Source organism: Talpa occidentalis, unplaced genomic scaffold (genome assembly GCF_014898055.3).
Source record: "Talpa occidentalis isolate TD23 unplaced genomic scaffold, MPIMG_talOcc4v2.1 talOcc4.16, whole genome shotgun sequence".
NCBI classification, from domain to species: Eukaryota; Metazoa; Chordata; class Mammalia; order Eulipotyphla; family Talpidae; genus Talpa; species Talpa occidentalis.
In genome coordinates, this window is record NW_023601653.1 from 56,116,246 (window position 1) to 56,188,334 (window position 72,089).

Consider the following 72,089-nt stretch of genomic DNA (forward strand, 5'->3'; position numbering starts at 1 on the left):
AAATAGTTAAAATGTTTCCAACATGCTGCTTTGCAACTGTAGAAAAATCAGTTCATATGAAATATTCCATTAATTGATAATAATGGTGTTGCTATAATTTTATTAGAAAAAAATTTTATAATGACAGAGTTAATACATAAACTATATACTAAACAAGAATGAATATGAATCTGAGTTTGTGAGTGAATTCAGGGAAAACAAATTAAATGTCATAGTGACCAATAAAATGGATAAGAAGCTCCAAATATAGAAACTACCCTTTGCTTATTCTTAGACCTTTAAAAAATTAGTTCAAAAATATTCTACCACAAGCTTGAATTTGCTTAATAGCCTTGTAACTATTTTGCATGCCATATCAAAAATTAGCATTCTTTTCATAAGAAAAGTCTCTGAAATTTTTTTATTTAATGGTATATGTTCAAACTAAAAATTGAATACAGAAGTTGATTATCTGGCAAGACCAGAAGTCAAATGTAAGCAAATACATCATTAAAATATTAGCAATGTCATAGAATACTCAAGTAAGAAATGACTATAGGAATTTTCTGTGTAATTCCCTGATTACAAGGGTGTATACACACACAAACACACACACAGAGAGAGAGAGAGAGAGAGAGAGAGAACATATAATTCTGATACGTATTCATTCTGATCAGTTTCATTATGATGCCAGGTTATGCCTGCCATTATGTTGGGGTTTTTTTTCTTTTTTCTTTTTTTTTTTTTTTTTTGACATAATGGATCAGTGTCTTTGGAAACAGATTGACAATTAGATTTTTCTTCCATCCAAAGTGACAGTTAAGAATGTGTCATCCTTTAAGACCCAGTATACCCTGTTTTTCCCCAAATATATAGCCTTACACTGCTCATACACGTAACTCAGGTAACATAGAATGATGGTAATAAAAACATTTTCTATTTGAAATTCATTGCATAATTCTTGCCTCCTATTATAAACAGACGTCATCTGAAGAACAATTGCCTCTTTGATGTTTATTTACAGCTCTCAGCCTTCACATGACAAAGTGGTTGTTAACATTGATTCGTTTATTTAGCCATAAATTTTTTCAACTACAAGTAAAACCATCACAATGAAAGAATGGCATTACGTAAAAGGGGAAAAAGGAGGAAAAAGCAGAAGCATGACATGGTCAACTACTTTTATTGGGCTTGAGTTGATACATTATCAAAGAAAATTGTCATTGGGTTTATGACATCTGTTAATTTTTAGCCAGCAAGGTAAATTTGTTTTCACTCTTTGGCATGGCTTTGTGCTTGCTTGTTTGCTAGCTCACTTGCTTTCTCTCCTTTTTCTTTCATTATTTCCCTCATTAAAATGAAAATCAGAATATATTCTCTTCCCCTTACCCCTGCCCCTAATTTTTGTAAATCTAAGTCTCTTATTATTGTAGCTCTACTCTATTTTCTACTCTAAAGATTATCTGGAGAAATGTACCTCTTTTGTTTTTAAAAAACCTAAAAGATCTAAAATAAAATTGACTTCTTAATACATTTAGTAGCAAATGACAGTCAACATCCTATAATTAATGGAGAGCAAAAGGATTGCTCAACTACAGGGTGAGGCCCACTGTAGTGGGCTTTATGGTGATGACTGAGCAAGACAGAACTCTTGCAGAAGCAGGAGCAGAGATAAAAGAATTGCCTTAACTGCCAATCTGCTCACTGTCCTTGAATAAGTCAACAAGTTATCTTTTATCTTTCACCTTGACAATTATTCCTTTTTTTCCCCTGTTAGCTTGGACTACTGAACTGGAGTTATGCATGGATAATTTACCTTCACTAATTGAACTTTATATAATAAGAATTTGTGCTTCACTTTATACTCCATGCCATGTTTTTCTCTACAAATTATAGGGTTTTTTTAATTTTTTTTTTAATTGAGGTAATGTTGGTTTACATTTTTGTTTTGGGAGTATAGGATCCTCCTACTTCAGGTATGGTTACCGTAGCACCCTCCAGCAACCAAACACCCATAGTCCTCCACTATAGTCTACTGTGCTCCCTAGACACCTTGTTTTTCTTCCTCCCCTACCCCTTCTGGATGCCTCAGTTCTGTGGCCAACTTTCCTGGGTTAGTTTTTAAGTTTGTCTTTATCTGAATCCCATGTTTGGTTTTAAGCTAGATAGTAGGAGTTTAGAGTTTAGGAGTTGAGTAAATTATTTAAATAGACACCTGGACTTGGCACACTCTAAGAAGTACTTTGCATATAAATGAGTATGGTTGATCTTTTCCTGGTCTTCCCAAGGGAAGCCTTGAATCCCAAGGCTTGCCATAACTTCCCCTTGTCAGGGGCCTCTGCTAGAGGAGTGTTAGTTACTCTGTGTGTAGAAGACACAGCAGAGGATTTCATTAAAATTCTTCTCTAATTCCAATGTTTAACCATCAAGTAGCTAAATTAGTAATAGTTTATAAGGTAAAGTAGCAAGACTAGGTTGTTGAAATAGTTTTAAGTAACCCAACAATATGATGTGATCATGGACTTAAAAGCGTTTTTTTTCAAATACCAAATTTTATTCTCACTGCTATTTTGAAGAAGTACACGCACCCTCAATTTAATTGTCCTGGGAAGATCCCTGCCTTCCACATCCTCCCACTTTATAGTGTGATGAATCATTTATTTTTACCCCCCAAAAGCTTCCTATACATGTTTTCATCCTTCAATCATCTTTGTAATACAATCCTTCAAACGAATCTTTGTTTTTCTTTTTCCTCACATTTCCTTATGGTCTTCTTTTTGTGAAAGCAAAAACAATATTCAAAGTATTAAAGTACAGTTTACAAAATTTGATTGGTGTCCTGGAAATGTGTAAAATCCTATTACCATGAGGCTAACTAGAAAAGAATTGGCCAAGGACCCCACAAAATGAGGTTGTTACTCCAAGATAAAGGCAGAATGTACTGTAACCCAAACCACAAGAACAGACTACTTGGCTATTTTAGTTGGATAACCCAAGTCTAGCTTTAGTAAATTTTTTTGCAGATGTCAAATGGCTGTTCTCCTTTACCCAGAAGTAGTTGCATTTAGTGGTAGATTATATGACTGGAATTATATATGCAATTCAGAATTCCTTTTGCAGGGAACACATGAGTATCAGCAGACACAGGATAATCAAATACACCCAGTGTATGGCCATAAAGATATGGTTTTGGTCAAAGATATACCAATAAAAGCACCATCTTAGGCTATTTATCACAGTAGCCAATGGTTTTCAACTTGAATCCCAAGTAATGACTGAATCTGTTGTATTTGTAGGCTACAATCTTCTTTCATTGTCTAAGATTTTGTTATGAAACGAGACCTCCTCACTTTCTGATTCCTGTAATCAAATTCTGGACCTTAGAAAATATCCCACAAGGCTAGAGAGTGATGTAAATTGTATATGGGCATAGAATGTTTTGTATTACAAAATCTGAGCAATTGCTTCATTAACTAGTGACAAAAAAAAAAAAATACTGATACTGAATGTAATGAAAAGCCAGAAGAGAATTGTTAGTTCTAAAATTTTAGTTCTTGGGGAATAGCAGGGACCTTGTTGACACTAGTTTTCTGACTTGGCAAATTTGTAAAGCTTTCTCATCTTCCTTATAGATATTGTCATGCCAGGCCTAGACTAGGCACCTTTGTACATGGGATTTGAGGCACATGGCACCCTCTCTCCATTCCCCAGCTCCTTCTCCAGTGGGAATCATAACTGAGCATTTAAAATGCCTAGGGCCTCCCCAGTGGCACAGTGGTTGAGCGCTGGGTTGCGAAGCTGTCTGCAGCCTCTGCAGCGCCAGTTCGATCCCCGGCCACTGGCGAGGGTCCCACATGGAATGACAGACCTCTCCTGCTGCGCCCGCTGCTCCCCTCAGCAGTGTATTTTGCCACTCCAGCTGTTCTGCTCTCTGCTCTGGCTCTGGTGAATTCCCTCACCCTCCTGCGCTTCTGACTGTACCCAGTGCTTGTATAAATAAATAAATAAAATGCCTAGATTTTGTTCTGAGTAGTCTTCCAAATTTGATACTGTGATGACCCAGAGACCATTAAAGAACTTTCAGCTGAGTCCATCCCCTAGGAAATGTAGTCTGTGTCATTAATAAACAAGAAGAGAGTGGTTCTTGCTCCCCCATTATCCTCTTGCAGTTAATCTGGACCGTGTGTATGTGTGTGTGTGTGTGTGTGTGTGTGTGTGTGTGTGTGTGTCTCTCTCACTGGGAGGACAGTGGCTGACAAAAGGCAGAGCTACAGTAAACTATCTCTAATACTGCTTGGAAAAAGGCAAATGTCTTGTTAAAAGTAATAGAAGTCAATTTAAACCTGGTAAAGTGAAAGGGGTATTAGAAGAGAATTTCAAAGTTATCTCACAGTTGCCAGATACACAACATATATTTAGATTTTGATAAAAAAATGTCTTAAGACAACCCCTTCATCCACTGCCCCTTTCAGTCATTTCTTTCAGAAAATACAATGCAGTTATTTTTTTCTCTATGACTGCATAGTCCCAGTAAGATTAATTTCCACTCTCCAGCTCTCTAACTTGTAGTAGAATGTTGGTTGCTGTCTAGCTCAGTCTCTGATGCTCTGAGTTTAATTTACTAGCAGAAGAATCTGATTATCTCAGCCTGATTGACCTCTACCTTGGCCCAATCAGGTGTAGCTTGGGCTGGGGGGGGGGGGGGGTGCGGGGCGGGGGAGAATGGTTTCCCCTGATACTCTATAGTAATAACTAAGCAATCCTTCAACTCACCCAAAAGCATCTTGCAAAAATTAAAATAATTCAATGAAAAAATAAAAATTCAAAAATATTAGAAAAATGATACTTCTCCAAAGTAACTTACTAACATTTGCTAGAAAATTGTCATTATAAATATAAAAATCCATAATAACCAATATGGATAGTGTGTCATTAGTATTATATGCAAAACTGGCACAAGATGTGTCAGCCTGTTAATCAAAAGAGTGAGGATGTCTCTCAGTCCTCCTTTCCATGGGGAGCATCTCTCTTAATGGCTAGGCCCACCCCTTCCCATTTACCCTACCCTAGTACCTAGATAAATGATTAAACTCTGAAAGTGTTTTAGCTCATTTGTTCCATTGATGGCCAAACGACAAAAGACTTACAAGGAGTGTTAGGACCATCATTTCAATAAATCCCTACATATAATTCCATCAATAAAACACTATGTAGTCCAAGAAATGCTCATAGTTTATGACCCCTGTCCCTCTGTAACATCCTCAAAATAAGTTCTACAGCTAACAAGGGAAATTTCCTAACAAATATCAAGTCTCCATTTTGCTTTCTCCTGCTATGATGATGCGAAATTGATGTCATTCAAAAGATCTATTTAGAAGGCTTAACTACATGCATTAACTATGCTTACTTTAATTTGTTCATTTGTCTATGCCTGCAGTGTAAACTTTTTTCTAAAATGATGGCTTTATCTCCTAATGTGACCTTAGACCAGTAATGCACAAGGAGAATGGAGGAGAGAGAATGAGTGACAGGTCAGAATTTCCAGGGAATAACATGTCGTTTGGAAAAGTGTTTTCATTCTAATATTGTAGAGGAGGAGGAGGAAGGGAACTCTTTGTTTTCATAGTATAGACTACAGAAACAAGCTGATGAAAATCAGATGGGAATTGAGGCTGAGGGAAGAACGAGGAGGAGGGATCTATGGTGTAGATGTAAGAACGTGAATAACACTTGACCCAATGTTTCACCCTGAATTCAAAAGTATCATTTTACAAAACAGCATCTTATTTGAGATGATGTTTTTTTCACTCATGACTAGGAAGAAGAGGTAGAGCCAGCCATACTACTGGACTTTGGCTTTAAACTTAAAGGAGTCTCAGATTTTAGTTTTAAAATTTAGTTTAAAACTTCCGTTTTAATTTGCATTAGCAAATTTGTGCAGGGAACAGTAGAAGACTTAAAATAGTGGCTCAAGACATACCTTTTGTAGATTTTTTTCCTATACCTTATTAGTGTCATATTTCCAAAAGTCTCATAGCTACCAATTTTTGTTATTATGTTAGTGAAGATCATAAGAATGTGGCAGATGTAAAATAACTTTATTTATATTCACATTGCAACTACTCCCACTCTTGATTATGCTAAGTGAAATAGTCAAAAGGAGAAAGACAAATACCAGATGTCTTCATTTATATGTGGAATACAGAGAAACAAAACAAAGGGTCAGACAAAACCAAACCAAAAACAAACCATAGAAATCTGACTATAGCATTGAGGTTACCAGCATTGAGGAGGAGGGTGAGAGGACAGGGAGAGTGGGGCCACAGTAGATTATGATGGGGAACTATGGGGGCCTTGGTGATAGGTGTGGTGTGCGGACATAGATCAGAGGAGGTGTGACCCTATCCAAAGACAATGTTGTAAAACACTGTTACCTCAAAACAAAACTATTCCTTACAGTAGTCTGAAATGTGCAGGAAGTACAGTCTCTTAGAATATATATATATTCATGTATCATATATATTCATGTATATTATATATACATGTGTTATATGTGTATATGTAAGTATATGTACAGCTCCCCATTTAAAAAAAAACAAACCTTTTTTAATGATTTACTATATACAGTAGTTGAAAGGACTTGAAATAAGAGTTAAAGTGTGAGTGTTACCTGGAAGGAGGTGAAGATTTTTAGAGGCACAGCATCTCATTCTAATAGAGAAAACCATGATCTGCAGCACAGATTCATTCGAGGGACTGGAGACTCTAAAAGAGGGTGGTGACTGGTGACAAGTGTCCATGAATCCCTAGGAAGGGGCCCTGCATGGAGTGGCCTTTGGCAGGCAACACTATTTCAGTTTTCTGCTGGCAATTGCCATCTACCAGCTTCCTCCATATTCATGAGGCATAAAATAAAGATACTTAGAATTTTAAAAAATAAAATGAGAGGCAAATCCCTCTGGGGAAGTCCCCGTGAAAGCACCTAAGTGGAACATTAATGGCTCTGTTCAGTGCTGAGGGTAAGTCGTGAAATAAATAGAAGTCATCATACAGCAAATCATTACTCAGACTGAGTTCCACTACCCTTTTGCATTTGAAGGATCCAGGAGAAAATCCCATTATAAATGCAGTGAAAAGATTCACTTCAAACAAATAAGAATATAAAAACAGCTGCTTCTCAGAGGACACACTTGATGTTAAAAGTCAACATCTAGTAGGCACTAGAAATATTTAAGAAACCAGAAAATGGATAATTGTTGCACTCAAATATCTTTTAAATGATGGGTGAATTGCTTACTAAAATTTCCTATACTATCTTATTCAGTTCTTTTTGCCAAATTTTAGATCAAGACATGAATATTTTAGTTGGACTATGAAAACAAGAATTACTACATTTTTATGATAAAATTATATCTCTTAGAATGATAAAATTCACATTTCTTCCCAATGTTCTATAGCCCTAACCAAACCTTACACAGCTATTTGTGTTCTATTGCTTTCCGGCTAGTCTTAAAATGTCATTTTGCATCCATGCAATCTCATTAATTATCTCCATAGAGACATGTTGGCAATCCCTCAAAATTGTGTTGGCAGCCTTGGTAGGGCACCTGGTTCTTTACGTATTATATTTACTTTTGTATATTAGGAGAGATATTGACCTTGTCGAGGAAGTTTACTTACTAGAAATGATAAAGCTACTCCCCAAAAATCTTTCAGAAAAAGATTCTCTTCTTCTAGGAAACTACTTCAAACTACACAGAAAAACTGTCTGACAGTTTCTTGAAATCAAACGTACATTTATTATGCCACCCAGCAATTTCATGCAAACATCTATATGTGGATGTCCGCACTACTAGCTATATTCATCACTGGAAATTGTTCCAAAGTGGCCAACAGGTAAATATCAATACAGTGGAATCCTGGTCAGCAATAAAATTAGAAACTACTCTTCCTTCACGAAGCAGCTTATCTGTGTCTCCGAAAGGAAGTTCCATGAAAGGAAGCAGACACAAAAAACTGAGTGGCTCTGAATTCCAATTACATAACAATCTTGAACAAGCAAAACCATAATGTCAGAAAGCAGACCATTGATTGCAAGACTGGGAGAGAATTGACAACAAAAGCCAAATCAATAGCCTACATCTTATTTTGATGGTAGTAATGGGACGGTATACATTTGTCATCACTCATTGGACTATATTCTTAAAATGGGTGAATGTTATTACCTATAAATCATAGTTCAATAAACCTGATTAAAAAGATAAATATGCAAATGCAAACATTTATATCAGTGATCTTTTTTTAAGAAGTGGGGTACAGGCCAGAGTCATGGGGACAGGGGTGAGAAGATTTACCAGAGAGACCGGGGAATAGAACAGGCAGATGTACCGAAACACACTGCTGAGGGGAGAAGCGGGCAAGACAGGAGAGGTCTGCCACGCCATGTGGGTTGCTCCCCAGCTGGCGGGGAATCAAACTCGCACTGTGAAAGCCGTGGACAGCCTCACAGTGCTGCGCTCAACCACCTGTGCCACCAGGGATGCCTATATATCATTAAAATCATTTGCATTGCAGTATTTCATGGAAGTTCTTGACTTGGTTTCACAAAATTAATAGAGAGGAGAACTTTAATGATTTTTTTTTTTTACCTCAACATCTAACCCAAAACCAATTGTGTAAAGGAAAGAGAAGTCCAAGGGAAGAGAGGTCGTTGTCCTGCTTACCCTGACAAGAGGCATTCAGAAAGGAATTTTGAGAATGATACCCACTAACAATTTTTCCAGGACCCCCAAGTTTGGCAACCATCACCATTCCATTGAAAATCATCAAAATGCCATCTTTGACACAAATAAGAGTTACAAATGCCTCTGACCCCAGTCAGGTACAGTGAGTGGCATCTTCTCTGATAAACGCTAATAGTTTTACATTCAATTTATATGGAATAAATAAAGCCAACATTTCCTTTTCTCATGCACCTGTCCTTCAGATTTCCAAAAGATGCTGAATTTTATTATAATCTCATAATGAATAGTTTTTCATTTAGATATTTTTAATTAACTGCCAACAACTTTCTGTGGCTCATTCAGTATAAGATTGTTTTATAGAGAAAATTGTCTAATTTTGATTGCCCTGTCAATGTCCTCCTTCCTTTGCCATTAATTTTCTAATAGCAGTTTTCTAAATCTCTACATAATTAAATTAATATTGATTTCCCAGGTTGCTACAGACTGGTTTCTAGTAATTCCATTGATGTATATTACATTTACTATAGTTTAAAGAAATACTTTTTAAAAACAATAGTTTTCCAAACTGACATTGATATTTTAATAGGAATTAAAACTCTATTATAACTATGTGCTTAGTTCTCTGTTAGGTAGAAGATACAAATTGCAGTAGAACATGTTGTCAAGCTTTGTGTGATAAAATATGTTAGTGATTATCCCTCCTAACACTATGTGTAGGTTTGTTGTTAAAAAGACCTTGAAATTGTTTTCTGAAATACAAAAAGAAACATTTCATTTGTTTTGTAAACTCAACATCCCGTTTTTCTTTTGCAATTGCTTTACTTTTATAAATCTAAGTCAGCGTTGTTTGACCTAACCTTTCCTGAAATGCAGTCGTCTTTTTTTTTTTTAATTGAAGTTACATTGCATTGTAACATATAAATTCTGGGTGTTCATCGTTGGGCATCAACATGTGTCTGTCTCAAATACAGCCCTGGGTAACTGGGGAGAAAGAGGACTATGATGTGGTAAGGGATAGGTGGTGACTTTTAGCTGATATATAGAAATCATGAAACATGATCATGTCCAACAGCTCTATGGTGGCTTATGTCACCAGCTTAAAGCTGAGTGAAGAAAATGTTCTTTATTAACAGGTTCCTTTTAAGGGTCTTGCTCATGTTTGTACATTCATTTTGGTTTTTGTTTTTGTTTTTATAGTTTTCATTTTACTTATTTGGAAGTCATGTAAAATGGGGGACTTTGTTTTTATTTTTGCATAATGTTGCAGAAAAAAAAATCAAAGAATTAAAGCAGTAGCAAAGTCTGTGGTGACATCAAGGCTCCAGAGCCAGAGCTGGAAGGAACCAACAGGAGCTCAGGGAGGGTGCAGTTGTTCAGCAGAGGCAAGCAGGCCAGATGTTAGCAGCAGGAAACAGGTGATACAGGGAAGGAGAAGTTGTTAATGTTTTTTTATAAATTGCAAAGCCTTTGCAGGCACTGAGTTATGAAGTTGTGGTAGATGCAACCCTTGTCCCAAACGCTCAAATTGTTATTGATGCCTGAAGCTTTTGTTGCTTCCACACAACTGATTCCTTTTTAATCCCCTAAATTATTGCAAAGTAATTTGATACCCATTATCCTTTTTAAAAATATAAGAAAAAATATTTCTTCAACAATGTCTATATTGCAACATCCTTTTAGCTCTTGAACTCATGTTCCTATTTATCCTCCACCAACTTTAATTATACTTAATACAGTTTAAGCTTGAGATTGTTATTTATAACTACTATATATGCATGCAAAATATGTATTTTAAATCCTGTGATCATAAAATTCTATTAAAATTTTTGTTCTGACTTAACATTACAATTTTACATAGTATAGAATCAAGATAACATGTGTTACAAATTAGGTAATACCTAAGTCTAAAAATTAAATTTTATTTAAATCTTTCACTCACATAGTTGGCACTTTTAAAAAGGAGTACTTTGTGATCCATAGATAAACATTTTTTTAAGGGGGGATTTATTTATTTTTGCCTCAAAAAACCAGAGTATAGGCCAGAAGTGCAGGGGATGAGAAGTTTCACCAGAGCAAAACAGGTGATCTACTGAAATACACTGCTGAAGGGAGCAGTAGGCGAGACAGGAAAGATCTGCTGTGCCATATGAAGTAACTCCCTGGCTAGGGATAGAACTCATGCTGTTGCAGTGGGCCATCACATTGGTAGCACTGAGATTTAACCCCTAGGTTACCAGGGAGGCCCAATATAGGTAAACATTTCTTGAAATGAGAATAATAAAGGATTTAGAAACAATTTTATTCCTATTTTTGATTTTTATAAATGTAAGCACTGAAAAACCTGATCAGATAGAAGTGGTTGGAAGTCTGAGAACCTATTATAGAACATGGTGACAGTAGTTGATAATGTGTTATGGAATCCAAATTTGCTGGAGAGTAGAGCTTAAGGGTTCCCACCCAAAAAATAATGAGGTGGTGGATGCATTAATGAACTCAGTGGTGGGCACCCTTTATATTCAAATCCCATCATTATACACTAAATCTATCACAGTTGTAGAAGAGGTAATTGAGGATGGAAGAATTTTTGTGAGACAATGTCAAGTTGTTGAACTCCAAGTAAGATAACAAAAATCATGTGGATGTCTCAGTTAATAATATTACTAGGATATTACTGATGGATAGATTGCAAAGAATTAGAAACTGCAAAAGGGTATGTGCATTCTCTAATCTTTAGAGTCATTTACTTTCTCAACACAAACCCCAATAATTCTACAGCCCTTGTCCCTTGGTTGGATTTTGTGCCCTGGGCTGTAACACTAATTCAGGATGTAGGAGAGAACTGGCTTTATAAGTCTGGAGAAAGAAGATTGTGAATGAGGAAGACTCAGAGATAGCCTGTACTCCATTACTGAAGAATTTATAGATCTCTTCATTAATTTTAGCAGAGTAAACTTGGAAGCTGAGAATCAAGATACTGACACTTTTAAAGTTCTCAGAATCAGATAGTCCCGGGGAAGACTCTGTAGGCTTGCAGAGATACAGGTCCCTGCGTGCGAAACCCCATCAACTGTATGGAAGGTCTTGAAGCTCACTCATAGTTAAAAGATAGGTAGTACAGAAACAATCTAAACTTGGCAAAATTTCATAATCTGGGAAAGCTAGATTCCATTTATAATGACATACTTTTAAAAATACATATTTTATGTGAGTTTGTCCCTGTTACAAGAATCTTCAAATCTCTTACCTTGATGGTGCGTGTGGTATCATTTACATACAGTTGAAGGCTGTGGTCATATACCTCTCAAGCATATGCAGTGTTGTAAACCAGTGCCACCCCAATACAAAATAAGTTTTAAAAAATATATCAAAAGAATTTGTATTTAAATTGTCTTTATACTCATACTTATCAGAAAGAGGTAACCATTCACACTTCACAAAAAAGTGAACTAATATATATCTTCAATTTTCAGAATTTATTGAATATTTTCAAAAGCACAAAAGTCCAATTGGTTTTAACATTAACAAAATGAATTCTAGCCCTAACATCATTTCTGGAGATGAAGTCACAAGAGAAATAGACAAAACACACTAATCAAGAATGTGTATTTGCTGTGTTTAGAAGAAATTTGGTCTAAAAAGCTTGCTTTCCCCCAATTAGAAAGTATTTGCTTTCTGGGTTTTGTTTGCTTGCTTGCTTCCTGTTGCATGTGGGATGCGTATGTGATTGGTTGAAGTTTGTTTCATGTTTTTAATATGGGCACTCAAGTATTTGGAAAATAGTTTTTGTCCTTTTAGTGAAGATTTCCTCATTGATACTGAGATTAGAGAGCAAATTCAATGATTTCAAGAAATATATATTAACATAGTCTATATAAGTTATGGCAGTCCGTGACAAAGGAGATGAAAGGCTGGACCCTTCAAGGAATGTAGAATCTCTGTAGGAGAGAAACGCAGCTCTAACTACTAACAATCAGCAAAGAAAATGAGAATTACCAAAGGCTCTCCCTAGGCTTTCTAAGGGACTGGAGAAGACTTTAGTTTTAAGAAAATTAATGCTGAGAAAGTGTATAAAATCTTCATGACTTTTAATTATAGCTTGATTATCTTTCATCATTTATATAAAACCATCCATGCATTTAACAGAGGTCCCTTGAGAACCTACCGGGGACCATCATAATGCTGCCAAGACAAAAATAACCAGCAGTGGGACTGAATGATGAAAGTGGCTGAGAAAGGATCACAGGCTTCTGGGGAAAATAAACACTGAAACCATTATGGTACAATGTTGTCAGTATTATAAATAAAATGAAAACGTGTATATTTAAAGTAAAAAGGCAAGATGTTTCTGATTCATAAAGGCTTCTATGTTCATTTTTTCTTAAAGTAATTCCTAGAATAAATTGCAAGGTAGTAAGTGGTCTGGTTTGGGATGTATTTTGAAGGAAGATTTGAGAACATTTGCTAATAGTTTGGTTGTTGGAGGAGAAGAAAGAAGAATTGGGAAGGGCAAGTCTGGGCTATGAAGAAGTGGGGGTGGGGAGGTGCTGGGGGAAGGTGCTGTTTATGTAAATGGTGTATCAGTTAACATTTGCTACACAGCAAACCACTTTAAGACTCAGTGGATGGATGGGTGGCTGGGGGGTTCTGTTTAGGCCCGGGGCTGTTCCAGCAAACTAGCTCAGGCTTGTTCCTTAGGCAGTTGCTCTCCTGGAGAGCAAGAGTAGAAGTGACTAGGACTTTTAGAGTTGATGTTCCCATTTGTAAGCTGTCAATTTGTTACAGGGCAGCCCCGATACAAAACGGGTTGCCTGACTGTGGGTCCTCACCCGCACGCTTAAAGGGACTTATTAATACTCTACTGCAGGCACACGCGAAAGGTTAATAAAAGGTTTATTTACAAGGGAAGGGCAAATGAGGAAATGTACAACTCAGGGAGAAAAGTGGGAGATAAAGTTTAAATGCGTCCTATCCGATCCGCCGATCTGGAATGAATCCCTAATAGTACTCTGAGAGCTGGCCGCGAGCCACAAGCGTGAAGCCAGGAGGTGAGCGGGAGAGAGACCCCAAGGCCCACGTGTCTGGTTTTTATACCCAACCTGGCTGCTTAACTCCACCCTCAGGTCCCAGCCACCTTCCCTTTGGTGGTGATGGGATTTGTCTTTCCCAATGTCCTGATGGCTTGAAAGCCTGTATGGAATTAGCTTAGGACATCCTTTCCCCCTAACAAATTCTGCCATATTCTGTCGTTCAATACAAGTGACAAGAACAGGCCAGAATCAAGGGGTGGGGAAATCTACTCCATTTCTTGATGGAAGGAGCTGAAAATAATTGGTGCCATTTTCAGGCTATCATTTATAGGAAGGATGGTATATTCTAGACTTTAGCTTATAGAGAAAAATATGTGCTTCTGTGAAAACTGTGTTAGAACACACCTTCCAGGTTATCTAATGAGGGGCATTTTACCCACTTTTTAACTGGTAGGTAGTGGAGAGCAATGTAGATTGATTCTTTTCTATGGACCTACTGATGAATCTGTTCCCAGCAGACCCCACAGACTTCCCTCCCACACTGTGGATGGAGCCAGTTTTAACTCTCCTTTGCACATTTATTAAAATATTCCTAATCCACAAATATTTCTGTCCTTTGCATTCTTATTTTCCTTTTTAACATTTTAAAATTTATTTTTAATTGTGGTAAGATACACATATACTTGGCCATCCCACCCCTACATTCACTCTGCTGTCTGTGCACCAGCATCCCGCCCTACTCCCTGTCCCTGTCCATCTCCTGAACTTTTTCTCTTGAAAAACTGAAATGCTACACCCATTAGGCAGTATCTCCCTCAACCATTCTCCCCATCTCTATGAATTTCACAGCTGTAGGTACCTCATCTCAGTGGAATTATGTAATATTTGTCTTGTGACCGGCTTATTTCACTCAGTGTGATGTCCTCAAGCTTCATCCTTGCAGTATATATGAAGATTTCCTCTTCTTAAGGCTCAACTGTATATTTATGCCACATTTATCCATCTATCCATTTATCCATACAGGATCACTTGAGTTGCCTCTACGTTTTAGCTCTCTTGTGCATAATGCTGCTATAAACATAAGTGTACAAAGGTCTCTTCGACACTCTTCAATTCTTTAGGGTATAAATCCAGAAGTGGGATTGCTGGACTGGGTAGTAGTTCTATTTTTAAATTTAGTTTTGAGGGAACTCCATACTGTTTCCCATGGCAACTATACCATTTTGCATCCTACCAACAGTATGCGATGATTCCATTTCCCCACACCCTCACCAACACTTACTATTTTATTCTTTTTATGGTATCCATCCTAATGGGTGTTAGGTGATTGGATTCTTCTCTGACTGCTTCTAGTATCTACTGATCCTCTCATTACTAATAAGTTAAGTAAAAATTTTTGCACTTTGTAGATGAGCCATTTTTTTAAAAAAAATTCTTTTTTAGGAAGCTATACAGTGGAAAAAGACAAAGGGTCTAGTATGGGTTTTCCAAAAATGAGAGAGATAGTGTGTTTATTTGCTAATAGATATACAATGAAGAAGGGGAATCTCTGATGCAGAAGAAATTAAACTTCTAAATAGGGAAAGAAAAATGGATCTAAATGAAAAATGATGTAATAATTATATAAAATAAAATATTAAAAAATAAATAAATAGCTCTGGATAGAATTACATAGAATTCATCCATTGTCATTGAAAGAAAAGTAAAATTTTCATGTAAAATGCAGATAGCTGGCAAGCAGGTGAGCAGTATCTGAGAGACAGGAAGTAAAGAAAACATGCTTTACTTGACTGTGGGATCACATGGCCCTGATCTTCTGAATCCTTTTCAGCCTTAATCCCTCCTACTCATTTCAAAACCTAGTGCACATTAGTTGCTCAATAAATGTTTCTTGAGTGAATTAAAGAAAAATAACCTTAACAAGAAAGAGCACAGTAGTAAAGACTCACCATATCTAATATTAACACATTTAATTTTTTCTAGTTTAACTCACATCCTCTGTTAGTAGTTCCTTAAAATGCTTTAAATTATCATATAAGTGATTTTAAAAGCACACACTTCTGAATTTCCCTGGCAGAAATGTCAGTCTGTCTGCAACAGACACCACTTTGACAGAAAACAAAGTAATAGGAGAAAACTAAGAGGGAGACTCTTTCTAAACTCTTATAACTTACTATTGGCAATCTTGAGAGTTCCATCAAAGAGAAAGTAAAGAAAATGCTAGGCTTGGAATATGATTTTAAGCAAACAGAAAAACACTAAATAACAGATTCATATTAAAACTTCCCAGTCCTCAGTGGTAGAGCTCAGGATACACTTTGAGATTTTAAACACTTAAAGAGCTGGCCTGGGATGAACACTCACTCAGTGGGCATCCCATGGTGAAGAAGAAGTGTGTGTGTTTATTTTTATAAACAACACTTCCAGGGCCTAACTTCCACTTCCCCCAGGGAGCATCTGTTCCTGGTGACCCTAGTGCTGAATGAGCCAGTCAGCCTTTGAGAATAAAGTTATGTAGAAGCCTACGGTAGAAATACTGAACCCCACATTTAGTTCAATTCAACAAACTTAAGTTGAAAACCTTCCATACAAAACCACTACATTAGAAAGTAGATACAAACAACAATAAAATGGGTGCTGTGCTATCACCCAATTTTTGATATTAATTTGTTCTAAGATTGGAATTTGAACCAAGGCCTTGCATATTGTTAATTACATATCATGAAAAAAGTACATGAATTTCTTTAGATGATGTATTACAAATAACTCCAGATGCCTTTTAACAAATTCTGACCTAAACTGTAACCACTGATAACTCCTTCTACATGTGATCCTGGATGACCAGCTCAGTCCCTCTCTGTTCATCACCCTCTGCATTTCCATTGCTTTTTCTTTACTCCTCCATGCTTACTGTATGTATTCCTCAGAGATTCATAGAGTCCTTCTGCTTATGATGCATTATTGTACTTTAAAGGTTATACTGTCAGTATTTCTGTGTGTCTGTTGTTACCTGTTTTTTCCCCCTGAATTTGTTAGGCCTTCCTCATAATCTCTGTTCCACATGGTCTTCTTGAAGTTGCATAATCATTTATTCCACACTTTCAGTGCATTTTCATGAAACACAGTTAGCTGGATCTGAGTTTTGCTACACTGGGAATTTGCTCCTGCTTTGCTTCTGTGGAGTGGTTTGTCGCTACCCGTGTTACTCCTGTTATGTTTGGTTCTCTGCTTCTCTACTTCAGGAAATCCTGTGGTTTAGTCTGGAAAAGAATGAGTTCATGAGAGGGTGCCTGCAGGAAGATCTTGTTCTCAGAACACCCAGCAAGCCTGCCTCTCTCTTTTCCTCTCTCTCTCTCTCTCCATTTTTTCTTCCTGGCACTGAGATTCTTAGTATTGGAGAGAATGACCATGTAATTTGAAAAACCACCCCCATCATTTCGTAGGCCACCCTCATCTATTTCTTCTTTCAGCATATATGTGGTGAACTATCTATTTTATAGCTGGAACTAGTTGCAGAATTTATCGGAAGAATTTCAGGTCTTTTATGTTTTCTTACCAAAAAAAAAAAAAACTGTGATCTCATGTCATAAGGTTAAGGTTTGAGACTGTCATTCATTTTCCTTATGATCATTTGTGTTTCCTTCCCCATTCCCCTTCATTGTCTCCCCAAGGACTATTAAAATGCTCCAAGAGACCAGCAAATAGGAAAATAAAGACAAGATGCCAAGGGAATCAAGCTCCCAAATGAGCAAAGAACACCCATGTTTGAGGAAAATTATATTGAGTTGTTTATAAAAATTCCATAGAGAAAAAAGATAACCTTTGACCATAAAAATGAGATATTCTATCCATGACGTCACTGGCAATTTTTTTTTAAAGATTAACACTAGGTTAATTTGTTTAGGAATGACCACAGATGTATTATTGACTTGTGAATAAAACAGAAGATATTGACATCATATATTACCAAGTATAAAAGGTAAATTGGGATTTTCAAAATTATTTTTAAAGAAATCAGAAAAAGAATTTTGTTCATATTTTTAGCTCATGTTAAAACTTGGCCTTGCCAACAAAGGAATACATTTCCTAATTTATGTATCTGACATGGAAAATCTAAGGCTTCTGTAACATAAGTTAACTGCCCATTATCAGGATCTAACCTGTTGCCCCTGTATTCTTTGAGTTGTTCATATTGGCTTTAATAACTAGATGGTCTAGGTTGAGGGTCAACAATAAGTTGACTTCTTATTCTGCATCATCACCACCACCATCATAATCATCATCATCTTTATCAGCCACCATTCATTGATACTCTGTACTGATTGCTTTTAAAATCATTCAATTCTTCAATTGAATGTTCATTCAATTCTCACAACATCCTTACCAAGGAAGTGTTATTATCTTCTTTCTAAGGAAAAAAAGGCTTAACAACATTAAGAAATTGCCCAGGGTCTTATACCTAATGAGTGGTGAGGCCAGAATGTGAATCAGTCAGGTTTGCTGCAAATTTGATAATACTGTGGTGCTTCTATGATGGAGTGGAAATTCCTTAAGTGGCTCAAAATCAACCCTCACATGAGATTGTTATAAATAAAAAGTACAAAACAATTGTGACTATTATCAATGTAAAATTACTGTGCAAATTTATCTTGATGATCAGAGAAACAAAAACAGGCTTCCCTTAATTTGAAATTAGGACAATAAAAAAGCAATTTAGACTTTACAAAGAACTCTTCCATTTGAGCCTAATGTAAGAGGACAAGCCAAGCATCATTATACTCATTTTACAGAAAAAGATTGAATCTCAAAGAGTCAGGGTGTTTTCACAAATGTCATACAATCAGGACATAGTGGAATGAAGTCTTTTGAGTTCTAGTTATTTCCTCTTTACAATACACTTGAAGGAAGCCGGTATTTGTGAATGATGAGAGGAAGCTCCCTGAACTTTGCTCCATCATTGTTTAAAAAAAAAGAAAGAAAGAAAGAAAGCACTATAAATCAACTTGAAATATCCACTGAGAGCTCATGCATTCATTAAGCTTGCTCCATGGTACAAACAAGCTCTGTAAGGAAATCATTCCATGCTATCTGACACAGTGTAACTGCAGAAAGTATGAAATAACAGGGGAGGAAATCATAAGCAATAAAAAGACGAAAAGTCATTTATAACCAGAGAGGTTTAACTGAAATTTGAATGGGACTCTGCTTAGCAATTCTCTGAAATCCCTTTTCACATGCCAATTTCTTTATTACAACTTATCTTCCAGAATGAGTTAGATATATTCCAACCACTTTTTTCTGTTACATGTCATAAATCAAATTTGCTAAATGTATAATGTAGGTGGTTGAGTTTTAGAAATTCTAATTCAGTTTTTTAATGGCCAAAGTAACAATTTAAAACAAGATTCACATGACATGAAATTTAACAGAAAATGAGGGAAATTATTGAAATCTACACACAAGGAAAAGAGATGTCTTACAAATAAGATTCACCAAAATGTAATGAACATTTGTCTAGCTACTGATTTAAAAAAAAACTCTAAGAAATTCATTTGTGGTATTCCTCAGACCAAGTCTGAATGTAGGGCCAAAAGATTTTACTTATATATTGTATGTTTGTTTTAATTAAAGTAACTTTGGTTTACATCACTGCTTGTGTATTAGAAGTATAGGATCTCCCCCCTCAGATGTTGTTACCACATGACACCCACCACCAAGACATCCATAGTCCTCCATCAATAGTCCATTGTGCTTCCTCCCCATCTTCCTTTCTCTCCTCCCCCTCTGATAGCCTCAGTTCTATAGTCAGCTTTATAGTATTCTTATTTTGGCTTTATCTGACTTTGTTTGGTCTGTTTTTCACATACAAGTGACACCATGCAGTATTTGTCTTTTTCCTTCTGACTTATTTCACTTAGCGTAGTTCCTTCCAGATCCATGCATGTATCTGCAAATTGCAAGAGTTTCTTTTTTGATGGCCTTGCAGTATTTGAATACGTATGTATACCTCATCTTCTTGATCCACTCATCTGTTTTGGTATTCTTAAGTTGTTTCCATAACTTGGCTATTGTAAACAGTGCTGCAATGAACAGGGGAATGCAGGTTTCCTTTAAAATTAGTGCTTCTGTATTCTTTGGGTAGATACGTAACAGTGGAATTTCTGGGGGATATGGCAGATCCATTTTTAATCTTTTCAGAAACCTCCATACTGTTTTCCATAGGGGCTGGACCCATATACTTTCCCATCTTCAGTTTAAGAGAGTTTCCTTTACTCCACATCTTTGCCAGCATTTGTTGTTTCTAATCTTTCTAATATGGTCCATTCTCACAGGTCATATGTTTCTTACTAGACTTTGGGTTAAAACCAGGAAGTACAGGAAATGTGCAAACAGAATGAAAAGTATATGTGAATGAAAAGTTTATGAACAGAATAAAAACAGTAATAATATTTCAAGAGGAAAGAAATGGATGCTCATTCTGACACAAAAAAAGCACTCTTTGGAGAAAAGGATATAAGAATTTCTAGTGTTGAAACAAAAAGGAAAAAAAAATCCTCTGGGAAAATATTGTTTGATGACAATGCTCAAGGGAAATCCTGTCTGCTCTATGTTGTAAATACTCTGTGACCCAAAAATGTTCATTAGAGCTAAACATGTCACAAAATGCCTAAGGTGATTGCATAGTTCCCTTTATGGATGCTGCTGGAAGTTGACCCAAAAATGGAATTGAATCTGTCCAGGAAGGCAAAGGGGCAGAATACATGTAGTGTAGTACATGCTTAAAATAATATCATAGTATCTTGGTGAAAATATGGAGAGCAGTAGACTCCAATCTGAGAATCATTATTCTATATAGTAGCTTTGTGCAGAAACATAAACTCAAGAGTAACAAACTGTTGTAGTACTAGGTGAGATATGGTGAACTAACTCATTAGCTCCGGTCTTTGACCACCTTCAGAGATAACACCCAGGTTCTATATCCCCACCAACATTTTTCTAGGATGTTCTGGAAGTAACATAAATTTGTATTCAGACACAATATACAATTTGTAGTAAGATCCATTGGAGACCAACATCAAGAATTGTTTCTTGATTGTGTTTGTTTTGCTACACTTTGGAGTCCAAGGTGTGAGCGCATTGGCCAAAAAAGAAGAGGAGATGCCTGAGGAGAATTTATTTCAGACAGTTAGCCAAATGCTTCATTGGCTTAAATGTCACTCATACTTTCACTGTCATTCAAAAAAGCATTTTAAATATTCATCTGGCTTTATTTTAAAATTTTGCCTATTAAGTAAGGTAGGAAAATAATAAAAATGACAACAATTCTTCTACTAGTATGAAAAAATAAGCTACGCCATATTAGGCATTTAAAACTATTTATTCATCAAAAGTTTTTATTTTTCCCAACTCCTACTTAAGGACATTTCCTGGTCTTTCTTCCTCTGGTTAAGCACAGTGATGTCATCTTTACACCTCTTGTATTCTAGCACTCTTATTTCAGTATTACTTCAAAAACCATTATAACTTTCCTGTGACACTTAGATTTTGATGAGAAAGGGAGAACTAGTGCTATTAACTCAAGACCTACAGTCTGATTGTCCCTAATTGTTGATTTCAAGAATATAGAGTTCTGGCTAAGGGGGTCCATTGTCCAGATCATAATGTGAGAGACAAGGACCCCGTGGCCACCCCTCTTGCGAGCCACCCTGAAAGCAGCGCCTTCCACATTGGCTAAGATGACATAAGTGGATGTAGTTAATATTTTTTAAGTTATTAAATAGTGAAGGGGTCTTTTTCAGTACAACTTGAAGCTTATATATCTGTAAAATAAATCTGTCTTTGAAACTTTAAAAGAAAAGCCAATAAATCCAGAATATAGATTAAAAACATTCTCGTTATCAAGGGCCATACTAGAATAGAGAAAAATTTCATATTTCTTAATGAATCCCATTTTTCTTGAAATATCTTTTTTCCAGTTTTATTGAGATATTATTGACATAGAACACTGTAAATTTTAAGATGTACAATGTGATATTTTGATACATTGATGTTTTGCAAAAAGGATTGCCACAGTAAATTTAGTTTAACATGTCCATCATCTAACACAGTTCTCTGTGTGTGTGTGTGTATGTGTGTGTATGCCTGTGTCTGTGTGCCTGTGTCTGTGAGAGGGAGACTTTTAAGATCTACTTAACTCTCAGCAACTTTCAATTATAATACAGCATTGCTAACTAGAGTAGCTATGCTTTACATTATCAGGATATTTTTCTAACTTCCCAAAGAAATTGCTTTAGAATCTCTTCCTTTTTTATCTATAAGAACATTGAAATACTTTATTAGTTTTTATTGCACTCAAGTAAGTTATATTTGACACCCTAAAAGAACCTTATCCATATCAATTCCATACCTTTAAAGTATGAAAACCTTTGCTTAGCCCAGATTTTATCTATGAGAATGTTATAGGAAATTGTGAAAAATATGGAATTAAACATGTCAATTCAATAGCTATCATACCATCTCCCTCTACTGGATAGTAGTAAAAACTGACTAATATATGTGCCTAAAGTTGTGGTTACATAGTCAAATGAAATAGAGCCCTAAATCAAGTACCCTAAGGTCCTATCTTCATCCCCAATTTTGCCATAGAAGGAAAAATAACACGACTTACCCACTCTAATTTTGCTGCATAACTGCTCCCTTCTAGCCCATGGTGAGTATGGATATAAAGTAAGAATAAATATATTTAGCTTGCAGACTATAATTATCCAGTGAAGGCAGAGGTTGTTGTTTTTTTAAAAGAATTTCAGAGATCTAAAACTACTATAGCAAAAGAACAAATAACATTGTAAGTTGAATTTCAGAATTTGGTTAAATCCCTGGGTGAGGCCTTTAGTTCCAAGTGTTCAGATACAGCCCTTCCTCTTAGGACAGAAATTCTATTTGATTGATTAAAGAAAACTTCTTTCATTAGATAATTTACAGAATATCCAGGACTAAAATTTATCCTTTTATATGACTTAATGACTTAATGGAGAGGAAAAGTCTGTATTCAGTTACTGTGTAACTTTGACAATTTGTTTAACCTTTCTCAAGTTCAATTTCTTCATCTCTAAATAGAGGTAATCACATTTACTATGTAGTGTTATGTTTAGCATTATTCCATACAGTGTATAAAACACGTTATCAAAGTGTTTTATTCAAAGAAGATAAATGTTGGCTAATATCAATAGCAATCTCACTAAACATGAGATTAAATAAACTAGGTATGGTAAATTAAAATTTTATAAATGAGTGTTATGAAAATTTTAGTGTTTTTAACTGCATGCCTTTAAGTCAGTTCTTTTTCTGTATCTTCAAGTAAAATTATAAATAATAATGCATTTACTCTTTAGTATGCTCCTTGATAACCAAAACCGACATTCAAATTTAAAACTCTTAGTCAGTTGAAAAGAGTGACTAGACCTAGAGTGGACTTCAGATTTTATTTCACACAAGCTCAATGTTTCTCACTTTTAAGAAAACTAAAGTCTTCAGAAGAAAGTGATCTCTTACTATTACAGTCACAACCAAGCCACTGAACAGAGTAGAAGGTGGAGAAGTCCAACTCAGTCCACTTCTCAAAACACCACCCTGCTTCCTGACATCAGATGCTTTTCATTCCATGGCCACTTGTTCAAGACATAGCAGAAATACAAAAACAGCACTCATGATGCAGATTATACTGTGACAAGTGTGAATGTGGAACTAGTGTATTTAGTTCCTAGAAAACAGTTACTATTAAAAAATGCTTTAAATTTTGGAGAGTATATTATACCATTTGTCTTTAAATTACCTTTATAGGATCTTATTTGATTCTTAAATCTAAACTCCAAAGTAGGAAGCATAGAGCTGATGAATTACATCTTAAAGAAAGGGAAATTGTATCCCAGAGAGTCCTAGCTAGTGATGGCTGAGATAAGAAGGTCGAAGAGTTTTCTTCACTCTTCTTTGTATTAAGATGGGTTTTAGTGATGCCTTCTGTCCATCATTGTATAAAAACAGAAATGTCCCAGTGAATAGTTTGAGATATATATATATATATATATATGCATATATATAATGTATATAATTAAAGGTACATATATGTTATCAAGAGTTTGGCCTCAGAGAAAAGGTCATTGCTAGCTTTATATTAACTTAAAATAGAAACTGATGACACTTTAATTCCTATATTATACTCTTCAAAATCAACAAAGTTACAGTCAGCTAGGAATAAAAGATTAAATGTGTTGTTAAATAAGATAACTAAATTTAATCAGTTATTTTTTAAGAACCCACAAAGTTATTTCATATTTGAATGCAACTTGGAGACAATATCTTACAGATAAACCATAAGGTTATGAGTTGAATTTTTCAAATGACCTTCACTTTGAAGTGTCCCTTTAAAGATATCCCCAAGTGTTGCTAAGTAGAGTCAAACAAATTCTGCTGACTGTACTTTAACACTGTGATAGGTTCTATTGATGTAACAGCATTATCACTACCCACCCTGCTCAGATAATACCTTTCCCAAGGCACTAGGGTAATAAAGATTTGCCTAAGCCTTGCTGTCAGGGTTGTAAATCCTCTGAGAAAAGCACTTCACCCCTGTACCACATGTATTGCTAGGATTAGGAGCAAGCAAGGGAGTTCCGGTGGAGGGCACCCAGGTGTGGAGTTCACGTCCATCTTGTGTGAGCCAAGGGCAGTCGGTCTCCAAGCCCACCCAGGGAGCTCACCAGAGCTGTGCCTGACATCATCATAGCAGAGAAAAGGAAGAGTATGGCAGAGATGATGAGATTTTGGGATTAGTGCAACTCCAAGTAAGGCTCCTGGTAGAGAGAAGTATAGACAACAACAACAACAACAACAACAAAAACCTGCACAGCATGTTTTAGTTGGACAGATCTGAGTTTGAAGTTGCCTCTGCATTTATAAGCATAGGATTTAGGAAACTTGTTGAATCTCTTTATGCCTCAGTTTCCTCATCTGTGAAAAGGGATAATGCCTTTAGGCTGTTGCAGATTGATTAAATGAGATAGTATATGTGAAATCTTTAAAATAGTACCTGGCATGTGGTTAACCATACTTTATATTAATATTCTAATTTATTCCAACTCTGTGTCTCCATTTGCTTATCTGGGAAATGGTGTTAGCTACTTGGAAGGCTCAGTACTTTGCAATGCGATTGTTGCTAGGCTTATTGCTGTTGCTATAGCTGCCACTTTGTTGTTGCTTTTCCCAGGCAAGTTAATTTTTTGTGTTAGCATAGGGTGTCATATAGCCTCACCCTACCTGGAGAAAAAATGAGCTATATCTTCTCCAGTTAGAGGATGAAACTGTGGCACACATCTGCAATGGAATCTTAGGGTTGCCCAAGGAATTGAAGATACTATTCCCAGAGAAAGTAACGAAGTCATTGAAATCGAGTTGAAGTTAAAAAGGTTGTGCATACAGATGACCAAAGAGAGCTATAAAATTCAATGTCAGAAATACCCTCAGATGATTCAGTTTTAAGTTCTCCAGGAATAACAAAGGGGTCACACAGAAAATGTCTTCTACAGACTCTTTCGCACATTGGTGCCAATATTCATTCAACATAGCTTGTCAAAATTAAAACCTCATGGTTGTCTCAGACTATACAACATTCGTTCTTCAGGATGGACAAAGTGAAAAAAGACATGGCCTGCAAATTTGGTGATCACTTTTCTACCAGAGGCCAGTTCCAAAATTTCCTGTGCTGAAGCAATGATGTAACCTGGGGACAAAAATGAGGCACCAAGACTAAAGAGAGGCAAATGAGGTGCTCAATTGGATGCAGAAATCTCCAAAATCGAGATAAAGAGTACTGCCATGCTATGTTTACTAAAACAACAAAATGAGTGCAAAATATCCATAATGAGCAAAACTCCAAATTTTAAATAAAATCAGTGAATTTCATGCTACCTCAAATTTAAATGCTTAAAATAACATAAATCTATTATCTTACAGTTCCATAATCACAATCTGACCCGGATCTCAGTCAGCTAAAAATAAGATGTCAGCAGGGCACTCTGGGGAGAAATCCATTTCCTTGCTTTTACCATAATTATAGAGGCTGCCTGACCCCTTCCTCAAACTTCAGAACCAACAACAATGGCTTGAGTCCTCACTACATTGCCCTGACCTGCCTTTCTCTTCTATTTTAAAAAGCCCATTTGATTATATTAGACTTACCCAAATAATTCAGTAAAATCTCCCCATATCTCAAGGTCCTTTCTTAATCAGATCTGCAAAGACCCTTTTGACCTATAAGGTAACAGACCTAGAGGTTCCAGGTTCCTTGGACATCAGGAGGGGCATTACTCTGCTTACTGTAGAGAAGTCCCAGCCCCACACTTACATGACATTGCCTCACCCCTTACTCTAATTCTGGCTCTACTGACTTAATTAGCAAACTGGTTACTGTAGTCCTGAGCTTTCTGAAATAATACCACTGGATGGCCCACACTGTTCTGAAAGTGACCCAAAAGCATACAAGTAATAAAAAAAAAAAAAGTAAAACAAGCCCGCTCAATAATTTTTTATATGCAAAGGCAGAAGTATTTCATTTTTTTGGAAGCTATTAAGTACTAAACTCATCTCCAAAGCATTAATGATTTTTTTTCCCTCTATGTAGTACATCAGACTATTCTTCTAAAATTTTCACTCTATTATTTTTATTTTACTCTTGAATTATATTTTCAGTACTGTAAATGCTTGTCTTGAAAGTCTTACTATTTTGCTTTCAGGTTTTAACTGGGTGAAAGCACCAGTTCTTTCTTCTGTACGAATCTGGGTGCTTATGAATTGCTTTGCGCTCACACCAAGTGAGGCTTCGTGCTACCATTGCCAGCAACTCTGAGCATAGAGATACCTTATCTTAACCTGATGTTGGATTATTTTTCCATCTTGATCTTCCTCCACAAGTGTGAGCTCCTGAGTGCAGAGACTATCTTATCATTTGGTACAAAATGCGTGTTAGACAGTTTTGAAGCTGTTATCACACTGCTTCAAAATCATTCATGAATTCAGTCTTCTTTACTATGAGTGCCTTGGCCAAAGTCACTTAAAGCTCCCTCCTGCCTTTTGACCTCCTAAATGCAGTTCATCCCTCTGAGGGGGCACGATTGTGGACATCCAAAACCAGCTTAAATCAGGAGCTATCCCCATAGCTTCCAGACCATTTCTCTCCCTTTTAGAGTATTTGAAGAGGATGAGAACTACTTTGCTCAAGTCACAACACAAAGAGTGACCCCCACACCCACAAAAGTACAATGCCAGCAGAACAAATCATTCAAACTTTGTCAGAAAATCACGCAGTCCCATTGCTAAAAATGGATTAACTATCCCATTCCTGTTCAAAGGAAAGAAAGTTTGCTTGTATCAAAGCATTGAGGGAATCGGAGTGAAAGCCATCTGCTTCGTTAATAGTATTCTTGCCAGGAGGGCCAATTAAATCAAGACCATCTCTTTTTCACACAACAGATCTGGCTGTACACCATCACACAAGTTGCATTCAGAAAGTGTGCTGTGAGGAAATCATTTTTCCTCACATATCCTAGAGCTGGCTGTGGCAGACATTTCCTATAAAGAATGTTCCTATCATTGCTCTAAATTACTGGACACTTTTACATACATGACATTGGACATCAAAGAGGCAAATTCTTCCTCTTCATGTTTTGAGCCGAGGTGGCCAGTGCCAGCATCAGGAGCAGCAGGTGCCACTTCCAGTTCTGGCTGCAGCATCAAGAAAAGCCTGCAAGGTGCCCCTCAAGGGCAGGACATCCCCGGCTTTCTCTACAGAGTTCTCAACAGCAGCCTAGGCCTGCTGTGCAGAGGTCAATGAGAGATAGAGGACATGGACCTTTCTGCCAAGTCTGAGTTCACAGGTCAAGGGTGAATCTAGAGAACCAGTCTCCAGACATTTCCATAGAAGTGACTCCTTTTTTCTCCCAAGACACAACATTCCTCCTCTGAGTTGTGCTTTTCCAGCTCCCGCCCTGACAACACTGGTTGAATGGCCATCTTGGCAAAACACCATCTCATAAATACCAAGAAAAACAAAATAAAATAAAATAAAGAGCATTTGTTTTAGAGGACTTTATACTGAAGACATAAAAAATTACAACTTACTTGCTTATGTAAGTTTTCATCAATAAATATGTTAAGCATCTAGCCTTCCTGAGACATATTCCTTTTCAATAGTAATCAGACATTAATATTAATTTTTATTCAATTGATTCAGTTCTCAAATGTATTTATTCACCAGAATCATTTGGGAAGCGTCTAGTCTTGTAGATTCTTGGGCATCCACCTGTATCAAATCAGTCAGAATTAAACTCCGGGAAGAGAATCTGAGAATCTGATTTTTTATGAGGGTGATGACTATCGGGTGAAGCAACACTGAATTAGGCAAGTCTCTTGTGTTCTACTAGCATAGCATTGCACTGGACCCTGTAGCTAACAAAGAAGGCACACGGCTCCTATTCTGAGAGGACTGGAAATGTAACAGGAGAAATCAGACAAGACAATAATTATTCAATAAGGTATAATATAAAAAGTATCATAACAGTGTTCTACCAAAATAGATCTAGCTGTTTAAAGGAAGGACGAATTATGTTAGCAGTTGAGGGGAGCAAGGAAAAGATTTAAAGAATTTATTTCCTTTGAGATGGGCTCTATAAAAGTATAATCTTGATGAGAATTAGAAAATGATTCTATTAATGAGAAACAGTGAGTGGCAGTGTGTAGTTCAGGGAATAGTCAATGCAAGGCTAGACATTTAAACAAGGGCCCAACTGAGAGGCCAGTGAACATTGGGTGTTAAAGTGCTTGTTCAATTTCATAAAGAGTCATGTTCCGTACAGCATGGTAGCCAGAAGCCTCATAGAAAAAGAGAAGAAGAGTTTGAAGATAAAATTGATTCTCAGAGCTGAATCTGAAAAATATGACACCAGGACTTAAACCAAATCTCTCATTTAATTCTGTCATCTATCTGTCCATCTATATCCTCTATCATCTCCACCTGTCTACCAGCAATGGATCCATTCATTGATTGATCTATCTTTAATGCATAATTTCTGCGTGGATAATAGGGCTGCATGCGCTTCTTAGCCATTCAAAAAACTTAAAACACCAAACAAACTTGTGAGATTGAAGGGCTTTGACAATATAAATCTCAGCTTCAATTTGGTCCAAAAGTGATGTGTCCTGTCCACCAAAATAGGTACACGCCAATTCACAGATGTCGGACAAATAGATTTGCCATCTTTTTGCTGTGAGTTAGCAGATTCCAAAGGAAACAAAATGATATTTTCTAGGCATAGTAGCAGCACAGAAAAATGATTGATCTTTTTGCATAATATATTTACATAAATATTAACACCTTTTGATAAAGAAAAATACAGCATATGCTTAAGTAAAATGCACATACGTGTTTGGAAAATATTTTAAACACAAGCAGCTTTGCAGAAAATTTCAAGAATTATTCCAAATGTCAGCAATTACGTTCTCAAAGGGAAGATTGGTCTTGATAAATGAAATAAATGCAGGGTTTTGTATTTATTTTTAATACTTCTGATTGTGCAACACAGATTTCAAAATATGTCTGTATTAAGATTTTGGAAAATAAGCACAATATCAGAAACAACTAAATAGAAATCAAGGAAGAGCTAAGCTGAAGAAAAGAAGTTGAAAAGAAAAAACTATGCATTATTTTCTCTTTCCTTTCTATTCTCTTTAATGAAGTATGGAAGCATTGCTTTTGTGAGAGCTCAATGCTTGGACAGCTCTATACAGGAAAATAAGAGGGGATGGCAATAATACTAATGGCTATGGGTTAAGCATCTAGTTTCTGCTAAAACATCTGCTAGCCCCTATGTTGGTTATCCTTTGAAGTAGGCAACTCTTAACTATAAAGAAAAATACATATTTATTCAAAGACTTATTTAATTTCTGACACTTCAGAATGTTAGATATGACCCATAAAAATGCAAACTGTCTCTGGCATGCCTTACCTGATTTGTGCTTGCCTGGTGTGCATGAGTGCGAAGAAAATGCAGAAATCATTCAGGGTTCCTGTGTGCAGTGCTTCATGTGTTGTATTTTAAGTCTTCCTCTAATAGCCTCATGGGGTAAAATTTATTATTACCTATTATCTGCATTTGGAAGATGAGGAAATTAGAGTAAAGAGGCCTTCCATAATGAGTATAGACAAGGGGGTAGAGATAGTGGCAGTAAGTCCATCTTTATCTCAGAGGAATTTTCCTATCTAGATGGGAAAAGTAAGAAAAGGTAGAGCAGGTGGAATAGAGTAAGTATAGAAGTAAACAATCAAGCACAGCAACTTCCCTTGTTTGATCTGGAGAAAGTGTTTCCCTCCATCTGTAATAGAGACTATTAATACTTTGCTACCTCTCTCTAAGGGTGTCAGGATTGAAGCAAATCTTACAGAAACTCTCTCAAATGATGAGGTCCAGGAGTAATAAATACATTATGTTGTACTTGTACAGAAAATAACATAATTGTGTACTTCTATTCAATGTTGGAAGGACTTTCTATCCAATAATTTCTTAATGTCAAGTGTACTATTTTGGAATGTTGTTTGCTTGCTTGTTTTTCCTATATTGGATTTTTATTCCAGTTAGTTCTAATGACTGCTACAACCATCAGTCTTGTAAATGGCTAGCAAAAATCTCAATAGAGGACTTTTCAGAAAACCATGATATGAAAAGAAGGCCAGCAAAAATTGCTTTTAAATTTCCCTTGTTTGTTGACCTGAGGATTATTACATGAAATAGAATTGGCCATAGTTTACCTTTCTCTTGAGAAAGAGAGAATTTATCAAGTCGAGTGCCAACAATCTATTTGCAAATGGAGTGTCACCAAGCCACACTTTGACCGAAAGCATTTTATCTTAGCACGTCTGACAGCAACCACAGCGGGGATGTCTGTGTTTACCTATCTTGGCAATGACCTGGCACCAGTGCTAGTCTGAGACCTGCTCAAGAGAACTCAGGAAACTCTCAAGGTTGAGAGTAGTTAGATTTATCTTAGAAACATAAGATACTCCAAGCCTCTTGCTCTTCTAACACTAGCTGCAAAACCAAAGACAAATGATTCCAATCTCTGTGTCTCTGTAAAATATGGTTAATAACAAAGTTTATGAAAGAAAATCCAATCTTTATTTTGGAAAAAAATATTTTTTGGAAAAAAATATATTTTGGAAAAAAAGCATTTTTCAGTGCTCTAGAAGTTGAAGCTCTATAGAAATATTATTCATTAAAATTTTCATATAATTTCTCTCATCCCCACAAATGGGTATATTTGAGAAGAGAGGTCCACCATGAAACCAACCCTGTTCTGTCCTTGACATATCCTTGTACAGGAAGATTAAATTTGCAACTACTAGAAAACGTTACAAAGTGACGCATAAAAAAGGACTAGATTTATGATTCAGACAAGAACTATCAAAGGTTGGAGGAGAAAATATTAGGCTACAGTGGCCAGAACTATAGTGTCAAAAGAGGCAGGAAAAAGTAAAAATTCCCAAAATCTGGCCAAGCTATGTTGCAATAGTGTCAAACTTTTTGCTTAATTCTTCTCAGGTATCATATGCTACTACTCGTGGATGGGCAGAAAGAGAATTCCTTTGTCTTCTATCCCATAGACTCTCCTAAAGTCAACTTTATGCTCAGTGCTTTATGCTTTATGCTCAGTGACTTCTCTTCAGAGAGAGAAGTCATCCAACTCACACATGTGAATACTACAGAGAATTCATCATACCAAACTTTATCCCTGAGAAAATATTTCAAAGCCCCTGTGAAACACTCAGATCCAATGTCAACAGACACGGGAGAATCTGAAGTCCAGTACTCTTTCTTAAGGACAGGTTTTTCTTCCCCTACAACTAATACTTGAAGTTTTCTTCCTTTGAAGTTTTCCACAAACACAGCCTCCTATAGTAGAATCTTAAACTTAGAACTCAGTTCACGTGAATTTCTGCCAGAGATATATTTCCTCAGATGAAAACACAGAAGTGACTCCTTGAACTAAACACATTTACACAAAGAAATCAATATATTTAAAAGAATTTCTAAAAATTTCTAAACATAAATATTTACAAGGCTAGTCTCCAAAACAATGATAGTAAAACTACTTCAAAGTAATAACTGACATGGAACGCTTTAATAATTCTGGCCCCGGTTCCTTAAAAATATCTTCCATGGTAAGATATAAAAATATTAATGAAAACTGTCTAGTGAAAATGAACACATGACTTTGAGTGGAAGAGGAAATTGTGGAACTTCCACCCGGTCTCACTTCATTTCAATATTCCTGTAAGAAAAGCAAATGCTGATGCAATTCTTGAGTCTATGTGATGTGCGGACTTGGATTTCTGCAGGTCTGCTTGGTGGCATCCACATTCTCTGTGACATTGAATTCCATTCCCCAATTTCTGCTTGACAATGGTAGATCCTTGGTGTTACATCTAACACCCTTAAACCTGTGCTAGAGAAAACATTAACAAACAGATTTTGTGTTATATATTTACAGATGTTTTCTGTACAGAAAAAAACATGTATACTTAGGAATACCATTCAGTTATAGAGTCATGAAGAGCACTCTTTAGTCTTTCTCTGAAGTGTGAGGTTTCAGTGGAAGCAGATCCTTAAAACAGAGTGCACATTGCTGATTATTTGATGCATTCACTCATACAGGAAGCATTTATCAGGGGCTTACCTTATGCTAGGTAAAGCATTAATCACATAACTAAGAGATCAATAAGTAAGATGTGATCCCTTTTATGACTCATGGTTGTAAGTCAAATAGTGGAGGTGACAGGTTTTAACAACTTTAAATTGAACAACATTAAACAAGTGAGAGAAATCAGAGTAGCTTCTGTGAAAGCTGTGTAGGATGACTGAGGAAGCATTTGCCCTCTAGGCCTGCCTATTGTGGTGCTAATGGTGCCTAGTATTGAAAAAGCAGTATGTCACAGGACAAATACTGTCAGCAATGAAGCAGCACGTACAAACAGATGGAGACTCACAGACGATTTGGACTTTTCAGGATTACATGTGACTGCATGATCTGGTGCAGAGAGCAGTGAGCAGTAGGCACATGAGCTGGGGAGAGAAGCAGTATTAGATCTTGGAGGTTAGTGTGGCTTATAGCTCCAAAAATATCATCATTTGTCTTTATCAGTCTCTAACTTTCTTCTTTTCTCCACATTGTCTGATTCTACCTCACCTTTTAAAAAATAATTTCCTCGGGCCTCCCCGGTGGCGCAGCGGTTGAGCGCTGGGTTGCGAAGCTGCCCGCAGCCTCTGCAGCGCTGGTTCGATCCCCGGCTGTTCCCGGCCACCAGCGGAGGGTCCCACATGGCGCGCAGACCTCTCCTGCCGCCCGCTGCTCCCTCAGCAGTGTACTTCGGTCCTTCTGCCTGCTCTGCTCCCCGCTCTGGCTCTGGTGAATTCTCTCATCCTCCCGCGCTTCTGACTGTACCCAGTGCTTGTATAAATAAATAAAAATAAATCTTTAAAAAAAAAAAAAAAATAATTTCCTTGGATCCATGCAAGATTGAGCGTAAACAGGCCTGGAAACTATGGATGACCTTCCTTTCATCCTGAAAACACAAGCAAAGAAATATCCAGAGTGATTAGAGTCCCCCATGGCTTCCTAAGTAATCGTTTTCCTCCTATTGCTAGATGAAAAATACATATCAAAACAATTATTATCAGACTATCTTACTGTGGCCAATTAGCGTTGGGGTAAAAGATTCAAGTAGAGCCATATCTCTTGGTTTGTTTTTTAGAAAAGTCACAACCAATTGAATGAATGTCATCATCTTGCTTTTAAGAACAAAAATTCCCATCAGTACACAATTAGATTTTTAAAGTGTATAAGACCTGCCAAGTGAGACTTTGGAAACCAAATGCAAAGTAAAGGCTGTATCTTCTCCTCCAGCCAACATGTGCAGCCCCATTGGCATTGCTGGGATTCTAGCGTAAATGGAGCTAACATGTGGTTCTCAGTCATTCTGTTTGCCTGCACGTAACAGGAACTGTTCTGATTACACGTGGGCTAATGCTGACACATTGTGTTGTTCCAACTAAGCAATTCCAAACATTCACATCTAAAGCCAACCTACATTACCACTCTGGCTGCCAGATGTTCTTGTGAGGAACTGTTTCCTCTGTCGCATCATGAACTGTGATTAAAGTCGATGAAGGGCATTCTATTTACTTCCTCACCCTTGTATGAAACAATATTCTGGCAGTTGATTGCCATGAGTCTCCAGGTGGAAATTATAACTATTATTTTATGAAAGTTCTAAAAGCTCAAGTGAGCAAACATGTATAACAACTTAACTGATTGATTTTTAACGAATGATGGGTCAGCCTGACCTACATGGACAAGTTCTTTGTGATAGTACCTGCTTTTGTTATGATCCAAGAGTTAGTAATAGCTCTTCTGAGAAGTATATTTTTCTCTTGGATCAGGATGATAGAGTCAATTCTATACAATATTGCAAAAGACAAGACTTTATGCATAACATATTTTACCTCTGCCCAGCTGCATGCTGATTTGATTAATCCCAGATGCTAACAAAAGGCAGGGCAGAAAGCAAAACCACATAGCATGTTTAAACATCTTTTTATTTATACCTGCATAATCAACTCAGTGGTCAGAGTGCACATTTAAAAATAAGATTTACTATGAATGCTGTGAGTCACAATCTATCATATCTCAATCTTAGGAATGATTAAATATGAAAAAGCCTTATATTGAATCAGGATGGCAGCATTTTTACAGATGATTTTAAAAAAGTGAATGGGAAAGATTTTTTTAAAAATTATGATTTTTTTAATCCAAAAGCACTGCTGTCTTGACTTTCCAAATCTGGAAGCTTCAGAAATTAGAGGGTTGACATTAGTATGGACTTAAATGATTAGGGAAAATGAAATGTTCCAGGAAAACGTGAGATTTTTAGTGATAGTTACTCTAGGTCTGGTGCAGAAGAAATACAAATCTAATGGGATAGAAATGACTTGCAGATCTGAAATTGTGTGATAGACATATCAGAACATTGTAATTCAAGTATCATCTCCAATCGATTGGTGTTATTTTTCTGGAATAACATAGTGAGGAAACTTAGAAGGTAGAATTCAAAATCAGAAAGAAAGAATACCATAATTGATTAGTGGACTAATTCATGAAAATAGGATATATCCATATGAACTCATATACACGTATGTATTCAAATAATGTGTATCTATCTAGGTATATATATATATATATATATTTATAGAGAGATAAATAGTATATGTACTATAATGCATATTTGAAAATGAGTTCATCTATATGCTTGTATATGAGTTTATATATCTATTTCCTATCTTATAGGCTGACCAAGCTGAGAATGTTATCCCACCAGTAATGAATGCATGGAGAAACCAGGTATTAAAACCAGTACTTCTGGAGAAATAATTGATTCTACAACTAGAACAGCAAAGTACAAGATAAGATAAATATATCTTCTTATACCAAAAAGTCAAAGTAATTGTAGAAAATGAGGAGTTGTGGAAAAATATGCAGGGATTACCTTGAAATAGAATTATATTTGGAACTTATTTGAATGTGAAAATTCATAATGATGATAATAGAACATAAACCAATGAATAAAATAGAAACCTATGGGACCATGCTGATTAAATTGAAAATAAATGCAAATAGAAATATTTCTTTATGCTAGAATGCCAACAAATAATGTACATGGTAAAAAAGAAAAAAAAAACTACATTTACCATCATAGTAATGATGGCTGATGTAGGTTGCAGCAGTTGTCAAGAGAGTTTGTAGGTGGTAGGTGAAGGTTTGATAACAACAGATATGGGCATTATCTTGGGATATTTCCCTAACAAAATAATATCATTAGTACTAATATATATAGGGAGAAATGGAGAGGTTTAAATGTGTTATATTGGAGAGTATCCATGTTTGAGGAAATAGTACACTGCTGTTTTTAGGAGTAATAGGGCATCATGTTTGTTTTCAAATAGCTTAAAAAATGGTAATGAAGATATATTTTGAAAAAGGGACAATGGGGGAAATGTAAAATGTTAAAGAGTTGGGGAATCTCAGTGGAGGGATACATAAGAGGTCTTTATAATGTATTTTCAACTTTTCTGTAAGCTTGAGATTATTTCAAAGTGAATTATAGAAGTGGTTTTTAACAAAGTGAATGTGACATAGGCTATTCCAGAGAAGAATAAGGAGCAAACGTCAGCCCATAAGCCCTGCTAAAGTCATTTTCTTCACCTTTCTTTTACTTAACTGAATTTCTAATTCAAGTTCTGACGTTAACTAAGAGTTCCCGAAAATTCATGTATTTTAGTTAAGTGACTTCCCACATATCCCTTTTCAGGAGGCTGCATCTAACTTTCAACTGTAATATGTTCCAAGAAAAGTGAAAGACTGTAGCTTTTAACTTCATCAGCCTTGCAGGTATCCACCAAGACACTGAAGTCTCCCTCTTACCCATGCCAATACCCCATGCAGACTCCTCAATTTTCTTCCACACAACTACTTCCTGTTTGTACTCTGTGCACCCTAGCAACAAGTTAACATACAAAGCTCTGCCTCTCTCCTACCCTCACCTCCAAAAAACCTAGACACAACTCCTGATAAAGTACAAGGGATTTCTGAACTGACTGAAATGAACTTTCTACCATTTTAGGGGAAATAAGCATAAATTCACCATTTAGCTGAAATATAAAAATATGTAAACTAATTTTCCTGCATACTAGAGTTTGTTATTTGATAGCCAAAAGGGGAGGAGTCATAAAGGAATGAGGAGAGTGCCTGCCTGGCTTTTGAGCCTCAAAATCCTAGATCCTTGAAAGGACAGAACAGAAAGACTTTTTTATTCTATAAATATATATATATACCTAGATAGATACACATTATTTGAATACATACGTGTATGTATGTGTAGATGAGTTCATATGGATATATCCTATTTTCATGAATTAGTCTACTAATCAATTATGGTATTCTTTCTTTCTGATTTTGAATTCTACCTTCTAAGTTTCCTCACTATGTTATTCCAGAAAAATAACACCAATCGACTGGAGATGATACTTGTATTAAAAATAAAATAAAATAAGTAAAATATTTTAGAGAAGACATACACAATTAAGGGACTCCTCTCTCCTCCCCACTCTCCAATATCAGAAAGGATTATCTGGAATGAGGCAGAAGGAATAGGGTCAGAAGAAAAATGTTAGGACATAGAGGGACTCATATACAGTTTCCTGAGCTAATTCAAAGAGAGAACAAAACCTCTGATACGCCTGCAGGTTCAACATTGAACAGAACTTCAGTCCCATTTTTTTCCGCATATCTAAGGTAGGTGGCAAAACCCAAATAAGCTATGGCTATGTGGTATGGCTAAGTCAGTGGTTCTCATGCCTTGGCCAGACATTGAGATCACCTGGAAATCATACCAATGTCTCAGACCTGTGTCTAGGGCAGAGTTTGGAAACTTTAGCAGATATAAAATCACCTCTAGGGTTCTCAATATGCATACATATTTTTTACTTCAATATCACCCACAAAGTTCCTGATTCAGTAGGTCTGAGACATGCCAAAAATTTCGTGGTGAGGATGAATACACTGCTCCTGGACCACACTTTGAGAACCACTGTTCCAGCTGGTAGCTCTAAATTCCCAGGGTCCTTCTGTCCAGTCAGTGTTGACAACAAAGGTCTGTGCAGATAGAGGCTTGGGCAACCCCCTACATGGCCTGTTCATTGCATGATAGAAAAGACCATTCCCCACAATTGCATGGCAGTGGTGAACAAGCCACTGACTGACTCCTAAGGAACAAAGCTCTTCATGAAAGCCAGTGTCACTGACAGATCAAGAACCAGATCATGGAATAACTGACTCAGAAGACGGCTCTGTGGCCAGATGTCCACAAAGAGCACACACTCTTAATTCCTTATAAACCCACCCCCCCCACACACACACACATACACACACTCTTGATACCTAGGGAGGAAGTATGGACTCACTGCTTGGCTGAGAGGTTTCACTTTTTAACACCTTCATGGAACAGAGTCTGAAATTATATTGCAGACAGAAAAATTCAAAAGCCACGTTTGTGGGTAGATTTTTTTAAGATAATAGGCAAGGTCATTTTTCATCCCTGAGGTACCAGAAGGGCGTAAGAAGAGTGGTTAAGCTTGGAATGCTAGCTGAGGTAATGGCGTGGGAACTGGCCAGAGATTGTCAAAATGATTATCGACCTGAGTTGCAAGGTCTACTGAGATTGCAAGTCTGTGGTGACGTCCATTTACATGGTCATGAGACTTTCTCCACTGGCAGCAGAAAAGCAAAGGGGTTGCTTCTACTGACCCAAAGTTGGAGATTTGTGAATAAGTATCAACAACGGGCAAATCAATGAAATGAACTAACGGTCTGGAATGTAGTTGAGGAGTGTTTAACTATTAACTCTCTTTGAAAGAGACTGGCATGCCAGTAGGTTTGAAGAAGGTGGAAAATTGGTAACACATGGATGTAATATAATATATTATAAATATGGGAAATACATTCAAATCCTGCACTGCTATGGGGCCAGTATGGAAACTGCAAATTAAAAATAATGTAAGGGCAAATAATGAGCTAAGTTTCTATGAAAAAAAATATTCCTTCTGAGATAAGAGAATAAGCAACTACTCACACATACAAATATGTTTGCATTTTTTTGAGGAACGAAAAGATTAATTGTTCTTATATTAAGAAAAAGAAAAGTCCATAACTTGGCTATTTGGCTATAAAAAGAGATGAAATCTTGCCATTGTGGCAACATGGATGAAACTAGAGGGGATGATGCTAAGTGAAATAAGTCAGAAGGAGATAAATGCTTTTGATTTCACTCATGTGAAAAATAGAGAAACAAAACAAAGAAATAGACAAAACTAAATCAAAACAAACCCTAGAGATGTGACTATAGAATTGAGGCTACTAAAGGGGGAGAATAGAGGGGGCTAACAAAGTGAGGGGCAATGATCTATCATAAGAGTGTGTGGGTATCTTGGTGGTGGATGTGGGTAACATACATCTAAGAGGGTGTCAACCTATTTTCCTAAATCCTAGACCATACTATAAAACAATGTTACCTCAATGAAAAGAAATCTTTGTCAAAGAAAAACCTAAAAATTGTAACTAGAGAATTCAAAAGTTATCAAATGATTTCACAGTGCTAGTTAGAACCAAAAGAGACATCCCCAGGATTGCTACCTGGTATAATTTCTTAGATGTTTTGTTCTGATAAATAATTTTCATGTGCAAGACTAAATTGGCAATTGCTTGCTTGTTTATCCACAAGCTCCATTTTAATAACCCCGTTTTCACCATGAAAAATCCACTGAATTGGCATTAAAGCAAGAGTTATTTATGGTGAATCTGAGAACACAGCATATATGTTAGCCAAAACAGTTATATGATAATGCTGAATTCAATGGGGGCATTTATCATGTGAGTTTTAAAAAAAGAAGATGGTTTTTCCTAGTCTACCCTGATAAAATTCCTTTAAAAGGATCTGCTGATCAGATTCTTCAATTTAACTTGGAATTAGAGAAATAAGTAAGTAACCAAAATGCCTGGAAGCACTAAATGAAATTCCAGTGAGTGACTGAAAGTGTTGATCCAGATGGCAGTCACAAAATGTTTGGAAACTCTGTTGTCACCCTAGTTGTGAGTAATGACTGAACTCTGAGAGGTTTGAGCATTTGTTTTTTGTTGTTTTTTATGTCATTTTATTCTTTTTTTATTTTATATTTTTTTACATCACTTTTCATTTTTGCACAATGTATACATTTTCATCTTGGTTCTAGTCCCCATACAATTCCCACCCCTACCCCCTTGTTTTGATCCTACTCCATCCTCCTGCCCCTGTAATTGCTTGTTGGACTGGATCAAGAAGATGTGGTACATATACACAATGGAATATTACTCAGCAAACAAAAAAGATAAACTCATGCAATTTGCAGCAACATGGGTGGAGCTGGAAGGGATCATGCTCAGCGAAATAAGCCAGAAAGAAAAAGAAAAAACTGGATGGTCTCACTCATAGGATTTTAGAAAACCTAAATAAGGGACCAGGAAAAAGAGTAATTATAATAAAGGTTTGAGCATGTGAATCAGATAAGCATCCCCAATGTTGGATTCTTCCAAACTTGGTCTGAATGTGCCCTGGATCATTATTAATCTTCTTTTCACTTGTTTTAATTTCTCATATTTCCATTTCTAAGAAAATTTTCAAGAATTTATATCTAGCAGTTATTTAAGTTACCTTTAAATGTGGTTTGCTCTATTAGCATCCTTTTCAAACAGTGTGTTGAACATCCTATAAAAATAGGTAGCCAATTATTTACTGACCAGAGTTTGTAACCTCTTTTCCACCAGGTTCATCTCCCTCTCATTGTCTTTTTTCTGTATACCTAATACTAATGCTGCACAAAGCCCTCCAAGATCTTATAGTTTAGTGGGAAGGAAAAACAGATACATATATGTATAATTACTGTGGCGTTGTTATAAGTGCTATCATATCTTTGTGGGTGTCAAGAAATAGAATAATTGAGAATAGAGAAGATGAAAGTGAATTTGCTTCAGAAATATTCCTCATGGAAGTGTTTCTGGTGACAATGGTTCTGAAGCCAAGAGCACTTGGGGAGTAACCTGGCAAGCAAAGGAACTGATATGTATGTATATGCATAAGGCCTTAGGAAAAAGGGAGTGTTGGTTGTCCCCTCAAGTGAGAGATAACATAAGTGGAGCCCAGAAACAGACCTGGAGTGCTGCGAGAGCCCAAACTAAGAGGGCAGGGGCTTGCAGGGATGGGAAGGGCCTGAATTTTATTCCAAGTGCAGTGGGTAGTCACTGAAGGGGTAAGAAATGGGGAATGACAGAATCAGATTCAATTTGCCATTTTAAATATCATCACTGAGGAAAACAACTAAATAGGATCATGGTAGGAAAAAAATTTATTTTTATTGTTTATATATCTCCTTGGGAATACCAGAATATAGATGACAAATGAGGAAGCAGAGTCACCACTGCTGTTTGTACAGTTTTTCTTCTGTATTTTTTGAAATCCCTGTGATTAGGAGAAACTTGTATTTTCATTCCCAAAATCTTGGTGGGAAAATAAGCCAATCATTTCAAACACATGAATGCTGTAAAAAAAAAAAAAAAAAAAAAAAGTCTATCAACTTTTCAAATGTTTTTAGTCTTACTAGTTTTTGAATCTTTTAAGCTTATTATCCTTTTCCTTGGACCTGGTGAAAGAAATTGTATATCCGGAACTTTTCTCAAAGGCAAATTGCGAATTCTATATTATTCTTTCTGGTACTTTGTATAGGTGGCTGTGTTATTTTCAATTTGAATATCTAAAACATTAAATGTCTCAAAAAATTTAATTTAAAAATTAAAACTAACCACTGGTTTTTGGTAAAGAATGGTATTAGAAAAACAAAATGGAAGCAGGGAAGAAAATTAGGAATCAATTGTAGTCTAGGCCAGAGTCGGGTGGGGTATCTGAAGGAGACATCCTACTCCATTTCAGCCCTCACTCTATCAGTTCTGTTTCTACATTAGAAAAATTGCCCTGTGTTTTGTCCCCCTTTTCTACTCACAGTTCTTTATCTGTATATAATAGTATATGATATGACATAGTAGTAGTTCATACTACTTTTGTTACCACCACCATAAATATCATCTTTAGAACTGCATGAGGGATTAAAAGAATGATAAAAGAACCACCAACTTTTATTTTGCCTGAATTGAAAATATCTATTTGCTTTTATTAGGGAGATTAATAGTCATATTAACTCATTAGAAAACCTATCATATTTATACACACTAGTTGTGTGAACTACATATCATTTTACAGGAATAGGCAAAGTGGCTCCAAGTCAATAGTATAAACTTGGTTCAGATTTAGAATTTACACTAAGACTTGAACTTGTTTCCCAAACAAATTTAAACTTTACTAGCACAATTACCTTTTCTCTATAAATGGAAATATCAGTGCTGACATGCCCAAATTGTTTTTAGCGTTATGATAATATTTGTCTTTAATTTTCAAGGAATCAGGTAAAGGAGGAAAAAAATAGCATACCAAAGCATTTATAATTCTTCCTTGTATTGATGATTTTTGTGACATTAATTACAAGTGAAATTTATGCACACAGTTAAGACAGACTAAAACTTTTCATTTCAGCATAAAGCCCCTTGTTAATTTATTCATTTGTGAAAGGTTTAGTGCCCTAGCTCAAATATTTTCCTTATTAGAAAAACAAGTAAAATAGATTTTTTTTTTTTTTTAGATTTATTTATTTATACAAGCACTGGGTACAGTCAGAAGAATGGGAGGGTGAGAGAATTCACCAGAGCCAGAGCGGGGAGCAGAGCAGGCAGAAGGACTGAAGTACACTGCTGAGGGGAGCAGCGGGCGGCAGGAGAGGTCTGCGCGCCATGTGGGATCCTCCTCGGGTGGCCAGGGAGCAGCAGGGGATCGAACTGGCGCTGCAGAGGCTGCGGGCAGCTTCGCAACACAGAGCTCAACTGCTGCGTCACCAGGGAGGCCCGTAAAATAGATTTTTAATCCTAAATCATCTCTGCAGACAGGCCCCTCTTATTCACTAACTCTTTGGTGCTCACAGTGGGGCTTTGCTGTCTGCTCTGAGTCTGTTCACTGGCAAAATCTTCCTGGATAATTAGCAATTGACAATATAAGTGAGCTGATATGTCAGTAAGCAGGAAAAATCAAGGTCAAGTGACAATAATTAGGTATTGTTTACTAAAGAGAAGAACCTGTTATTTTTCAAAGGTGAAAGTAACTCATTTTCCTTGGCTTTATTGAGTAGCAGAGGAGAAGGGCTAATATCACTTGAGTTTAAGGCCAATCAATAGCCCTGGAGTCCATTCTGTCACCTCCCAGAGCAAATCCCTGATTCCAAATTAGGTCTCCAAAGCACTTTCTAGTCTTGAACCTGTAATCTACCCCCAGACTCCTCTCCTTCTTTGTTTTCTTGGTCATGTGCATCCCTGTGATGAATAGCTGAACAGCAGCAGAGCTCTGCTTACATAACCCTGAGTGCCACTCTGCTCAGAGGGAGTTGGATCCACTAGGCAGAAAATATCATAGAGGGTGAAGGGAAGCACTACCGATGTGATTTTTCCAGACGTCTCACCCTACATGCATATGGCATAAATTAAACTCTATTCATCACCCTGGTTGTCTTTGTCAAAGCTCGGCTCTCCCTTTTCTAAACAGCTGCTGGATTTTGTGGTCCTGGGATATAAACATGGGGAACCAGAAGAGAAAATGCCATCTATGTGCTTCCACTGGGCACATGGAAAATCATTTCCCTGTGGTATTAATGAGGAAACGATAATTGCTGGAGAAAAACGTTTTTGCAAAGGAGCAGATGAAAGATGTGGTGATATGATGAACAGAGATGGTGTTATTAAACAGGTTACTGCAGTCACTAGGCCTGCTGTGTGCATGTTTCCTCAGCTAGAACCACGGAACAACTTTGCCCTTGTCACTGTTTCCTTACTTGGCACTTCATTCATACTTAAAAGTCGCAATCTGTTCTGGGCAGTGTCTGTGTCCTGTGGCTCTTTAACACAAGGGCAATAAAAATAATGCGCTGCAGCCATGACGAGAGTCACCCATTAAAGGGTGGGCAGGTGATGAGCTGCTGCCAACAAACATTCAAAAGTTCTTGCTGCCTGCCAACCAGGAGATACCTCCGTGCGATTGATTTCCTGGACTTTCGCACGGCTTTATTTGTGTATCTGCAATCTGCGTCACTAGGAGCTGCACGCTCTGGGTCTGTAAAAGATTAGCGTTCCTGACAGAGAGGCAATCAGTAACCGTGAGACTTCTTGTTTCTACATTATTTTGCTTCTCACTTATTGAATGTTTCTTGAGAGCAGGGATTCAAACTGCTTAAAAAAAAAAAAAAACTCTAGATTAATATCTCATTAGTATAGACCACTTTTCAGAGATTCTCTTTTCCTCGTGAATTTAGGTCTACTTAAAATAACACTCTTGGGGGCCTCCCTGGTAGTATAAAGGGTTAAGACGCAACCCACGAAAGCTATCTGCAGCCTCTGCAACACAAGTTTGATCCCCAGCCAGGGAACTACCCACATGGCGCAGCAAAACTCTCCTGACTCACCCGCTCCTCCCCTCAGCAGTGTATGTCAGTCAGTCTGCCTGTTCTGTTCCCCACTCTGTCTCTGGTGAATCCTCTCATGCTCTTGCACCTCTGGCCTGTACCCCAGTTCCTGTGTGCATAATAAATCTTTAAAAAAAAAAATAAAATAGGGTCTCCCCGGTGGCGCAGCGGTTGAACACTGGGCTGCGAAGCTGCCCGCAGCCTCTGCAGTGCCAGTTTGATCCCCGGCCACCAGAGAGGGTCCCACATGGCACACAGAGCTCTCCTGCCACGCCCACTGCTCCCCTCAGCAGTGTACTTCGGTGCTTCTGCCTGTTCTGCTTCCCGCTCTGGTGAATTCTCTCACCCTCCCGCGCTTCTGACTGTCCCCAGTACTTGTATAAATAAATAAATAAATCTTTTAAAAAATAAAATAAAATAATAAAATAACAATCTTGGGTGAATCCTAGTTACATCAGGTTTTTGAAATTAGTTTTCTTATTTTTACCATGCAGAGCAAATGGAAAGCCAGAACAACATCGAAGGGACATTTCCTTCAGGTACCAATATTTATAATGAAATTGAAGGGCAAGCTGCAGAAAGGTTGAGTAAGATGAGGGCAGAAGATGGTCCCTGTAGTTGGTGACTGGAAAGTGAGTGTAGGAGACTGGTTTTCCTAGATGTTGGAGGAAAAGATCAAAATTACAAGTTTCACAATGAGATGGGAAATTCTATACTGTCAAAACACTGGCAAGGATGTAGAACAATGGAAATTCAGTAATAATAAATAAATTAAAAAAATATTAATTCTTTTCAAAATTAACCTTTTTAAAAACCATGCTCTTTTCCTACTTCCTTAACAGAAACTTATTTCTATGACATAATTATCGTTACCTACATTCTCTATTTCTTCATAGTTATGTATTTCCTGTTTGTTCCTTTTCCTCACTCTATTTTGTTGATCTCCTAAATATTCAGTAGTACTTAGCTGTCCATTCATTTGAGTGAGGAACTCAAAAAGTAGTTGGAAGATCTTAGTTGAGGTAGGATTGTATACTGGTAGCCTTTATTATAGAGCAGTCAGATGCTTAGTTAATTTGTTATTAGGGAATTCCAAGTATTAACAAGTGTAGGTATTTCTATTTTTTCCAGAAAAAGATCTTGCTGCTTCAACTTGGAGACATCAGCCTAGCTGCTGCCATTCTGAAGCTGAGTGAGAATAGTTGGGGCAGGGGGCGGGGTAGGGATCTGCTGTTTTTCTCTGAAGACTTCAACACAGAGGATATCACAGCTCAATTAATATTGATTTCTCGCTACTGGGCAGTTTTTATTCTCCCAAATTCAATGGCTAGCCACACTATGTTGGGAAACTTGAGTGAACTTGTTCTACTTTAGTTCAAACTTAATTTCAAGGCCAGTGAATTTCTTATTCCTTTAAGAAAACACCCCAAAGGAACTGCCCATTTTACTTAAAACAGTGTCTTTTTGAAACAAATCAATATTGACTACATTAGTGACATTCTATTGCTCTGTGGCCAAAGAGGTAATTCTCAAGCAAGGTATACAAGAAAGTAATTTTGCTTTGAATTGCAACGTTTCCTTGGTATTTATGTGTGTTCCTCTTCTGCAAATTCTGCCCCCAATTCTATTGGATGAATCAAGCAGACATTTAAGAGAACATTCTCATGCTCTGCAAAACTGATGCTCATTCTAATCACCTTTTCCACGAATCTAGTAGCAATGGCTGGTTTTGTTAAGCTATTGATAGGACAAAATTTTACTCCATGGGGTGCCAACATTTAAAAATGGAAAATACCTTTTAAACTGAACTTGAATCTTCATTCCCCATTTATACGACATGATATCTTGGATGCTTGTTTTAAAATAATAAATAAAAAGCCTACTCTCCAGGCTAATTTCATTAAATCAGAAATCCTGGTGAACCCACCAAGCAGCCTCCCTACAGCAGAGCTGGGGAAATGGTGAGGGGCTGGGGAAATGGTGAGGGGCTCTGCGCCAAGGGAATGGAGTGCAGGAGCACAAAGACAGGACACTATCTCACGGACTTGCCTTCATCACAGGAACAGAGCGGCATTCTCCCCATGACTTCCAAAACCTACCAAGCTTCTCAAGTCAGAGTGCGTAGCATTCAGATGAATGGTGAGGATGACAGGGTGACTGCCACCTCTCTCTCTCTCTGACCCTCAACAGTGTACCCAATGCTCTCTTGACCTTTGGAGACCTAGCTCCAGGAAAAAGTTCTCCTTGGAAGCTACTGCCCCACAGGAAGCCACTTGCACCAGCACATTGTGGAGTTCCACTCGGCTCTCTCAGCATGCTGGAGACAGGGCCAGCCTCTTATTCTATTCTGACTTTTGACTATAATGCTCATTTCCTCACAAATAATTATAATATCATATACTTTTTAGTGGTCAACAAATAAATTTGGTTCTTGTGATGCTAAAGAAATGCTGGTCTAGTTGTGCGATGATGAAAAGTCTGCACTAAATGGACAACCTGCTTATAGATTAGTGAGAGAAATAAATAACATTAGTAATAGAAACTTCATGGAGAAGGGAAGCAATGGCAATAAAGGAAATACCAACTGCTTTGGGGAACTTGGTAAGAATAATGTTCATCTGCTGGCAGCAAGGGGTTGTGGGTGGCTTTGGGCAGGGGCTATTTGCAGATTCTACCTTGAAAGACATTGACATGGTGATCTCCAGAGACAGGAGAGTTGGCAGATGGAACAAAATGGCAAAGACACAGAAGTGGGAAAGTGGGGGTTGGGGGACTCTTAGAGAGGGACAAGGAATAGTTCAGAGTGGCTACTTGAGAGTGGAGTTGGATGAAAGAGAAACTTGATGGTCAGATCAGAGCATTGGAACTTACCCTTTGGTTAATGGAGAGGCAGAAAAAGTGTTTACACTGAGAATGACATTCTTTACTAAGATTGTTCTGGCAGCAGGAAGTAAAATAGACCAAAATAGGAAGAGACATGAAAGAGCGAAGAATTATTAAGGGTAAAGATCATCCAACTAGTCATATTTTAAAAGTAATCTCACCTGGTATGTCTCTCTGATGTTTAAAATTCATGAAGCAGGCTTAAGAATGTATTCTCCTATGGAAAATTCCAGCAGTGATAGACTATGACAAGGAAACACCATGAATGTTAGAGTATTTGAACTTGAAGACTATATCCAGATGATGACTCTGCTACTACTTTATTTTTCCATGATACATTTAATTCTTTAAAGTGTTTATACACTTAGTCCAGTGTTACATCCTTATTTAATTTCAACAGCATTTAGTTAAAAATAATAATTCCTCTGTGTAAGTCAGTAAAACCAAGACAGGGTCCCAAAACTACACAGTATGATTGACTTTCCTGAAAGTGTCACTCTTATCTTGCAGCTCTTCGAGGTTCTCTCATCCTATCCCATCATCTTCTCTTGGTCTCTGCTGTATGGTGAATGCAGAGTGCTGGCTTCCATCAGAGTAGTCCTTAGTTCTTGTGTCAGTCCACTCTGTTCATTCGAGAGAGCTTTGTCCTGATTTGTACAACTACAGGTGTATGTTTTATTTCAGGAAATCAGGCTGTCCCACTATCTTGTTTATTTGTTTTTAACTGAAGTAAAATTGCATTATAACATTAAATAAGTTTCAGGTGTGCATCATTGAGATGCAACATGTGATATTAAAATTGTCAAGCATGGACTCAGGAGAATGAAGGCAGAGCTATCTCTGGAAACAGAAGTGTACATAAAATTCTAATTAAAAAAGTGGTCATTCATGATATGAAAAGTGACTCTTCTTTTGCTGCTGTTTATTCCTAACATCTATGAGCTCTGTGCTTTTAAATATGTGTCAAATAGCATTTAGAAATGGTGTGTTTAAATGCTGATGAGATGGTATTTGAACTGATCTTTTTCTTCCTCGCTGTGCCTAATGGATTACTAAATTTAAGTGCTCAGGGCATAGTTTTGCCCTCCTTTGAGGGTGCATGGCTGCTATTGACGTCACTGGGAGCCCTGTGTCTCTGCAGGGCAGAGCTTGGCACTTCCACGTAGAATATTTTTAAACTATAAAATTGAATTACAAAGGTATTGCATCTGCTTTTTATATAGCCATTGTTTGGTTTATTAAAGAATGTTTCATAAATCCAGCCAATTCTGCAGGACCTACATATTTAGCTAAGCAAACTATTTTTAGAAATTACATAAAAAGAGTGAACTTTTCATTTAAAATCAGAGTTGTTTAGGACTGGATTTATAGAAATCAGAATGATATGTAGTTGGAAGTAAGCTTAGTATTAATCCATACATTTATTTTGAGCAGATGCATTGGCTAGTAGATTTTAGTTTTGTGAAGCAAAATAAAAGTTGTAAACACAATTATGAAGCAGACTGGGCTACCACCTGAAATATGTCTTTATGTCTTTCATTTTTTGCGTAGAAATTGTAGAATTGCATGGGGCATATTTATTACAGCAGAGTCAGCACACAGATAACTGAGGGTCACTTCCTCTCTCCCCACCCCCCCAAACCCCCAAGTCCAAAGCTGTGGCCCAGATTTTTATTTGCAACCATCTCTCTTACACCCCTCCTGTCCCACCTCTCTGCAATCCAGCCTGAAGAGGCAGGCGTCAGTGAGGACAGCAATGGAAGGATAGTCAGTCCTTCTGAGTAGGAGTTGCCTGGCCACCCAAAGTCCTTCTCCTTCCCTCTCCATGTGCAGTGGCTGCTTTGATTCCTGGTGTTCTGATCCTATCTCCAAAATTTGTTTTCTGACTTTAATGCCAACTTTGTTTTCTTCACATGTATTTGTGGTTTCTCTGGGTTTTATTGATAGTGTAAGATCTTTGATAATGGGTCAGGACTTGGGATGCTCTAATTCATTGGATATTACCATCATCAGCAGATTGAATCTCAAACTCCTTCATGTCATTCATGTATTGCCAAGTGCAATTTAATTCATTCATAGGTGTGTAGCTCATAGGTATTGCTTTGAAACATGCAGAAAAGAATGCACCTGTCATCTTTGGGCTTTTGCTGGCCAAGCACTCAGCTCTGTCAACAGATCTGCCTTGTGATATAGGATGATGTTCATAATATTAAGTTTTGGGCCTAGACTCTTTTGCTAAAACCCAATTCATATCACCTAGGACAATCACCTATGGATTCTAACACCTGAACTTGAGGGGAAACTGCTAACATTGGCAAAAATACTAACATAGGCCAATCCTGGTGCATTACCATAGGGGAGATGGAGGTATCCCCATGATTTTGTCATTTATTGTCTTCAGGCTCCTTCTGGGGAAAGCATGCCAGCAAGAGGACACTGGGGAGAGAGCCAGATATTTCTGAGATCCTGGCATATTTGAATGTTGCTACGGTAGATATGAAAATAAACAGTGAAAACCTTCTTCTCCAAGTGGGAACATTTCTCCTCTCTAACTCAAAAATTATGGAACCCAAAAGGACGCAATAGGAGATATAATTCAGCAATACCGGGAGCACTTGGAACCCCTGAACTTATACATCACGTTGCTCCACCTCTTCCTTTTATAGATGAAGAAATTGTGAAGGGGAGAAATTAAGTGATAACTGCACAGTATGTAGTGACAGATTTGGGAACTAAAGCCAAGTTTCCCTATTCATTATTCCAGTGTGGGTTATTGTGCATTGGGACTGGTTTATTTTTGGAAAATAGTTTTGTCTGCTTTTATCTACCTTTCGCCATGCTTCTTGCACTCACATGTCTAACACGTGCCTCTAGTGGTGAGGTGATGGACCATTAACCTTATTAATAGTTGAATAATTTCTCCCTCTGATTGGCAGAAAAGCTTCGAGTTCCAACTCTCATTGCACCATGTTCTCCATTTCGGCTAACAGCAGCCTAATGGGCCCTTGGTCCCCTCTTTCATGCTCACCATCCATACTTTGGATGGTGTTTAGACATCAATAAACACTTGCCCTGTGTTTCAGTCCTTTAAAGCTCTTTTAGGTGACTGGAAAACCTGAAAAAATTGCATGTTAGTAAAATACTTCTATTCTTTTACCCAAAGTTTGGTTAAGAGTAGGCATTTCTAGAACTGTCAGTTTAGTAAAAATGCCTTTTGGGCATGGATATCATTTGGCATAACACAAGTTACAATGAAAGGGATTTATTGCTTCCCTACAAATCAAATACCAGTCCTAGTTTTCTGAGCATTGATTAAACAGCAAGAGACATCTCTGCTAGAACATTGCAGATTTAACATGAATATCATCAGTGCATAAAAGCCTTGAAAGACCCTAGTGCTCTGAAACATTAGAATAACTCGAAGCAAAATCATGGGTTTTAGAGCCACTGAGACAAGATCAATTTACAGAGAATTTTTCATTCCTTACTGAGCTATAACTTACTGTGGTTTGAAGTGCACCAATTATAAGGGCAAAGCCTGATCCATTTTAATACATGTACATGTTCATAGACCCACCCACCCAGATGAAGCTGAAGAGTGTTTGTAGCACCCATCAGATTGCTCATGTTGATACTTGTTAGTATTTTCTCGTGGTTCTTTGAGATACCTCTGAGGTTTTCTTGGCCTTTGGTGTTATGTTGGAAACCATATTTCTCCTCTCCTATTTCTAAACTAAAATGTAGACACATTTGTTATTAGTCATGATCAGGTCAGGAGAAGATGTCACATAATCACCAAATGAAACATCTAGCCTGGAAATTTTATAACCTGTTAAACTTGACTGATAAGGATTGGAACTCTCCTTCACTAAATACTGTTGGGTTTTTTCCCCCATAGAGGATTTTACTTGAACAAATTTCTTATTCTTTAATTAAACTTCTTGTCTTAGTCAATTCAAACTGCTATAATAAAATGGCACGAGTGGGTAACTTGCAAACCACAGAGAGTTCTCTCCATGATTCTGGACCCTGGAAGTCTGAGATCATGGTCATGTCAGGTCCTTTTTCCAGTTGCAGACTTCTTATATCCACACCTAGGGGAAGGGGCCTAGGGTCCTCTCTAGAGCCTGTTTTAAGGGCACTCATCCTATTCATGAGGCTTCATCCTTAAGACCTAATAACTTCACAAATGCCCCACCTCTCAACACCATCACACTGGGCTTTAGGATTTAATACTTGAATTTAGGGTGGGGACACAAACATTCACATCCTAGAGCCTCTGGTCACAGTTCCTTTATAGGGATGATTTAAATTAAGTAGAAGATGGGCCTCCCTGGTGGCACAAGGGGTTGAGCACTGCACTATGAAGCAATCCACAGCCTCTGCAGCACGAGTTTGATCCATGGCCAGAGAGAAACCCACATGGTGCAGCAGACCTCTCCTGACTCGCCTGCTGCTCCCCTCAGCAGTGTATTTCAGCCAGTCTGCCTGTTCTGTTCCCCACTCTCTCTGGTGGATCCTCTCACCCCCCACATCTCTGGCATGTACCCCAGCTCTTGTATGCATAAATAAATAAATTCTTTAAAAAATAAATAATTAAAGGTGCAAGGACAAGAGGAATGTCTGGATTTCAAATTTTACATGACTCCTAGGAACTAAAAAACCCTGTACTGTATCTGTTGTCTTTTGAATGACCAGAAGGTTCCAGTGGAGAGAATTTAGTTGTGGGCAGTGAAGGAACTTATTTAAAATCATAAAGAAAGGTCAGACTCTACCATATGAGAATTTGGTTCTTTTGAGAAATGAAAACATTTAAAAAGTTAGCAACTGGAAACTTGTTCTTCCAGACTTTACTTGATTCTTCCAGTCCTTCTTCCAGAGAATCTTCTCTTGACATTTAAAAATTTGGCCATTTCATTTAATCATGAAAGAAAACAGGGTTTGGGACTGACAGCATTTAAATTCTGTGCAAGAGTCTTTAATCCTCCAATAGTTCTGCACTACTAGATAATAACTTCTAGGAATTTTGCAAATAGGACTTCCGAGTCAATGGTTTCCTAACAATAAAGAATCACTTAAACTAAAAGGGAAATAAAATTTTGTTTTCTATTGACATTTCTTCTCCTTGAAATATTGCAAAATAGCATGTCAAGTTCTAGACATTTGTCTAGATTTAGCACATTGTTCTGCTTTTTTTTTCCATTATTATTTTGGAAATAATTTTTTTTCTTGTCTTTGCTTGAACTTCCCCCACAGAGCACTATCTAATCCCAAATTATGCTCATTAACATTTGAGAGTGTTAAGTAAATAAATGGACTTTTTGAAATACTGAAATATTTTTGTTTTGTACTTACTTGGATGATAAAATCTGGCTGACATTCTTAGAGCAATAGTTTTTCTTATAGCGTGATTTCAGATTTTGAATTTGATAGGATTGGGTGTTGGTAAATGTCTGAATTGTATTTTAAAAAATTCTTTATTTAGTGTCTACTTTAGGTCATTGAATATACATAACCATAGAAGACAGAGGTGCTATGAAGTTAAGCTGTTTTCTTCAATTATTTTTACTAATGGAACGTTAATATTGAACATAGTGTCACCCTAAAATATTCCTCCTTGACCTAGAATTATTTTGAGCTGATTATGAGGAGAAATCTCAGAGGTAGAAGACTGGAGAATGGAATAAAAGTTACCCTTTTGTAAGGGAAATTTACATTAGAAAGAGGGCATCATGTATCAGGAAGAGAGCTGTTGCCAGAGTTGAGTGTTTATTAGAGAGGCTTATTTGCAAGGCAGGACAGACTTTATTTACCAAACATTTCCTCTCCTCACTTTCCCATGAATTGTCTTATACCCCTTTCAAGTCCCAGACCCCTATCCCTTTCCTTACCTCAGAACAGCATATAAACCTCAATCTGCAACAGGGTGGTCCCCAGGAAAGGGGGAGGTTCCCTGCCCCACCCAAGGAAGGGTGGAGCTGAGCAGGAAGAGGAGAAGCTGCAGAAGAGACTGAGGAAGGAAGGAAGCAAGATGGAGCCAGGAGACCTGGAGGAGGTGCATGGAGCCTAGAGACATGTGAAGAAACTGCGCTTGTCTTTTGGTCGTGGACTGGGTGACACAGATGTGGGTGAGACCCGTGGGGAGGTGACAATGGCAGCTTTTATCTTGATGTTGATTTTGCTCTTTTCCTTCCAGGCTTGTCCGGTTGTTTGTGACCCTTTTCTGTGGGTCCCCACTGGAAGATGCTTTAGTCTTGTGGCAGGCTTTGGGGCCTTGCTTTGGGCCGATCCCATTTGGATGGACTTTTACCCACGAGGGGATGGGTAACTTTGGGTGCTTCATTTAGAAACTAGACTCTTTGCCTCACCTGTATTGTTTCCTAGTTTTTATTAAAGTTCCTTCCCATTAAAGTGTCATATGTTTTGTGTTGATGCGGCGGATGGCAGAACCCATTTAGAATAGGCAGGTTTGCGGGGTTTGGGCTGCCCCTCTCCCTGTCCTATAACAGATTTGGCGCCCAACGTGGGGCCCGAACCCACGACCCTGAGATTAAGAGTCTCATGCTCTACCGACTGAGCTGAAGGAAGCAAGATGGAGCCAGGAGACCTGGAGGAGGTGCATGGAGCCTAGAGACACGTGAAGAAACTGCGCTTGTCTTTTGGTCGTGGACTGGGTGACACAGATGTGGGTGAGACCCGTGGGGAGGTGACAATGGCAGCTTTTATCTGGATGTTGATTTTGCTCTTTTCCTTCCGGGCTTGTCCGGTTGTTTGTGACCCTTTTCTGTGGGTCCCCACTGGAAGATGTTTTAGACTTGTGGCAGGCTTTGGGGCCTTGCTCTGGGCCGACCCCATATGGATGGAGTTTTACCCACGAGGGGATGGGTAACTTTGGGTGCTTCATTTAGAAACTAGACTCTTTGCCTCACCTGTATTGTTTCCTAGTTTTTATTAAAGTTCCTTCCCATTAAAGTGTCATATGTTTTGTGTTGATGCGGCGGATGGCAGAACCCATTTAGAATAGGCAGGTTTGCGGGGTTTGGGCTGCCCCTCTCCCTGTCCTATAACAAATCCACTGGCAATCTGCAGATTCTCATGTTCTTGTGGGGCTTCTTACATATGTACATGATTGTTTTGTTTGCTCCTCTTAATGTCTACTATATCAATTTAATCCAGAACCTAAAAGGGTCAAAGAGAAAAATTTCCTCCCCTGCATTATTACATGACCCGTTGGCCCCGCTGTCACTATCTTAGTTGAGTGTGGAATCTAGAAGAGGGAAGGTGTTTCCTGCTGTATTCTCTACCAGTGATGTGACTTTAATTAAGCTGTGTTCCTTTTAGAGAGTCACACTTTGCAAAAGCCATTCATGGGCAAGAAAGAGACCAAGAAGAAGAGAAAATTAAAATCCATGTCATGTGAAATACTGTGGAAGGAACTGGACTGATTGAGCTCATAATAGAGAAAACATGATATTTAAATATTTAAAAAGAAAGTGATGGCAGTAAGCATTTCCAATTATTCATAATCCCAAAAGGGAAATGCTAGAATTGATGGGTGAAGCTAAAGGATAACATTTTTTTTTACCTTAAGAAGTTCATTTGTAATGATCAGAGCTTTACTCTGACAAAATGGACTAACGTGGGAAATAGTATCTTTAGTACTCAAGAATGTTAGAGGACTTAGATATTCATCATTGTCTGGATGTAAGGAAATATTTGTACACAATACTTCTAAAAAAGGAGCTGACAGCCAAGATCTACAAAGAACTCACACAACTCAATAAAAAGAAAACAAAGAATCCAATCAAAAAATGGACAGAAATGCTTTCTTCAAAGAAGACATACAGATGGCCAAAAGGAAATGAAAAAATGTTCTTTATCACTTATCAGAGAAATGTGAATCAAAATGCAATGAAACACCACCTAATAACTGTGAAAATGGCCCATATTAAAAAAAAAAACCCAGAAACAACAAATCTTGGAAAGAGCTTGGAGAAAAAGGAACCCTCATACACTGTTGATGGGAATGTAGACTGATTCAGCCCCTATGGAAAACAGTATGGTTTTCTCAAATTATTAAAACTACAAACGTATGATCCAGCAATTCCACTCTCAGGTATCTACCTAAAGAAATGCAAAAACACTAATAGGAAGGGACATATGCACCCCTGTGTTCATAGCAGCACTATTTATAGTAACCACATTATGGAAACAACCTAAGTCCCCAAATACAGACGGGTGTGTATTAAGAAGATGTGGTATACAGGGCCTATACCTGAGAGGAGAACGTATGCATTGTACAAGAGGAATGTAAAATATATATAAAATAAATTTTTTTAAAAGACGTGGTATATATAAACAATGAGATATTACTCAACTATTAGAAAAATATAAATTCCTGCTTTTTGGGACAACATGGGTGAAGCTGAAAAGGATGATGCTAAGGAGAATAAGAAGGAAGAAGGCCAATACAGGATGGCATCACATGTAATATGGATGAGGAAAAAAGGGTTAGATTAAATCAAACATGAAATCTGACTTTAAAAGTGAGACTAGGGCCTCCCCGGTGGCGCAGCTGTTGAGCGCGGGGTTGTGAAGCTGCCCACAGCCTCTGCAACGCCGGTTCAATCCCCGGCCACCGGGTGAAGGTCCCACATGGCACACAGACCTCTCCTGCTGCCCGCTGCTCCCCTCAGCAGTGTATTTTGTCAGTCTGTTCTGCTCCCTACTCTGGCTCTGGTGAATTCTCTCACCCTCCCGCGCTTCTGACTGTACCCAGTGCCTGTATAAATAAATAAATCTTTAAAAATAAATAAATAAATAATAAAATAAAAGTGAGACTAATGAGGTGGAGGGATGCGGTGGGGGAGCAAACTGTGGAAGGGATACACTTGAGTGTGTGGAGGACCATGGGTTTCTTGGTGCGGTGACATACATCTGAAGGGGGTGATCTTATATCTCTAAATCACATACACTGCTGTAAACTGGTGTTACCTCAATTAAAAATACTAAAAAAGAAAATGATAAATATGCTCTTGAAAAAGAGAGATTTGATCGTAGGCTTCTAGCCTTTAAATCCATATTGTAGAACTTACTAAATATAGTATTTTGTTACTCTGGTTAAAACTTTGTATTTTCACATAAATGTACAATTTTATAAGAATTTCAAATGAAAGGAAAATATTAAACTAGATTGAATTAAAGTGGGAAAAAAACTAGATTGAATAAAAGTGGACATCCTTCTCTTGTTCCTGATATTAAAAGTTTTCAGCTTTTGACCATTGAACATGTTGTTAGGTATGGGCTTGTCATACTGTGACCTTTTATTATGTGGTCGGTTTCATCTTTATCCTCTTTGTTGAAAGCTTTTATCATAAATGAATGTTGACTTTTGTCAAATGCTGTTCTGCATCTGCTCAGATGATCATATGATTTTTATCCTTCATTTTATTAATGTGTGTAGCACATCAATGCATTTGTGTATGTGGAACCATCCTTGCATGCCTGCAATAAATCCATTTCATTGTGATGTATGGTCCTTTAATGTGTTATTGAGTTCAGTTTGCTAATGTTTTGTTGATGATTTTTGCTTGTGTTCATCAAGGATATTAGTCTGTAGTTTTCCTGTTATGTGAAGTTTCCTTGTCAGGGCAATTTGACTTCATGAAGTGAGTTTGGAAGTGTTCCCTACCCTTCAATTTTTTGAAATTGCTTGAAAAAGAATAGGATCTGGATCTCTGAATGTTTGATTCAAACAGTGAAGTCATTTGGTTCTGCACTTTTGTTTGTGGGGAGTTTCTTTCATTGCTAATTTAATCTTCTTACAAGTAATTGCTCTATTAAGTTTTTCTACTTCATAAGTCAGTGTTGGATGATTATATGTTTTTAGGAATTTATTCATTTCTTCTCAGTTGTGCAATTTTTGGTGTATATTTGTTGATAGTAGTATTACGTGACCTTTCCTATTTCTTTAGCATCACTTGTAACTTTTTCATTTCTGACTGCACTTCAGCCCTTTTTTTTTTGGTCAGTCTAGCTAAAGGTTTGTCATTTTATCTTTTCAAAGAACCTGATTAACTTCACCGTCTTTCCTATAGTCTTTTTAGACTCTATTTCATTTTTTCTACTCTGACTTTATTTCCTTCCTAATGTTGGGCTTCCTTTGACCTTATGTTTCTTTAGGTATAAAGTTAGGTTATTTTTTGCTCTGTTGAAGCCCTGAGCCATGCAGAAGGAAGTCCAGCCAACCCCAAGGACAGACCACATGGAAAGATTGAGATATAGTCCACCTCAGGCAATTTCAGCATCTCAGCTGAGGTGCAAGTCATGCAGCCATCTTGGATTCTCGAATTCTAGAGCTTCAGTTGAAATCATATGAAGCAAAGATTTGGCAATCCCTGCTGATTCCTGCCCAAATTACAGAACCACAGGAAGTAAATGGTTGTTACTGTTTTAAGCTACAAAATGCTGTAGAAATTTATAATGCAGTATCCAGAGGAAAATTTTCTGTAGCACTAAGGAAGAATAATCACACATGATAGAGGGCTAGAGTTGAGAGAATCCTCTTTCTGCTAGCATTTTCTGAATAGGAGGGAACTAAGACTCTTATGAGAGGGTTCTAAAACTGGGGCCAGTTATTGTAGCATATGTACAGTCTTGGTGTCAGGGAAAAGTACCCTGAATTGAGTGGGAAAATACTTCAAGTTAGCCACTCCAGGTTGGGGCAGCTCTGCAGATAACTTCTTTTTGGAGTCTCCTATGGAGAAGTACACACATGTATTTGGCTGCTTTCTTTCATCAGCACTTCCTGACCGTCAGCATTCTTATTTCCTGAGTCATATTTTCTCAAGGTTAAGGGGCTGGGAGGACAAGAGGGAGTGTCAGCCATTGTCTATTTTTGTAAACTTTGGATTCTGCTGCTAGTGGCTTAAGTAAAATGATTCACTACACTGGAAAACATGGAAGTTATTTGCAATCAAATCAAAACTGCAGTAGTCCTTTAGGTGTATCTGAAACCATAGTATGTGATTATGTGTTCATAGAGTCACACTCCTTACACAGACACGCACACAAAATGTGTGTCTCAAACTAATTGGCAGACATTTTCTGACATAATTGAGGTTCTGCTAATTTCTTTAGACTATGATAGCCTTAACTTCCCATTAAAATTGGTTTTGATTTATTTTTAGTTGATTTATGCAAAAATAAATCATTCAAAATTTACTAGTAATTATGTTCTGTTCTGTCTTCATATTAGGATAGTTGTGGTATAAAGATGAAAAAATTTACATTTTTCAGCCTTGACTAGTTCCCATTCTGTATTTGAAATTTTGGTATTTAATTCAGAACAAATGTCAGTGACTTCTAGGATTCCAAATCGTCATGCACTGATACTGATGTTGCGCTTTCTTGATTTCTTAACCAAAATAATTTTCCTCTAATTCTATGAATCCAAACCTCATAGCAGATAGCTAACCACATTCTTTCCATCTATTACACACTTACTGCTAACAAAAATACTATAATCTGGAAAAAATCAATTTGCACCAGATAATGCACCAGCTGTGTCTTCTGTTCTATTGATGACGTATGACTTCTCTAGCAAGTTCTTATTCACAAAAACATTTAGACTCAACTAGTAAGAGAATGCTAATTATTTTAGTTCAAAGGGAAAGTTACATTTTATGTAGAAATGTCTGTAAGAGAAGAAATGTCTTAGAACTTGATGCACGGTAATGAGTTTGGATTAGTGTAATATTTAAACAACAAAACAAGATGCAAATAAAAATAAAATGTTGTACAATTAGCTTGCTTCACACATCAAAAAGTCTGTTGTACCTGCCCATGCAGAGGAGCAGCCACTTGCCTGACCAGTATAAGCAGCAGCCTGGGAGTGAAGATTCAGAGGTGACTAGACAGTGAGGTCCCTTAGGGCAGAAGCTGCATCATTGTCATCACCATTTACATTTTGGAAAAGCAGCTGTTATATATTTTACCTTATTTGTCTCCAGTACTTTCATCAACCCTTCCAGGTAGGTGTGATTATTCTCACTTTGCCAATGATGGTGCTGAGTCTTAGAGATATAAATAACCTGCCCCAAAGTGATATCTTAGAAATGATAGATTTGGGATTCAAATTCAGAGGTCTATGGCCTTACAAAATTGTAAAATCAAAATGGTGGGCTTGCTTTAAAAGTTTATTGAATGTAAAAAAAAAAAAAAAAAAGCTTTGTGACAGGAAAGATTGCAGGTACAGATGGGTTGTTATCAGGGAGACTGGACATTCTAGAGAAATGGTAGCATGACACATGGCTATTAGCAGTTTTCAGGTTGGGTGGATTGCCACTGTGGGGACCATCATGGGAAGACCCCCTAAGTCTCTCTCAGTGAAGTCTCCTTGACTATAGGGTGTGTGTAAAAGACTATGGCAATATCAGTGCAGCAGCTGAGAAAATGATACTTCCTTTGTCAAAAGGACCATGGTCTGATTTATTCCATCTCATAAATGGAAATCAAGAATGATGGCATTTGGACTAGAATAATTGGAATGTTACAGAATATAAACTGTGTGGCTGCCTGATACATAATGATTCTTCCTTGGTTTTAAATTCCTTGGGAATTGGCTCTTCTTTCCTGAATTTTAAATGCTTGTTCTGAATGGAACTGGCCATATTTTTTAATGAGTGCTTCCATGTCAAGCAGCAATTGGTAATTGCTCAAGCAATTGGTAATTGGGTTAGATTACCAACCCAAGTGGTACAGTTGTAGATAGGATAACCATGTAATTGTTCCTTCACATGTTGTCATTTCTGCAGTGATTTTTTATTTTGAAAACTATAATTTAAAAAATTTCTAAACACAGAAACATCAACAGGATGTTAGGATGCATATAATCTGTTGACTGAATTATCCAAATTCAACAATTATTTACATTTGGTGACATTTGCTCTGAATATCCTTCTCAATTAATGTAATCTTTATTTTTTCTCCTGGATAATTGGAAAATAAGGTGCCGATATTTTAACACCTTTCCCTTAAATCCTTCAGTGTGTATATAATAAAGCTAAGGACATCTTCTATATAAACAGAGAACCACTGTCACACCCACTATTTCCCTAAATTTTCTTCATCAGTGTCCCCCACTGCATTACATTGGGTTATCATGTTTTCATGTATCATTTAATCTTCTTTTAAAAATATTTTATGACTATTGACATTTTTGAAAAATCCATGATGATTGTATTATAGAATTTCCCACAATCTTGGTATTTCTAATTATGTGTATACTTAGCTATAATTAGCTCTGAATTAAACATTTTGGTAATAATACTAAATAGGCAATGTTGTAGAAATTGGGACACTTTTAAAGAGTGGAAATAGCACTATTAATTATGCAGTGTCAACAAGGGTATAAACCTGAGTACTTGGCCATGAACATGCAGTCAAAGTGGTTAATCCAAAATCTCATCCTAAACTGGGCCCATCAGAATCTTTCCCTGAAGTATTTTATTTTGGTCTGAAAAAAGAAGACTCTTTCAAACTTGCTGCTAAGCTAGTTGGTTGAAGTTGGGAAATGTTAAAATGTAGAGAGAAAAAAAAGTAAGTGGGACCTCCTCTGGTGGCGCAGTGGTTGAGTGCTGGGTTGCAAAGCTGCCCACAGCCTCTGCAGCGCTGGTTCGATCCCCAGCCTCCAGCGAGGGTCCCACATGGCGTAACAGACCTCTCCTCTCCTGCCACACCTGCTGCTTCCCTCAGCAGTGTATTTCGTGGGTCGGCCTGCTCTGTTCCCCGCTCTGGCTCTGGTGAATTCTCTCACCCTCCCGTGCTTCTGACTATACCCAGTGCTTGTATAAATAAATAAATCTAGAATAAATAAGTGAATCCTAATGGCATTCCTCCTCTGCTTCCAGTTCTCCCTATAGTTAAGTTCACATCTGCTCTTTCAGAAAAATTATCAAATATTTACTATGGTCAAACAGTTTTCTAAGTGCTTACAGCATAAAAACATGTAATTCTCCCAACAATTCCTTAAGAAATTGTTCCCATTTTATAGGATCCAAGGAAGTAAAAACCTAATCACTAGCCAAAGAGCATAGCTAAAAATGGGAGAAACCAAAATAAGAACCCATATTATATAATCTCAACCACAGTGGTAAGATGCCATCCACACTGGTAAGGCTTTCTCCACTCTCTACTCTTGCACTTAGCCTGAAATCTTTGAATCCGGGTTAATGCCAATATGATCTCCAATTCTCTAGGAATTGAAGAATCAAATCAAATCCAAAAAGATTAGATGTAAATGGATGAAACTCTGTCTTAGACCAAGATTTCATTTATTTTCAGACACAGGTATTTTTTTTATCCTTAGGGGAGTGCTCTTGATTAAGGGTTTTCTGACAATTTGTTTGTAGGGACAAATTGATGATGAAAGAATTTTGGCAAAGAAAGGGTTGAAGCTTTGATAATTTGTGTTTAGTCAAACCAATTAAGTGTTTAGGAAATAAATTAAGAGAAAATAATGTTCCACACGTTGAATCTTTCACTATATTTTCCCTCTCAGAGTAAATTGTTTTCCAAGGCTCCCTCTTAATGTGTTGGATGACTGTGTAGTCAGTTTTAAAATACAAAACAGAAGTTAGTATAAAGGAAGTGGTCTTCTTGATGACAACGATAGATGACAGAGTATTGTGAAATTTTAATATGTAGCATGATTGGTTGTAAATTGCTTCCATGTTTGCTGAGGTCATTTTTAAATAAGAGATGAGTCAGATCTTCCACTGGTATCATGGTCCATTAGAAAAATTCCAAAAGTTAACAGAGATGTGGTTTAACTTGGATTTATATGGTTTTTAACTTTTAAATATGAAATAGAATCACTTTGATTTTTAATACTTAAGGTAAAAGTTTTAGGATATTTGTTTTTAAGATAAAGCATAAAACTTAAGATATTCTTCATAGACATAGGTTGCATTTTTATACAAACCATCAATTGTCCCTGTGTATTGAGACCCGTTATATGTTAGTCACTGTACTACTTTTTTTTAAAGAGGTATGTATTTTTATTTATTTATTATTTATTTGTTTGTACATGCACTGGGTACAGTCAGAAGCATGGGAGGGTGAGAGAATTCACCAGAGCCAGAGCGGGGAGTAGAGCAGGCAGAAGGACCGAAGTACACTGCTGAGGGGAGCAGCAGGCGGCAGGAGAGGACCCTTCGCCGGTGGCCGGGGAGCAGCCGGGAATCGAACCGGCGCCGCAGAGGCCGCGGGCAGTTTCGCAACCCAGTGCTCAACCGCTGCGCCACCGGGGAGGCCCACTGTACTGAGTATTTTTAATGCATGCATTTGAAGCTAGTTGGAACAAGAAGATCAAAGAACTGTAACAAGTTCGAGCTAAAGGAAGTCATGTTTCTGTTGACAAGTTAGCTTTCCTAAATCTTTGTGAAGGAGCTATTGTCACTTGTATTTTACAAAAGGAAAAGTTGAACTACTTAAACAAGTTACTTGTTTAAGGTCAATGAATTATTAAAGAGTGGTTCTTGACTTGAGAATTAAGGGATTTCTCATAGCAAAGAGTAAGTTCTTCCTACTTATCATGGGCTAGCATTCAGAAAAGAATAAATGATTAATAATCATGACTATATAGGGCAGGATTTGAGGTGCACCTCAGTCTATAATATTTACTCAGTGTAGGAAACATGTTGAATGTTTAAATATATAACAATATATGTGTTTAAGTGTTAAACATAAGTTAAGCATAAGTGTGATCTAATTTAGATTTAATGTAATTCTTTTTTTGTAAAGACAACCAACATTAATGCTGATAAAGGTGAACTATATTTCAAGTATTAGACTTTAATATATTTCTAACACTGGTGTAAAATATTAGAACTTAGACTATTTTTTGCACACATTTCTTCCCAACTCCTCTCATTTCTACAGGCATAAAGACATGAAGTATTACGATTCCAGGTTATATTTTCAATTTGTAGTGACATTTTTCTCCTGAGTGTAGGCTGAGATATTTTAGTCAAATTTGACTTTTTTTAGAGCTTATTTTATTAGGAATACACTGATACTCAAGAGTAAATTGAGGGTTTTTTTTTTATATTCATGTCACATATATATTTCCTCTTTTACTTGATAAAAACAATTTGTCCTCCTTTAATTCCAGGAGAAATACACATTTATCAACCTCCCTCACTTTCCCTTTTACATATACATGCAAACATGGATTTCATCTTAAATTAAGCCCTCAAATGCTGCTATCAGAAAAGACTTCTTAAACTATCACAGTAAGATCTGGAGGGTGAGAGCAGACTTGGACCAAGGCTAGGGTATGTTTTAGCCATTCTTAAAAGTTCATGTTCCTATCATTACATTCCTGTTTCTAATTTCCGTACCCAGTCGACAGTGTTAGCTGAGTCTATGAGCTATTTCTTTGCATTGGCAAAATCACAATTCAAGAAGAAATAGTTTCCTTAGCTATTTTTAAAGTATACTGTTTATAGTGCTTGATATGGTTAGATCAAGAAAAAAATCCACTCAAACGTTTTTTGAAAACTAAAATAAAAAGCCTTGAAATGTTTAGTTACATAATCTTAATGAAATATTTTCTTCTGTCTGCATGGGTACAAGTTATTCTGATGGGATCCAGAACTAAATGAGACATAAACCCCAAATACATTAGACAGTTTGCAAGATAGTAAGTATTTTTAAAACTTGTTTGCAAATGCTATAAACCCTCTCCTCAGAATGTTGTGTTATATACATGCATATATATGTAAGTATACTCGCATGATATTTTATTTAGAATTTAACTTATTAGTGTACCTTCCAATGGTTTATTCAAAGATCCAAATTAGGCACCCATTGTTCACTTATAATTTATGCAGTGACTATATAATTGCTGTGTCATATATTTTTAAGTCACTAAGCCACTGGTTTATATTACCTATGTTTGGGGTTTTGACTTAATCCTGAGTGGAGTGGGGAATAGCTGTGTCCTTCTGCACCTGTGGAAAACCCCTTTGTACCCTCCAACTTGCTTCACTGGCAGTAAGCACAGTGCAGATTCTCTGGATAATTCTCCATCATACTTACCCTTATTGAAAAATACCTTATTAATGGCAATAAGCGAAATGTGGCATTTCATAATCCTCTAGTTTCCTTGCTGTACTGAGAGCACTGGTTTTGCTTAAATTTTCGGGGAGGGCTCTCCACACTCCCTCTCCCCAATCTCTTACCCTGTCAGCAAAATTGGAATTCCCTGGATATATTCACTACTTTTCTGCTTCTTTATTATCTTAATGAAAAAAATGGCTGCTGTGTCAATGAGTGGAAGAATTTGGAATTTGCTGTTGCTTTCAAGTTTTTATATAAAGGGCTATATTATTTCTTTATGTCATCAGGGTAGAAAGGAATGTTTTTGGTGAATAAAATATGACACATGAAGCTGGACAAAAAATAACAACAAGAAAAAAAACTTTAGAAATTAAAGAATGTGTATATAGTTTCTCTGGAAAAAAATACTTAAACTTATTCATATACTTATAGTATTAAAAAATAACATATGAAAAAAATAGCTCACACATTCGTGAGAATCACGACTAAATTCAAGAAAACCTTAGACTTTTTATTCCCACAAAGGCCCAAATTATTAACACACTTTAAAACCAGTCTTCTGCGTAATTTTGTCTACCCAGAAGGAAAAATCACATGTAGTCACTGGTTATGAATTTTTCTTGTTCAGGGTAGTCAATATATTAAAAGCTGTAAATGTGAAAGAGAGCTGATCCATTTATAAACCTCAGGGTGGGCTATGTATGGGAGATTATTGGCAAAATTTTGGACGAATCCTGAGATTTCAAATTAACATTACAGGGGCAGCTTGCAGACCTACAGCTGAAACTCCTGATGGAGTATTTCAATTTTAACTGTACTGAATTTGGTACTCCCACAACAAAACCTTCAGTCTTGCTTCTATTGGAAAGAATTATTAAAGAAATTTTCAGTTAAAGTGGAAATGATTATGACAAGCCTGCCTCATAACTACGTGGTAAATGTCTAGACATAGTTCTAATTGGTCTAATTTTAATGCATTTATTGTTTAATTGCTTGTGGGAATGATTTAGTCTTTCATAGAACTTAGATTAATGGCAACTGGCGGCTCTGTTGGGCTTGCTATCAGAGAAATGGCCAAAAGTCTCAAAACAGAATTGAGAAGACAGATTCCATGCAGAGAGGAATGTCAGACTAATACAGCTTCATTAAAACTGTGTTTTAAAAGTATGACTATTTTGTAATGTTTCCAATAACACCATTTTTTTAATATATGGAGTTGAGACTATAATACAGCATTGAATGTAACTGCCTTTTAGAGGGTACGCAGGATTGATATTTTTCAAAAAATGGACAGAAGCACAGCATTTAAAACCATTAATTTGAAACCATAAAGCTTTCTTACCACCTCTGCATAATAACATATTTTAGTAAAGTTTTGAAAGCTCTGTAAATGAATCACACATTTTAGGTATTCACTTTTTCTAGATTGCCCTCTTATGTATATTTGCCATCTAATATCTGTACAAGTAATGTGTGATATTGTCATTTACTTATTTTCACTGTTGGTAAAAGGAAGAAAAGTGGATATTCCTTATACATTCTTGGTGTTACTGTGCATTCTATGTCAGATCATATTTTCATCTTAGTTAGCTTTGGAAGGCAGGAGCTATGGAAGACTGCCACTCTTCATATTGTTTGTTTTTTGGTATCTATATATCCATTGTTATAGTATAAATATGATGAGAGTCTCATATTTTCTAGGAAATGAAATTCAATAATATGAGAGAATACATTTAAGTAGGAAAAAAAGAACATAAAATATAGGAAAATGTGTGATTGCAATTTGGTTCAACTCAAGATGAAAACCCAAGAATTTAATAAACAAGAATCTAGGGCCTCCCTGGTAGCGCAATGGTTGAGCGCTGGGTTGCGAAGCTGCCTGCAGCCTCTGCAGCGCTGGTTCGATCCCCGGCCACCGGGCGAGGGTCCCACATGGCGCACAGACCTCTCCTGCCGCCCGCTGCTCCCCTCAGCAGTGTACTTCGTCAGTCTACCTGCTCTGCTCCTCGCTCTGGCTCTGGTGAATTCTCTCACCCTCCTGTACTTCTGACTATACCCTGTGCTTGTATAAATAAATAAATAAATCTTTTTTTTAAAAAAAATAAATAAAATAAACAAGAATCTAAATATGCCCTCTCCCCAAATACTACTGTCTTGTTTTGCCTTTTATTTCATGGTGAAAAATAATATGTATGTAGGAAACCTTATAAAGCAAGTATTTGTCAGTTGAACAAATAATTCTATGATAAACACTGTCTAGCCATCCCAAAGATCAACAAGAAATAATATTTAATCACGCCCCACAACTCCCATTCCCTTTATCTCACTCTAGTCATAGCACAATCTCCTTGATCTGGATGTAGTCACTCTACAGTCTTTTATCACAAAACTATAAAGAAAGGAAATATTAATAACTCTGTCTGCATTTCTAAATAGATTTAGTTTAGCTAGTTTTTAAACTCTATTTCCATGGAATCATATAGTCCTTTGTGCATAGCTTCTGTGTCTCAGTAATACATTTGTAAGACATACCTACATTGATGTATTTGCCATAGCTCATTCATTTTCATTGTTGTATAGTATTTCACTATATGACTATATGATGATTTATATCTATGCTGCTATTGGCACACATGTAGTGTATTTCCAGCTATGAAAATTCTTATACTTGTTTCCTAGTATACATATGTATCAGTTTCTCTAAGTGTGGAAGTACTGAGTCAAGGGAATATGAATCTTCAATTTTATGAGAGTCAGATAGTTTTCCAGCTGTATGTGAGAGTCCCATTACACATCTTTATTAATACTCAGTATTGTTAATTTTTTAAAAATTTCTGTTGGCATGATGAATACATAATAGTTGGCATGATGGATACATAATACTCTAATAGCTAATGAAATTAAGTTTATATTTGCCCATTTTTCTATATATTGTCTTTTAAACATTTGTAGGAGTTCTTTTTATATTCTGGAAGTTTTTTGTGTTTATTGCAAATGTCTTTCTCTATGATTTGCAGTTTCATTTTCTTTATAGTTCTCTAGATAAGCAGATGCTGCCAATGTTAGATAGAAAATTTGTCAAGCACTTTCTTTTGGAATAATTTTTTGTTAGTGCTTCATTTAGTAAATCTCTTCCTACCCTACGGTCATATGGATAGACTTTCTCTTCTTTACTAAATATGTATAGTTTTGCTATTTTCATTTTGGTCTTTATCTGTGATTGATTTTAGTAGATTGTGTAAACGGTGTTTGATTTTATTTTATCTCACATGGATATCCAATCTTCCCCATGCTACTTACTTAAAACATTCCATATTCTTACCAGTATGTTTCCAAGCTGTCTGTCACCATGCTAACACCGTACTGTTTTATTTACTTGAGATTTTGAATAAGTCATGATGTCTATTACAAGTTCCCCAGCCTTGTTCTTCTTCAAAAATGTTTTGGCTATATTTGATCTCTTACAATTTTATTTATTTATTTACAATCAGCTTGTCAAACTACAAAATGACTGTGGAGATTTTGTTTGCCAATGTATCAAATCTGTACAGCAGAGCACAATTGACATTTCTGTAATAGAGAGATTTCAACCCATGAACTTGTTTTCTATTTCCATTTACTTAGTTTTTTCTAATGTTTCTAAATTAGTTTCATAAATTTCTCTAGGTCTTATACATGTTTTCATAGATTCTTAACATTTTTAAAATTTATTAGATTCTTTGTATTTTTTATACTATTGTAGATAATATACTTCATATTTCTTATGGGAATAAAAATTTACATTGATTTTTTTATCTGGGAAACATGCTAAATTCTCATTTAAAGGATTAAACTTTGGTTCTTTTGGTGTGTGTATGTGTATTAATTCTTTCAGAATTGTTTCTTCATGTAATGACATTTCTAGTTCTTCCTTTTGCATTCTTTACCTTTTTTTTCTTGTCTTCTTGTGTGGCTAGGACCTTAGATACACCATGAATTACATTAGTGATACAGTGAAATTCTTCATCTTTCTATCTCAAAGGAAGAAATTTCAACATCAATTGTGATAAGTAGCAGTAAGGTATGTTTTATAGATGCCTTTTAACTCAGGAGTTGGCAATCTATGACCTGTAGAACTAACTCCCCTGCCACATGTTTGTATAGTTTTACTGGTACAGAACCATGCTTTGTCATGTAAATATTGTCTACGGTTGCTTTTGCACCACAATGTTGAGTAGTGTGAAATAGATCAGATGACCCTGAAAACTGAGAAAAATATATCATCTGATTTTTTAAGAAAGAAAAGTTTGGCAGCCTCTACTAGACCAGATTAAAATATTTTCTTCTGATTTTTTTTTTTTGCTAAACATTTTTTAATATGAATAAACATTGGTAATTAAATGTTTTACTTTCTTGCACTTCCTGCATTGAGATAATGGAATAATGGTATGAATTTTCTCTCTGATATCAAACTAAATATATTGTTGAAGTAAGTTCTCCCTTGTCAAAATGTACTATCCTTTTGATGTATTTTTGTATTTAAGTTGCTACTAATTTGTTGAGGATTTTAGCATCTTTTTTTTTTTAATAAATAGGTTGAGGTTTTGAGGTTTGACCTGTAATTTCCTCATTCTTTACTGTTCCTTTAAGTTTTAGTATCAAAGTTAGGCTGGCCTCTGAGAATAAGCATGAGTTATATTTGGATAACTAACCAGTGGAACCATTTGTGCCGGGAGCTTATTTGTGGGAAGAGCTCATTATTGATTCTGTTTCTTTCATGGCTGTAAGATTATTCACATTTCCTCTTTCTCCTTGAGTCAGTTATATTTTTCTGGGAATTTATCCATTTGTCCTAAATTTTTATTTATTGTCACAAATGCTTCATAATATCCTCTTAATTCCTTTAATGTCTACAAGATGTTTCCTTTCTCGTTTCTAATATGGGTGTGTTTTCTGTAGCCTTTACTTGTTCGCTGGTCATTTATCAGTTTTGTCTCTTCAGAGAATCAGCTTTGGCATTGAACCTCTCAATTGTGTATATGCTTTTTAATTCGTGAATTTCTCTATGAATACTTAGCCTACTTTCTTTGGAATCTAATTTGATTTTCTTTAGTTTGTTTAAATGAATGCTTAATTCAATTTTTTACTTTTTAAGAGCTATAATTTCTTTAAATAAGTGGTCTTCATTGATATAATTTTCTTTATACTCTTCTCTGATTTATAACATGGTTCTCATCCATGAAGATTTTCTGATATTTGAAAAATACTGATTTATGGATTAGTTATGTTTATAATACTTCCTCTATAATTTTCTCATAAATTTGTTTATAGTTACTTTATGACTCTATATTATCAATAAATGTTTTATGTGAATTTGTAAAAGAATTATCTGCAGTAGATAAATATTTTATGTTTATTTACATATGGTGTTTTATGTCTGCATACATACACACATATGTATGCATATAAGGAGTGTTATTTATGGCCATTAAGTCAAATTAATCCATCTTCTTGTTCAATTATTCAGTATCAATTTTTGTATGCTTGGTCTATCAGTTGTTAAGAAAAGCAGGCTGACATTATCTACTATAATTGTGGATGTATCTATATTTTATTTAAATATTTGAGGCTTTATTATCTTTCATAAGAAAATGAAAAGAGAAATAAATGAGGTTGTATAGTTGAATACCCTAGAAAACCTTTAAGCAGAAGTTGAAGTTTTAAGATAATAATCATAATCCTCTATAATTGCTCAAGATGTTTCACATTTTTGTAATTATTTTTTTGAATTATCAGATCTGTGAATTAAGATATGCATTATTAGCCAAATATGATAATACAAAAGCAAGAATATCACCCTAAATCACAGGCTACATAGTGACAGGTTGAAACCAAAATATTCAGTTTCTTGAATCATTTCTTATACTGGTCCCTCCCCTCTTCCTTCAGGCATTCTGGCACTTCACTCCCAGATCTTTGAACTGAATACTCACTTTACCTGGCCAGGTAGATCTCCTTTCATTTGGCAGCTCTTTAGAGAGGCTTGCTTGCTTAGCCTTATCATTCCCTTAGCCTGTTTTGTTCTTCAGAGCATTGAACACTATCTGACATTCTATTTTCTATTGGGGTATTTGTCATTTCTCTGCCCTCTGGTATATAAAGTTCTAAGGTGCCAGGGTCTGTATGAAATTCACTGCTTTATTTCCAGTGTAATAGCTGACATACAGTAGGTATTAAATAATTTTCAGTCAAGTGAATGAGTGAATTAATATTTTCTTAAAACAAGTTATATTCATCAACCAAAAATAATTTGATCAAGAATTATCGAGTCTTTCTGCATATGAGGAATTCTTTTTGGCATGACAGATAAAAGCAAGAAGAAAAAAAAAAACCAAGGTTACTGACTTTGGTTTCTATTACAGTTGGAGACACAAGATACAAGCGAATGTTATATAACCTGAAAGTGATATAAAAAGGTGGTAGTACAAAAGACATCACGGGACCATGAACAAAAAATAGGGCATTATTTAAGTAGCAAGTGCTGAGAATTTAATGGAAGTGTCACTGCATTGTTACAATGCATAAAACAATAGAAATTCAAGTCACTATGTTCTAGGCACATTGATTGCTCAAGGATTGACTTTTCTATTAAAGGAGACAGGGAAAGAAAAAAGTTTATAGTCATCAGAAGGAGAAAGCAGTGAGACTTAGTTTGTTCTCTTCACCACCCTAGAACATCTCTAGGGCAAAAGACTGTATGATACTCTTCCTATACCTCCAGGCAATTGTTAGATATTCTCTTAACTTTCAATGCCTGGATTTGAAAAATAGTTTCAGGATAAATGAAGAACAAGTAATGGGAATTGACAGCAATTTATATAAAGAACAGATTATGCTGTGAATTATAGATTGATTTATAAATCTCTGTGTACATCATTTATATATCTACCTATGTTATGTAGCTGTTGACCTTCTTGCCTAGCTACCTACCTATCTGATGGGGTGACTAGAAAAAGAACATTAGAATGTAGCTATAGTACTTTGTAAAATGAATTTTTAAATTAAGAGTAGGTTCAGATGTATGTACTTTATAATCTACCTTTTTGGTTTTTGTTGTTTTTTAACCACTCCATCTTTCTCTGGCTGGGAAGCAGAGACCTTCGATTACAGAACATGCCTAAGTGCTCTCTGGTTCTCTGACAGACAAAGAATGGCATTCTTTCCTTGAGAAATAAGTCTTTCTCTTGCTTAATCTGAACATGGCTATTCCTAAATTTCTATGCATTACTGTTAAGAAACTTTCTGTAGTTGGATCCAAAATCAAATATTAGAGGGGAAAAAAATCCCCTGATGAAAATATATTTTGCAATGGATTTTCACTGGCATGGTAGAGAGAAAGAGGATTAATTTTGTTGCCAACTATTACCTAGTCTTCATCACATGTGACTAGAAGATTGGTAGTTTCCCCAAATAATGATTCTTACATATTTTACATGTAAAATAAAATTCTACCCATCAATTTTTTTTATTCTTAACTAAACCTGTAATAAGAATCCCATCATCAGTTTCAGCAAACTGTACAGCTTGAAATTGTTGGTTGACCTTTAAATTATAAATTGACCAAAAACAATTTTTAATACTGCACTTATTCTTTCTCCAAATGGGCTATAAAACTCTGTTTTTGTTTTCCATCTCACCAAAGAACATAGAGAAAACTATGAAAACTGCTGGTTCTTTGGGATAGAAACAGATGCTTACTAAACCTCGATAACCCCCTTTCCTATTTCTTCTATTTATAAATGTAGCTTTCCTGCTGAAGTTATTTCTGGTTTTATTTCCATTTATAGGCCAGTCTTTGTCTCAGACCTCTTTTGGGATGTAAGCTTTTTCAAATTTCTGTTCACTATATTCTTTTGAATAGTCTCCATGTGTCTCAAATATCTCAAACTGAAACCACTCCCTTCCCAAACCTGCTGGCTCCTCAGCCACTCTATTTCTCTCATTTAATGCCATAGTCAATCAAGGTATAGTTGAAAATGTAGGTTTTATCTTAA